The 72,089-nt window shown below is 41.6% G+C and overlaps 1 protein-coding gene across 1 annotated transcript; it reads right to left on the bottom strand.

Annotated features, from left to right (window-relative positions):
- Nucleotides 1–35,997: 35,997 nt before the first annotated feature.
- On the bottom strand, nt 35,998–67,303 carry ADGRF1 (adhesion G protein-coupled receptor F1). Its single transcript, XM_052649411.1, has 15 exons — nt 67,274–67,303; nt 66,107–66,235; nt 63,657–63,714; nt 60,489–60,638; nt 58,966–59,139; nt 54,761–54,861; nt 53,840–53,898; nt 50,298–50,449; nt 48,766–48,929; nt 46,471–46,659; nt 43,165–44,529; nt 41,268–41,309; nt 40,244–40,303; nt 36,781–36,847; nt 35,998–36,120 (listed from the first exon to the last, which is right to left on the bottom strand). The coding sequence occupies exons 1-15, from the start codon at nt 67,301–67,303 to the stop codon at nt 36,032–36,034; spliced, it is 2,829 nt and encodes a 942-aa protein (XP_052505371.1). The 3' UTR covers nt 35,998–36,031.
- Between the last annotated feature and the right edge of the window lie 4,786 nt (nt 67,304–72,089).

Below are 72,089 nucleotides of genomic sequence, written 5' to 3'. Positions count from 1 at the left end.
TTTGAGTTAATTTGTCATTGATTCCATTTTTTGAAGGAAAAGAATAACACACCTAAGAGCTCAATGTGGAAGTTTGTATGTTTTCCTGGGAAGAATGGTTCCTGAGTTGGGAGACACAAACAATCATGGCAAGTAACAGAACTGGTGTGATCTGCTGGATACTCAGAGATCACTTCCTGGAAATACAGGGCTCCTTCTGCACGAGCTCAAAAAGTCTCCTGAATATAAAATCAGTCCAACCAGCTTTGGCTCCACCTACACTGGAGGTGAGATTAGTCATGTTCCATTAGCCTTTTTTAAGTCATTGTCAGCTACTAATATCACATTTGTCATTGAAGACGGAACGCTGAGAGGGGACTACTGAGGAGTTCTATGACTTTCATTGTGTCACTGAGGGGTAAAGAGGAAGTGTGTGTTCCATAATATCAACACTGTCAAGGAGAGAACACATACAAGAAAGATCAGCAGGGTTGTTCTTGGAAAGTAAATGTTTGCCTTAAATAAGACCACGGTCACATGCTCCCATGGAAAATGAAGGTGTTAGAAAAAATTAAGACAGAAAGAGAAAGAGATAGGGAGGGACAGAAGAAGGAAGGAGGGAGGGGAGAGAAAGAAAGGAAGAGATGGAGGGAGGGAGGAAGGGAGAGAGAGAGAAAGGAAGAAAGAAAAAGAGAAAGGGGGAGGAAAGAAGAGAAAGAAAAATAAAAGAAAGAGGTTGGGGAGAGGGGGAGGAAGGAAAGAAGGAAGACATAAATCCAGGTGTTTTTGAAAACTAGGAATTCTCATATACTTCTGAGCATTTTGAGGGAAATTAGAAATTCACACTGCTGCTGCTGCTAAGTCGCTTCAGTCGTGTCAGACTCTGTGCGACCCCATAGACGGCAGCCCATGAGGTTCCCCGGTCCCTGGGATTCTCCAGGCAAGAACACTGGAGTGGGCTGCCATTTCCTTCTCCAATGCATGAAAGTAAAAAGTGAAAGTGAAGTCACTCAGTTGTGTCCGACTCTTAGCGACCCCATGGACTGCGGCCCACCAGGCTCCTCCGTCCATGGGATTTTCCAGGCAAGATTGCTGGAGTGGGGTGCCATTGCCTTCTCCGAGAAATTCACACTAGTAAGTGTTAAATCACTTGCAAGGGCAATCTGGTGTGTCTAAAGTAAAGTGAAGTGAATTGAAGTTGCTCAGTTGTGTCCGATTCTTTGTGACCCCATGGACTGTAGGCCGCCAGGCTCCTCTGTCCATGGGATTCTCCAGGCAAGAATACTGGAGTGGGCTGCCATTTCCTTCTCCAGGGGATCTTCCCAACCCAGGGATCGAACCTAGGTCTCGCACATTGCAGGTAGATGCTTTATCCTCTGAGCCACCAGGGAGTCCCCTGGTGTGTCTAAGAGAGTTCAAAATTCCACTGACTACTGTATATCTGAGAGAAATTCTTGCCTGTATATATAAGGAGAAAATACGGGTGTTCAGTATCATTACTATTATTAATAGTTCAAATCTGAAGAAACATATATGTCTATCAATAGGGAGATGAATAAAAATATTTTAATATTATTATAGGAATAGTAAACCAGATCTCTAAGTGTCAACATGGATGGATAATTTTTTTAACTGGAAAAAAAAAAAAAACAAAAAACGGCCAGGTGAAAAAAGCCAGTTTCAAAAATTATACACAATGATATATAATGAAAAAATGCACAATACAATCCAGGCAAAGGAAAATATGGAACAGGACTAAGCAAACAATATAAAATTTTACATTTTATTCTATGTCTTTGGTGTAAAAAAGAAAAATGGCAAAATACTAATACTTTAAATTTGTCTGGCATGTAATAGAGATGCTGGTTTTTCTCTATAGTTTGTCTTTTTAAAAAGAAAAGATCAAAGCCACTAAAATATTATTTTAAAAAACAGAGATATGTTGAGTCATAGATTAGACACATTCTTTTCATATCCTTCAACTGCAACTGTGGCAGAAAAAATAATCAGGAAAAGAACTCTGGGAAAATGATCATTGTCTTCAGTCCTTGAAGGAATGGCATTACCATCTCAGATTCACTCACTCCTTCCACGTGAAATGAAACCTTGTGTCCTCAGGGGCCCTTTAGGTATGCAGAGACCCGCATGTTTACTGACAGCTCAGCATCATCTACTCCACCTACTCTTTGATACAGTTCACCAGAGAACCAGCAAAACCTCCATGAATACATCTAAAAACTTCCCAAAGACTAAAAATATGTGTACCTTAGGAAGTTTAGGAAGAAATAAATTTATTTGAATGATGTAAGGAGAAACTTGTTTTTAAAAACTAAACTTAGGTATTCTGCCTCGAGCATAAATCCTGTTTTGTTTGTTTGGTTTGATTGATGGAATTTTAGCAGCAAACTAGTGTGGGTTGAAGAATTTTTCTTGTTGTAGTGATAGAGGAAGAAACTGCGGCTTTGTAAGCTGTGTCCTAAATTTCTCTAATCTCTGACTTTCCTAGTGGATAACGGATGAGAGGTAGGTGAGTCTCAGACTCACATCCAGCCTTGTGAGTCAACATCTCAGATGTAAAAGTAAATAAACAAAGATCATATCTCTTTAAAGCCGTGAGAGGGGAGCCACTCATAGCCCAGGAGAAGGTACTGTGATGATGTTACAGCCCCTGGTGATGCAGGGCTTCCTGGGCCTCTGCATCCTGGATTGTTATCCTGAGGCATCTCTGTACTCCACCAATGTACGAAATGTGGCTCTGGGTTTAAAGCCTTCTGCCTTCTCAGGAGAAGATGGGTGTCCCATTCTGGTCACCACACCTGCCCCACCCTGTACCTTCAGGCACAAGTCCTTCCCCTTCCCTCCGCACTCTGTCCTCCTCGTACTCAGCCATCACCCCTTGTTCTTCCACTGTTTCTTGATCACTGGCATCTGGCTCAGGCTTTGACTCTTTCCTCTGCAATGTTCTCTAGGATTTCTGCATCCCTACACTCAAGGCCCTGATCTCTCACCTCCTTGAGATTTTCCTTGCCAATGGAGCATCAGGTGGGGTCATCCTTCAGTCTCACGTACGTCCAGTCGTGCAGCAAGAAATCTAGCTCTTCCAGAAGCCTTTCTCCGATAAATGATGCCAGAGGTAAGCTCTCCCATGACTAAAATTCTAGAATACATATTGTTTGTACTCTTATGGTTTGTAGCTCTTTTTGGTCTTGTATATTATCTATTTATGATTTCATAACCCAGATATTCAAATAATAATAATAATAATGACATCCAAAACCCACTGAGCGTTTACTATATGCCAAGTCCTTGACATATTAGCCTAATTGATTCTTCCAACACACAATCTTCTGGGATGATATCAGCCTTTCCTATATGATAACCAAAGGAATGGCAGGAGTTTCCGTCCAATGTATTGTGGGAAATCCTCCACCAGGCTTCCCACCCTCTGTTCCTCTGGGATCCTCAAAGAAGGAGGTGGGGGAAGGAGTTGAGTTCCTGTGAGCTGTCCTCATTGGAGGCTACACTGGAAGCAGCACCAAATGGCTTGTTGCCAGGATATAGCGCTTGGTTCCTGCCTTTGAACCCTAAAGACTTCATTTCCCCAGAGCCTCATTAGCTTTGAGGCTACTGGGGAACAGATTTCTTTGCTGACAGTCTGCAAAAAGGAAGAGGGTAATTACATCAAAATCTAGAAAACAACTTACACTGATCATTGAAATTACTGTCTTAAACTCCCTCTGTACCAACCTACAGGGAATTTTCCTGGATGGTGTTCTCCTAAAGTCTTTATCTCACATGCCTGGGCTCTTCTTCCTCTGACGTCTGCCTCCTCCCATGCACTCACTGCTGTGTCAGTTTCTAATTCTTCTCACCCACACGATGCAAAGCAACTCATCTCTCTTCTTGTTTTGCACTCTCACATCCAAATGCCCAGCAAGTTTCAGCTTCCACCTCCAAAATGACCCAAATGAAGTACCTTCTGAAATAAGCTTCCCTTTCTATGCTACCCCCTTAGAAGGTTGCTGTATTTTTCTCAATTTAAACAGTAACATTTTCTTTTTTTTCCCTCACCAGTGTATATGGTAGCTTCCTGGTATATTCCTGGCTTATCTTTTATTCTATATTGTAAGCATCTTGGCTGCATCTTTTTTTTTCCTATTAGTAAATTTATTGATGGATTGACCATTTAAGAAGTCAGAATATTTTGACAGTCTTTGTCTTTTTTTTTTGGAGGCTGATTACTTTACTATATTGTATTGGTTTTGCCATACATTGACATATATCCATTGGCTGCATCTTTTAAACAGCTTTGTACCCTCCTGTATGTCACATACTTGTTTGAATAAATAAATGAATAAGAGAAAGAAAAAGCATAAGGACAGATGGCTTTTATGATGGATAAAGAGAAGGGACAATGGTTTCTATTAAAGACTAGGAAAACTTAGAAAGCCTCATTTACATGGTTGCAGGTAATCCAAAGCTGTGAGATAGAAAGCACACCAAAAAATTCACTAGGTCTTAAGAGTTCTGTACGATTTCCACAGTACACTGCCTCTTACTAGGGCCAAGATTACAATGAAAAAAATGTTTTCTGTAAAGACAGAATACTGAGCATCTCAGTACTCTCAAGTCCTTTGTGTTCTGGAATGAGAAATGGAGGAAAACTCAGTTGCCATCAAGGCTTCCCTACACTGAACCCTCACACCAGGGCGTGGGCAGCCCTGAATTGAAACCACTTCCTCTGGTTTATCATTGTTGAAATGGCCCCAAAGCTAGTGATTCAGTGCATTCCCAGGGGATAACTTTCGTCTCTCTGCCTCAATAAGCTGTCATTTCTTTTCACAGAAATAGCAATGTTCTCAGCTCTTAATTCTTCACATCAGCTTGAATTTATAGAAACATATTCCTGATTCCTCACTGAGAATCACAAAGAATCTTCTTCATTTAACATGCTTTGTCCCTAATCATCCCCAGCTACCTTAGGGAGAAAAATCTGCCAACACCACCCAAGATGTGACAATTCCAGCCCAGGGTCCCTCCAAGTCAGGTTTTGTTCCTAAGAATAAAGAACCAAGAAGTTCACAGTCTGAGCAATTAAGTAATTTCATAACTATTTAAGTTTAGAAACACTTTAACTTCAGAATGTTAACCTCACTGAGAGTTTGAATAAAACTTTAATGTCATTTGGAAAAAAATTATTCAGTTCAGTTCAGTCACTCAGTCATGTCTGACTCTTTGCGACCCCATGAACTGCAGCACACCAGGCCTCCCTGTCTACCACCAACTCCTGGAGTCCACCCAAACCCATGTCCATTGAGTCGGTGATGCCATCCAACCATCTCATCTTCTGTTGTCCCCTTCTCCTCCTGCCCTCAATCTTCCCCAGCATCAGAGTCTTTTCAAATGAGTCAGCTCTTTGCATCAGGTGGCCAAAGTATTGGAGTTTCAGCTTCAAAATCAGTCCTTCCAATGAACACCCAGGACTGATCTCCTTTAGGATGGACTGGTTGGATCTCCTTGCAGTCCAAGGGATTCTCAAGAGTCTTCTCCAACACCACAGATCAAAAACATCAATTCTCCGGCACTCAGCTTTCTTTATAGTCCAACTCTCACAACCGTTAAAAAAAAATTATTTCAATTGTTCCCGTCATATTTCCATATCTGATGCAAATAGGGTAGAAATGAGGATAAGGTAGTTTAGAAGTCACCAAAAATGTTCTACTCCAAAACACAGTCATTTATTTGGGAAGGCAGAATGTAAATTTAACAAAGACAAAATTGCTAAAATTAACAACAATAAAAATTTTTACCATTTACTGAATACTTGGGCTTCCCAGGTGGTTCTAGTGGGAAAGGATCTGCCTACAAATGCAGGAGACATTAGAGACATTGGTTCGATCCCTGGATTGGGAAGATCCCCCGGAAGAGGACAAGGAAAGCTACTCCAGTATTCTTGCCTGGAGAAGCCCATGGACAGAGGGGCGGGTGAGCTACAGTCCATAGGGTCACAAAGAGTAAGACACGGCTTTTTAAGCAACTTAGCACATGCGCACTGAGTACTTATAATGTACCAGATATTATACTAGTTTGAAAGACATTTCATTCAATTCTAATAATAATTCTGAAAGGTGGATATGAGGCCTTTCATCTTTGCTAGAAAATTAAAGCTCAGAGAAATTGTGTAACTTACTCATGGACACTTAGCTGTAGTTTATAAATACAGAATTACTTTTTGATTCTCATAGTAAATACTGCAAAAATAAATTTAAAAAGAAATAAATGAACCAGTGGCTTCCTGAAACCAACCATGCAAGCTATGTAATTGTCCATATGCAAAGAAAAATAAGCACAAAAAATAAGTACAATCTTAGTAATAAAATTATGCAGAAACAAATATTTTGGATAAAAAAGACTTAAATATTGAACTCTAAAGTTTGAAAGAAACTGGTCTAAATAGAGGAGGGAGATGAACATTTTGGGGAGATAATTCTAGTCATCATGATAATATTAAAAATATATACTAAGCAGTGGTTTTAAAATGAGTGATAAACCAGCAAATTATCAAAGATGGCTCAAAGTTATTATTATCCACTTCTGGGTGTTCTCTTGACCACTCAGTAAAGTTTGGATGCTTCATAAAATAAAGATATATGCAGCTTTCCAATTATGTATTTATTTCATAAAAATCTATTTTTTTTGTCTTAACTGCAACAAAATCACGTTATGTTGTTATCAAGATTTTGTTATGTTAATAATAACTCAACTCAGACAATCTTTCTTGAGTCATTATCATTTCTAGATAGTTTTATTTTTCTAATTTATTTATTTATTTTAATTGGAAGATAATTAGTTTACAATATTGTTATGGATTTTGCCATACATCAACATGAATCAGTCACAGGTATACATGTGCCCCCCTATCATGAATCCCCCTTCCATTTCCCTCTCCACCATATCCTTCTGGATTGTTCCAGAGCACTGACTTTGGGTGCCCTGCTTCATGCATCAAACTTGCACTTGTCATCTGTTTCACATATGGTAATATACATGTTTCAATGCTAATCTCTTAAATCATCCCATCCTCACCTTCTCCCACAGAGTCCAAAAGTCTGTTCTTTACATCTGTGTCTCTTTTGCTGTCTTGCATATAGGGTTGGTGTTACCATTTCTCTAAATTCCATATATTTATGTATATGCGCTAATATACAGTATTTGTCTTTCTCTTTCTGACTTACTCCCCTCTGTATAATAGACTGCAGTTTCATCCACCTCATTAGGACTGACTCAAATGCATTCCTTTTTATGGCTGAGTAATATTCCATTGTGTATATGCACCACAACTTCCTTATCCATTCATCTGCCGATGGACATCTAGGTTGCTTCCAAGTCCCAGCTATTGTAAATAGTGCTGCAATGAACATTGGGGTACATGTGTCTCTTTCAGTTCTGGTTTCCTCAGGGTGTATGCCCAGGAGTGGGATTGCTGGGTCATATAGCAGTTCTATTTCCAGCTTTTTAAGGAATTTCCACACTCTTCTTCATAGTGGCTGTACCAGTTTGCAGTCCCATCTAGGTAGTTTTATATGTTGATTTAAATTTGGAAAATTTATGGGGAAGGGACAACTAGAATTCCCAATAAATGTCTTAAATATTTAGATTGAGAAATAATCACGAATTTATATGTTTTGTTCAAATAATAGAATCACATATGATAAATTAACATTATCATAGAAAATTCTGTGCGATGTTTTATCATATAAATTGCTGTCACATATTGTAATTTTAACCATTTCTTAAAGCAAAATTTAGACATGTATGATGTTTTAAAATGTCCTCTTTTTTCAGTTTTTAATGCAGCATTAGTAACAAGAAAATTGAAAATACCACTGTGTTGTTACATTTGCCCAAATCTCTAATAGAGAACACACTGATACATAAAAAACTGAAAATCATCCTTACCAATTATGTTTGGGGATTATTTGTACATGAATCTTCTTTACATTCATGTACACATTTTTGTTTCCTTGTTTTAGTACTTTATTGGAATGTCACTTTACTGTGCAGGTTATGTGCAGTTTCGTTTGATTCATAAAAACATATTTTCCTTAAAAAAATCCTTAACCCTTTTAAAATAAAATAGTTGAACTCTAATCTTTTCTTTTTACAAGGTTTTGCTTAAATGTTCATACCAAATAAAGTTCATTCCAACTAACAAAGTAGCATGGGAAACTCACATTCAAAATGAATTTTAATTTTCTGCCGAAGACCATAGTTGGTGTATATTTGAACCTCTTCTGTTGTTTGACTTAAATCTGCTATACATTGACATCTTGTCTAAATTAAATTTTACTGCTTTACTAGTGTTCAGTTAGCATTGCCATGACATGTTTAATGATGGTTGCAAGCTTGAATTTTACATTGGTTTATTCAATGTTTCAGACAGAGACTATAACATATATAATCTTTACATTTGTCCATAGAATGTCATTACTATCCTAAAGTTGAAATCTTGTCTCTTGGTAACAAATTTAAACTATGTTGAGTTCATTTCTGGTTTATGTGTTTTTTCTTCATCTGAGCAAAATTCTTAGCAAACTTTAAATCAATGCCTAAAATTAAAAGTTTTGTTTTTGTCAGCTTTTTATATAAGCCAAAACTCTTAGCTTTACAAATAATGTAAAAGCCTACAAAACATTTGTAAATGTTCACCTCTTTATTTCTTCATCTAGTAGTTTTTAATAATTTGTATAATAAATGTAGGCATACAAGTAGACTTTTATTACTAATATAATTCAGTTGACTTGAGATATGTATACTTCAAAATATTATGTACTAAATATTTTTATCTTAGGACTCTTGATTTAAAATCCCTTTAAAATTTTTCCATTCTAGATACTGATCACTAGTTTCATTATTTTTTAATCTGTGATTTTATCTGTGTTTGGCCACTTTAGCATCAAATTTCGAAATCATTCCTGCTTAACCTAGAAATTTTCCATTGTTTTCTGTAAATACTATTCTGTTATTACCACAAAAACATCATTATGCTTGGATAAACATTGAACATAATATTATTCCTTTAATAATATCACCTAATGCCCAATGGACTATTTTAGTGATTAAATACTGTGAATTGTTTTCCATTTACTCAACCTTTATTTTCCAGTTCTAATAAATGCTATTTTTTCTGTGTATATCATGTTGGTTCCTTTATTGAGAGTCTAGGAGTTTACAGTCACAAATAATTTCATTGGCCAAAGCTGATCTTGAAGGTGGATTATGAAACTTGGACCAATATTGTCAAAATACTCTGAATTTAAAATAAAAATCGGTTGCCTAGTTAGAAGGCTTAGGTTCTGTTTTTATTAAAATGCCCAGAGCTTTCATACAAAGATGCCCATGAATTTAAAGAGGAAAATAAATTAAAGGACATCTCTAATCAGGTGCTTTTAGGACCCAGTCTACTATTTATCAGTTCAGTTCAGTTCAGTCGCTCAGTCGTGTCCTACTCTTTGCGACCCCATGAATTGCAGCACGCCAGGCCTCCCTGTCCATCACCATCTCCTGGAGTTCACTCTATATCTGTAAATAAATATGTTTGGAAGACAAGGCCATTTTATTATACCATCCAAATTATTAAGAAGGACTAAGGCAAAAGTTATAAGCTTTTCAGGGGTAGTTTTATTCATTCACAAAGACAAAATGTCTCCTCTAAAACTATTCTGCCTGCCATATTGGAATTTCAGCCGATTTCAAATGTGTCAATGAAGCCATTTTCTCCACATTTAGCCTTCTGATAATAGCTCAGTCTTTCCTTCAGCCCTCTCCTTTACCCCACGATTAATGCCATCTGTCAGTCCCACGGTCTTATCTCAGCAATGTCTCTTCTCTCGGTCCTCCATTTTTGGGCTTTACTTACACTTTCTTAATTTGGGCCATCATTACAGCATGCCCAGACTTTTAAATAGGCTTCTAAGTTGGATGCCCTTCTCCCAGGCTCTCTCATGCTCAAGTCAAGCTGCTCACTGTACAAATTCATTCTCCCAGATTTCCCTTTGCAGATATCTTATGCATCCTTCAAAATCAATATCAGTTTTTTTCCTCTTTCATGAAGCTTTAGATGGTCTTCCCAACCAAAGGATACCTCCCTCTCAGAATATCCTGGTTGCCTCTGGGAAGGACGTTCTTCTTGTTTTGCTGTTGGTTGATTCCTTGTCTCTTTCCCCTTATAAACTATGAGCTTCTTGTAGTCAAAGTCTTGATCTCTCTATTCTTATCTCCTCCATATTCCTAATATGATCCCCTATATACAGACAACATCACTAAAAATTTGCTGAATACACTTAAATAGGGATTGATGGAAGGCTGCTCTTCTAAATGAGCCAGTTTAAACATCTCTTCAGGCTAAATTTTTCACTAAATATTTTTTCTTCGTCTTAAACATTGAGAAATGTATGGCTCTAATAGAACATCCTTCGAGGAGTTAAGTATAATTTTTCTTAACAGCTTCCCATTGTGTGAGTAATGATTCAGATTTCAGATGTGTAGACAAATTCTTCAGTCTATGGTATTAGGGTCGCTGAAAGGGTTAGAAAGCATCAGAAAGCAGAAATAAATGACGTGGAATTGCCTTTCCTTTGGCATTAAAAAAAGAGGGGGAAAGAAACAAATAACATATTACTGATTTACTCCAACAGGATTCCTTGGTTCTTTAGATCTGTATAGATATTGGGAGAGCATGCATCTTTTCAAATTAGAGTTTTCTCTGGATATATGCCCAGGAGTGCCATATGGCATCTGTATTTTTACTTTTTTAAGGAGCTTGCATACTATTTCCATAGTAGCAGATCAGTTTACATTCCCACCAACAGTGCACAAGGGTTCCATTTTCTCCACACCTTCTCCAACATTTGTTATTTGTAGACTTTTTTTAAATTTTTCTGGTAGACTTTTTAAAAATTAATTTTTTTGGAGTTGATTTACAATGAGGTGTTAGTTTCTGCTGTACAACAAAGTGAATCAGTTATACATATATCCACTCTTTTAGTTTCTATTCTATTAGATTCTATTCTCATATAGGTCATTATAGAAATTAAATTGAGTTCAATACAGTAGGTTCTTGTTTGTTATCTATTTTATGTATAGTACTGAGTATATGTCAGTTTCAATCTCCCAATTCATCCTGCCCCTCCCCTTTCCCCCTAATAACCATAAACTTGTTTTCTACATCTGTTATTTGTAGACTTTTAAATAATGGCCACTTTGACCCATGTGAGTTGGTTCCTCACTGTAGTTTCGATACAAGGATAACCAGTCTAATTGCTGATTCAGACAAAGATCTCAGTTTTTATGGGAATAAACACACCTGTACGAAAAGGAATAAATAACTGCTTCTCAGAGGTGGGAGACTGTGGAACACATTTGTTTTCAAAACTTCTGGTTTGAAAAATCTCGGAACCATATCATCAAACAAAAGAAACTCTCTCCAAACGTGTTTGTTCCTGTTTGTTTCAACCAGAATCTGCTAAGATATTTTGGCTACCTGGTCTGCTTGCTTCCATGCTGAAGGACATTCTGTCCTCTGGAAGGAGAAAGGAAAGAACAAAACTTGAGCCTGGGAAAAGTGGAAGTAATCGCTTTCCCTGAAGCTAATCGTTTTGCAAAGCCATAAATATGACATGTTATTAATGGAGGGTAATTAATTCATTCTTCATAAATATCATTCTTGTTTCACCAATGTAGCTATTTTCTGCAGTGCTCTTATTTGACCCAAAAGTACAGACAACTCCTGATAAGATGTGGATTGCCTGACAAAACTGACAAGTCCCTCCCTCAAGAAAGCAAACATTTTGAGATTTACTAGGGCAATTCACATTGAAGACAAATGATACCTTTATTTCAACACTTTGCTTCTATCTTTCTGAGACTTTAAGGCAAATATTTACCTAAGCCATCAGGAAATATGGCTTCAATCAACACAAAATTAATTTTTCACATACATGTCAGTCTCAGAAAGGTAAATTATGAAAGAATAGATTCACGGGTCTACTGGGGATTTTGTAAAAATTTAGACAGAAAAGCTATTTTTTTCTTTACACAAACATTCCGAGTTTGAGGGGAGAGAGATTTCAAACAGCATGGTATGTAATTTTAAATATAAAGTGAAAAATCTTAAATGCCTACAGTCAATTATTAGCTTGTGTGACTTATACATGACTTCATCACACAGTCCTGATATAATACAAAATATTTGCAGAAACAACAATATAACATGCTTGAAAAGGGCAATGAAGCAAAGTGAGAACATTACAACCTTGAACACTTCTTCAGTCCTTGACCACTTTGGGGACTTCCAGTGATCCCCAGATGTGGCCTTGAAAGCCTGGGGCTTAAACTATGCCAGGTTTTGTACTTTTGTTTCCAAGGTTCTTCTCTGAATCAGTGGGTGCAGCGAGGAGAAAGATGAGGCAGAAATATTTTCTAGTAGACTGGTTGATAGAGGGCACGGTGAGAAGTTGAAGGAGCCAAGACAATGCCCAGGGTGGCGAAAGACCGAGGAGATCGGTGATGGTGACATTTTCTGAGACCGGGAATATAAAAGGAGGATCCTCTTTGGTGTTGAAGATCAGAATAAGTCATGACTTGCTTGTACTCACTACCAAAGTCTTCCACCCTAGGTGGAGGCATTAGCATAGTTTCTGGAAATAAGAAGAACCTGGAAATCTCCCAGTTAGATTAGAAAAGGCTCCCTATGCCTCACATTCCACCTGCATCTCTTCTTGTGCCCTTAGCCTAGCCAGATAGGTGTTAGAACATTTAACAATTAAACTGGTTCAGCTATGTGCCATTGGCATAGTTGGTATGATTAGGTACATTTTAATTGAGGCTTGAAGAAGTAAAGTATTTGGCCAAAGTCAGCCACAGAGTAAGTGATGGAGCCAGTATTTGAATCAAGCTGTCACTCCTCTGCAAATGGGGAACTACAGGGCTATGCCACTCTCTTACACAATGCCCTTTCAGTCTGTACACAGCTGTCATACAGCTATCACTTCTCAATCCCTTTGAAATATAGCAAAAAAGCAAGTGAGAGCTGAGCATGAAAACTGGAGAGGAGACAGCCTTCTGATGGGATTTGGTTAAGCAACTCAAATGCTTAAGAAGAGAATGAACTTCTCCCTGGATACTCAGGAGCACAAAGTAGGCACTCTTTAAACCTGAACTTGGTTCCAAATGTAATTCCAACTGTCTCTTTTTGGAACTCAGGGTTGCAACTTCCAAGAAGAATACAATCTGCTGATGACATTTTTATTCTTTTCCCATTAAGTAGGGAAATATAAGGCATTCCAATGGAAAATTCATTTGAATAAGCTTTTTGTCCTTCATAACGTTAGTGCAAAAAAAAAAAAAAAAAAAAGGCCTAATTATCCAAATGGAAGAGTATGATGAAATACATTTTCTCCCGTCCTCCTTGCCTTCATTCATTGCCCTCTTCTCATTGACCCACCTGGAAGGCTTTCCCCCCCGTTTCCCATCTTGTGCTACACTTTCAAAGCTCCACATCTTTCAAGCTTGATGTCCAGGTCTTTCAACCCATTACTTCTACTTTTACAAACCTAATATGAGGAAATGATCCAAGATCCATATCCACTGGCATTCTATATATTACTATTTTATTATATATTCCAAAAAATTGAAGCATCTTATTTTATTTTCTTAATTCTAAGAGCCATATCTTAACACATTTAGCCTTTCTAATGCATATTACAAATGATGTATACTTAAGGTAATCTTTTTTAGTCTACAAAATGTTAAACTCACCTTTCATTTAAAAATCTTTGACAACTTAGTACAAAGGGAAATAGTAAAGCTCCGGTGAAGTTAGGGAGTTGTGGTTGTTGTTCAGTCACTAAGACATGTTCGACTCTTTGTGACCCCAAGAATTGCAGCACATCAGGCTTCCCTGTGCTGGAGGGAGTATAATTAGGAAGCATAGTCCACAAAACCACCCTCACGTCTGATGCCAACTGCAGAGTTGAGGTTAGTTGTCAAGGTCACTTTCTGACCTGATTATCCAGCAAAAGAGTTCACAGAACTCACTGTAAGCTATTACACTCATAGTTATAGTCTATTACAAAGAATGACTACAGGTTAAAATCAGCCAAGGACAGATGTGATAGGGTAGAGTCCCAAGGAAATTCTAGAGGCAGAGTTTCCATTTGGCCTCTCTCCATAGAGTCATGGACAGTGTGAAGTCCCCTCAAAATAGTGTGTGACATTATACCTAGAGTATTGCCACCCAAAGAAGGCCGCCTGGTCCTTGGAGGACCCAGGTGTCTACTGGGTTCGATCTTGTAGACTTGAGTGACTCCCTGTATCACCGTGTTGTGTATCCTACTTAGTCTCCAGCTCCTCTGCAGATGGAACAGGTGCTGGGTAGCCAAAGGACCCCATCATAAATTATACTGTTAGACTATCCGGTTTGGCACAAGACCCCAAGGTAAACAAAGACTCTCTTATCAGGCAGGACATTTCAGTTGCCAAAAGAATACTTCCCCGCAGCCAAAGTCGCATACCAGACCTCTCTTTGGGTGAGATTAATTCTTTACTACAGAGCCCCCCAAGTGGGGGAGCTGGTTAAATTAAATCTAGTACCACATGATGGAGGAGTGTGCCGCTCACTAAAAATGTTTTGCAACTTACTTAGGACATGCAGAAATTTGTAGAGCATTGTCCTTGTATAGAAGAAAGGGCATGGAAAAAGCAAGAGAGTTCCAGAAAAACATCTATTTCTGCTTTATTGACTATGCCAAAGCCTTTGACTGTGTGGATGACAATAAACTGGAAAATTCTGAGAGAGATGGGAATACCAGACCACCTGACCTGCCTCATGAGAAATCTGTATGCAGGTCAGGAAGCAACAGTTAGAACTGGACCTGGAACAACAGACTGGTTCCAAATAGGAAAAGGAGTACGTCAAGGCTGTATATTGTCACCCTGCTTATTTAACTTATATGCAGAGTACATCATGAGAAATGCTGGGCTGGAAGAAGCACACGCTAGAACCAAGATTGCCGGGAGAAATATCAATAACCTCAGATATGCAGATGACACCACCCTTTCGGCAGAAAGTGACGAGGAACTAAAAAGCCTCTTGATGAAAGTGAAAGTGGAGAGTGAAAAAGTTGGCTTAAAGCTCAACATTCAGAAAATGAAGATCATGGCATCCGGTCCCATTACTTCACGGCAAATAGATGGGGAAACAGTGGAAACAGTGTCAGACTTCATTTTTTTGGGCTCCAAAATCACTGCAGATGGTGACTGCAGCCATGAAATTGAAAGATGCTTACTCCTTGGAAGAAAAGTTGTGACCAACCTAGATAGCATATTCAAAAGCAGAGACATTACTTTGCTGACTAAGGTCTGTCTAGTCAAGGCTATGGTTTTTCCTGTGGTCATGTATGGATGTGAGAGTTGGACTGTGAAGAAGGCTGAGTGCCGAAGAATTGATGCTTTTGAACTGCGGTGTTGGACTCTTGAGGGTCCCTTGGACTGCAAGGAGATCCAACCAGTCCATTCTGAAGGAGATCAACCCTGGGATTTCTTTGGAAGGAATGATGCTGAAGCTGAAACTCCAGGACTTTGTCCACCTCATGCGAAGAGTTGACTCATTGGAAAAGACTGTGATGCTGGGAGGGATTGGGGGCAGGAGGAGAAGGGGACGACTGAGGATGAGATGGCTGGATGGCATCACTGACTCAATGGACGTGAGTCTGAGTGAACTCCGGGAGTTGGTGATGGACAGGGAGGCCTGGCGTGCTGCAATTCATGGGGTCGCAAAGAGTCGGACAAGACTGAACTGAACTGAGAGGTAAAGAACATGCCTGCCAATACAGGAGACATAAGTAAGGCAGGTTCAAACCTTGGGTTGGGAAGATCCCTGGAGGAGGGCATGGCAACCCACTTCAGTATTCTTGCCCATGGACAGAGTCCCCACGGACAGAGAAGCCTTTGCGGATAGGGTTGCAAAGAGTCAGACATAACTGAAGTGACTTAGCGCACACGTGTACACACACAGTCCTTGTACATCTTTTAAACTCTGTGGGTATGTGTGTGTGTGAGAGAGAAAGAAAGATCTTTCAGCTAAACAGTCACGTATTTACATTTTTATGCTTTAATGATTTTTTCCAATTGTCCACAAATTTAGCTTCCATGAAATGTGTTTTTTATTCCCCAATTTAAGTTCTGCATTTTCTTATAGAATAATAGAAGTTTCTCCATTTTTCTGATCACCTTTAGCCCCAAACCAGGTCTTGGGGCCATGTTTACAAAGTCGATGAATAGAAAGTCACTTCACAAAGTCAGTTGTAGAGAGAAGAGAATTTCTCAGTAAGAAGTTTCTCTGCCTGTTAAATCTATTCCTCATTCCTTCTTTCACTGAACAAAGCTCATAGAATATGTGCAAGGCTGGGGCTATAGAGATGCATGAGCCATGTGTTCATACACTCAAAGCACTAGGAATCTGGTCACAGAAGGAGACATAAAGACTAAACCACCATGTGTGACAAGGTGTCCTCTGACCTCCTGAAAACTCAAAGTGCCCCACCATGTTCCAGTCTAGAAACTTACAAAATAAATGGGAGTTTCCTCTAGCTGGAGCCATAGAAGTAGGGCAACCACAAGGAATTCATCTGTTTCCATAGATCCTGTAACTTTCAGGCCATAAACAGATCTCAGAATGCAGTGTTAAGATGGAGACGCAGGCATCTGCCACCTTATGGACCCAGAATCACAATTATCTTTCTTTTCTTCTATTTACTTTGTAGCTTGACCACTTGCTTCCCATCCTACTCTCATATTCAAAAGGCCCATTGCATTGCTATTCAAAAGTCATTAGAATAGCAGGACCGATACCTAAAGGAGGCACCTCCAGTGACATCAAGGTTCCCATGCCTAATTTTCATTGATTTTGTTAGGTAGTTAGAATAGGAAAAAGGAGTCCAGAATGGTGGTGGCTAAAAGATAAGGAAGGGGAAAACCTATGAAAAGAGAACAAAGGAAGGTCTGAGGACCAGAGTGAGGACCTCAGGTAAAACAAACAGCACTCTTGGCTAGCCCAATTTACATAGGGCAGGCCCAGGGGGAGGAGGAAAAAACATATATAAAGAGAAGCCAAAATTGGGCCACCCACATGGAAGGGCCCCTACTCTGTAATACTTTCTATCCCCACAGCAGTCAAGGTACCAGGACATGACTCCTGGATTCATTACTCACCAGTCAAGCTGTGGAAGAGAACAGAAGAGGGCACTCAATACACCTGTGAGCCCCTGGGAGATCTCAAATACCTATTCAGAACTACCAATGAGTGCCATTCTAATAAACATCCCCAAATTAAATTTCTGGGGATAAGATTTCTCACGACAGCTCTAAAGAGCCAGCACAGCTTGGCAGGGGTTGTACTCCCAAACAGACAGGAGATAGAGCTCTTGATCCCTGAACAAGGAGGGACTTGCGCCATCTTGAATGAGATGTGTTGTTTCTGTGTAAATACCTCCAACTAAGTTAAAGAAAGTCTCACAATCCTCAAGAAAAACATTCAGACCCTACAGGATCTCAAAGAATGAGCTGGAGAGTTCTTGGGGTGGCTACAATCTCTCTTTGGGGGATTCTCCTGGTGATGGGGAAATTGGTGATGGCACCCCACTCCAGTACTCTTGCCTGGAAAATCCCATGGATGGAGGAGCCTGGTAGGCTGCAGTCCATGGGGTCGCTAAGAGTCAGACACGACTGAGTGACTTCACTTCCACTTTTCACTTTCATGCATTGGAGAAGGCAATGGCAACCCACTCCAGTATTCTTGCCTGGAGAATCCCAGGGACGAGGGAGCCTGGTGGGCTGCCATCTATGAGGTCACACAGAGTCAGACACGACTGAAGTGACTTAGCAGCAGCAGCAGCAGCAATGCCCCTACTAGTCCTTGTTATCACCATATTTATGCTGCTTATGATTGCTCTGAATTATCAGTTGTCTAACCCATTTTGTCTCTGCCCAGGTCAATAAGCTACAACATGCGGTGCCAATTCAACAAGGATATACAAAACTAAGGCTGACCACGGAAAATATCACTCATCCTTAGGTGGACACTGCTATAGGGACTCTGAGGCTTGAGACTAGCAAGAGGGGGAGGCCCAATGCCCCTTGCCATCCCATTTCAGCAGGAAGTAGCCAGAAAGACTTCAATGCCCCTATTCCCAAAGAATTGGGCCTTTTACCTCTTGAGAGGAGAATGTTAGGTAGTTAGAATAGGAAAAGGAGTCCAGAATGGTGGTGGCTAAAAGATAAGGAAGGCAAAAACCCTCGAAAATAGAACAAAGAAAGGCCTGAGGACCTAAGTGAGGACCTCGGGTAAAACAAACAGCTCTCCTAGCTAGCCCAATTTACATAGGGCAGGCCCAGGGGAGGAGAAAAAACATATAAAAAGAGGAGCCAAATTTGTGCCAGGGGCCTCTCTTCTCTTCCTATCTTTTGGGTCTGCATGCCCTCATGCCTCAAGGATGTATTTTACTTTCTAAATAAAACTGAGCTGTAACATGGAGCTATAACACTGGTCCATCCAAGGGCTGTAACGCTGGTCCATCCGTCGCTCCAAATTTTTCTTGCGATGAGACAGAACTGAGGAAATTACACACTCCCCCCACAGTTTCACGGTCATTCATCTGGGACTATTTCTGGTTTTGCCATTTGTTGCAGAGGAAAACAAATAGATAAAATGAAACAAAATAAAATATAAAACACAAGTTTATGTTCCTTCAAAATAAATGATTGATTGAAAGGATAAGTTACAGCTTTTTAAAATAAATACAGGTATACATACATGTGCACCAAGCGGAAAATATCATAGCATCTGAAAAAAAGACTGTAAAAATACAGAAATAGACCTGGGATATCCTACTTGGGGAAAAAAGATATCACTTCCCACTTTCTCTCATACACAAAATCTGCCTCAATGATTTTTGGTCTGAGGACCTAGAAGAATTATCTTTGGCCTTGTCTTTAATGACAGTCACAGCTGCTATGTGTCACATCTAAGTTAGTTGTTTTTGATGCTGCCTTAGGTATTGTCTCAATTATTTTCATAACATCATTGTTATTACTAAGTTAAAAAACAATCTCCACCTTTCTGCTCCATTCAAAGCCTGAGGGTGTGGGGGAAATCTGTCTACCTACCAGCCAGGCAGTGCGCGCACACACACACGCGCGCACACACACACACACACACACACACAGGTCTACAGACCAAACAATCACCAAAAAGGAAATACATTTCGTTTTGCCTAGTCCAGAAGGGCTTGGCAAACAATGGAGAGAACTGAGATGGGAAAATACCAAAATGCAGCTTGAAGTGTTGATTTGTGTGCTTAGAGAAAAAAACAAAACAAAACAGAGAGATGTGAGTGGCTCTGGATCCTGGTGGGTTGAGGTGAATAGACAGTCACATTCAATGGATAAGCTTTACTTTCCTCATCTCTTCCAGCCATATTTTCTTTCCCACATTCAGAGCTACTTCCTTCTTACTCCAGATTTACACATGAATAATACAGAAGACAGAATTCTTTTGGCCAGTGACTTCTTTGGTGGTCCAGTGATTGAGAATCCACCTGCCAAGGCAGGGGACACAGGATCAAACCCTGGTCCAGAAGATTCCACATGCTGTGGGGCAACTAAGCCTATGAGCCACAGCTACCTAAGTCCGTGTGCCTAGAGCCTGGGCTCCCCAGGAAGAGAAGCCACGGCAACAAGCAGTTTGCTGGCCGGAACTAAAGAAAACCCATGCGCAGAAACGAAGACCCAGCACAGCCATAAATAAATAAATAAAATTTGAAAACAAACAACTGTTTGGGCCAGAGTGAGGCCCATTATTCAAATTGCATGAAGAATGAGATGTCTGTGTACTATGACTTAAGGCTAGTTTATGAATTAGTAGGTTAGTACCAAGAAAATGCTCAGATAGTAAAGAATCTGCGTGCAACGCAGGAGACTCGGCTTCCATTCCTGGGTCGGAAAGATCCCCTGCATAAGGAAATGGCAAACCACACCAGTATTCTTGCCTGGAGAATTCCATGGACAGAGGAGTCTGGCGGTCTACAGTCCATGAGGTCCCAAAGAGTCAGGCACAACTGAGCAATTAACACACACACACTGAGAAAATGCAGGTCAGTCTTCTGGTGGTTTCTTCTCTGTGTTTTTGACATCTGCGTAATCAATTATATCTTTTTTTAGCTTTATCCAATCACCTGGTTTTCCTATAGGAAATTTTAACGTAGCATAAAAGTTCTCTAAAAAAAATAAAGGCAAAGCTGACCTTTCCTCTTATCAGCCAAATGTAATACACACCACACACACTCATGAATGCACACTCACACACATACATATACACAACCAATTTCTGGTAATTGATACAAGGAATTACAGCATGGGTTTATTTTTAATTTTACAACTGTTTAATCTTTTCTTAGCATTTCTTGGCTCATTTAAGAAAATGTAATCCCTTAAGGGTGTATGTTGTGTGTTCAACTTCCTTTCCATCCTCTTCAGCACAACATTGCTAAGGCATAATAGGAATTCAGAATATGTTAAATAAATTTATAAATGCATGAGTAGCTCAGAACATAACTCAATTATTAAATGCTTAAAAACAATGTATTTTATTCAGCAGAGCTGATTGACAATGTTGTGAAAAGCTTTTAAATTAGCAAATAAAAAGATAAATTCGCTGGTGGGACGATGAGAAAGAAAAGGTGTGTGTGTACACAGAATTATCATTCCAGTGCCCTTCAGGGCCACCAGCACAATCTTCTGAATATTTGCTGTGATGACAATATCAGCAGCTTTGAGAAAGGTATGAATTTTTTGAGAAAATAACATTCATCCAGACCCTTTTTTGTGGATATAAGCAGCCATGTAGAACAACGCAATTTTTAATCTATTCACTCTGTATTTCATGCCTGGTTCAGTCTCATAGAAATTTTCCAAATTTCTTCTGTGAATTCTTGAAATAAACATAAGCTGACAAGGGAGAATACATACATATATCAAGTGGATCCCTTTGGGGTGGAAGGCTAAAGCTTGAACGATGTATTCCAAAAGCAATGGTAATGTCTTATAGGTGAGGGGCCAGAGGGGTGCAAAGGCTCAGGGTACTGGGGAGTCAAAAATAAAATATAGGAAGGAATTTTTATATTCTATCTTATGAATGTTTATATTAGTATTAAATAAAAGCTAAAAGCAATTGCCATTATTGATGTTTAGTTGCTAACTAAGAGTTGTGTTTGACTCTTTTGTGACCCCATTGACTGTAGCCCTCCAGTTTCCTCTGTCTATGCAATTTCCCAGGCAAGAATACTGGAGTGGTTTGCCATTTCCTTCTCCAGGAGATTTTCCTGACGTAAGGATCAAACTCATGTCTCCTGCTTGGCAGGCAGATTCTTTACCACTGAACCACCTGCCACATGGGAGGCTGGAGTTAGCTTCCAGGCCCATGCAGCCATAGCGTCCCCTTTGGGCTTTCTGGGTAGCTCAGCTGGTAAAGAATCCAGCTGTTATTCAGGAGACCCTGGTTCAATTCCTGAATTGGGAAGTTCCCCTAGAGAAGGGATAGGCTACCCATTCCAGTGTTCCTGGGCTTCCTTGGTGGCTCAATCTGGGTTCAATCCCTGGGTTGGGAAGATCCCCTGGAGGAGGGTATGGGAACCCACTCCAGTATTCTTGCCTGGGGAATCCCCATGGACAGAGGAGCCTGGCAGGTTACAGTCCATGAGGTCACAAAGAGTCGGACACGACTGAGAAACTAAGCGTAACTGGGAAGCCCTAAAAGTAATTATAGCTAATATTTATGAAGTACATACTATGTTCCAGGAATTTTGCTTCATGTGTTATTTCATCTAATTCCCATAACAACTCTGTAGGCAGATACTATCACTGCTTCAATTTTACCATTGAGCACACCGAGGCCTTAAAGGAATGAAAAATCACTTGCCGGAGGACACAAGGCTAAGTGCAAGAGCTACAGTCCTGGGACTTCCCTGGTGGTCCAGTGGCTAAGATTCTGCGCTTCCAATGCAGGGGGCCCAGGTTAAGTCCCTGGTCAGGGAACTAGATTCCACATGCCTCAACTAAGACCTTGTGTGACCAAATAAGTTTTGTTTTTTAAAAAAGAAGCATAGTGTAAACTCAGAGACCAGATTCCATACTTCTAGTCATCATACTCAACTTCCTCAAATAAATAAAAGTTAAGATTTCATTTTTGGAATCGAAGACTCAATCTTACTATCTTATAGTCACACCTCCTTTATTTCTTATGCTTTGTACTGGAAACGTACACTTTGGTTCAGTTAAACACTCAACCAAATGTCTATGACTGTATTACATAACCGCTCCCAGCACCTGCAACAACAGGATGAGGGAAATGTATACACAGTGGAGGGGAGTGGAAGCAGAAAGGAAGAGAGGCCAGAGAAAGACATCGGAGCCCAGTGGCCAGTCTTCTTAAAGTGAAGAACCAAAGGCCAAGGGATAAGCACTGGCAAGGGATTGTAATTTAGGAACCTGAGTATCCTGTTCATTTGGAGATGCCCTAAGCAGAAGTTGTGGTAATGCTTTTTATATGCTTAAAGTCTATTTTTTTTTTTAATTAACAAGGGAAATATAATTCAACATTTCTTTCGGTTAGTGAGTCTTCAGGAATCTTCCTTGTAAAAGCCTTCTTTGGCCTGGGCTATTTTTCTTCCTAATTGTCAGGATCCTTAAACTTTTCTATAGGATAATGAAGAAGAAAGAGAAATATACATCCAGGGTCCCTTTCTCCTTCATAACTGGCCATAGCCTTTCTTCTCAGCTTTAAACAGGTATATTCAAAGCTGCCTCAATTGAATACTCCAATATGAATGCTCTACTTGACTAAATCTCTGGCACACTGACCTTCATACCCTTGAAAATTGGGTTTATTTTTCCAATGAAAAGGAAGAAGACAAAAGAAAATGTACTGACCTCCTTCCTATAGCATTCAGGAATTAAATAAGCTGCTTTAATTTACTTACAATAGGTGATTGTCATCTTTCCCATTTTAAACAAATAATTAGAGAAAAGATATTGATACTGACCGCCTATCTAATGTGGTGAGTACCAGGACTGAGATATGAACCCTTGTCTCTGGTCCCTAAAGACTGTAGCTATCCCCTACGTGCACTGCTTTGGGGGCAGTGACAATATCATATAGAATTCATGCTGCTTTATTAGCATCAGCATTATAAATGTTAGCAATAACCAATATTTGCTGAAGGTTTACCAAACACCGGACAGTATGCTGAGAGTTTTCAAATTTCTCTCATGAACTCCTAACAACAACTTTGCAAAGAGTTGTTATACTTTGCTTGCAGATGAAGTAAGTGGTGCTTGGTAATGGAACCAAGTTAATACAGTAAGTGTTGGAGCCAGGCTTCAACCCCCTTTTTCTTCATTACCAGTTATGGATTGTTGTGCAGAATATGGCCATCCAGCACTAACACCTGTTCACACCAGTACCAATATTGTCTTGATTCCTGAGGTTCGTGGAAGTGTCGACAAGAAAATGAAACAAACAAACAGAAAACTCCCACACTAACCTCCTGAACAGGGCAAGGTTTATTCAGATCCTAATCTCCTGCCCTCAGCCTAGACCATTCCCTCTCGGAGTTCTCTAAGTCAGTGGTTCCCAAATTTGAGTGTGCATCAGAGTCCCCAAATTTGTTGTTCAGTCGCTAAGTTGTGTCCAACTGTTTGTGACCTCATGGACAGTAGCACCCCAGACTTCCTTGTCCTTCACTATCTTCCAGCTGCTGCTGCTGCTGCTAAGTCACTTCAGTCGTGTCTGACTCTGTGCGACCCCATAGACGGCAGCCCACCAGGCTCCGCCGTCCCTGGGATTCTCCAGGCAAGAACACTGGAGTAGGTTGCCATTTCCTTCTCCAATGCATGAAAGTGAAAAGTCAAAGTGAAGTCACTCAGTCGTGTCCAACTCTCAGCGACCCCATGGACTGCAGCACACCAGGCTCCTCTGTCCATGGGCTTTTCCAGGCAAGAGTACTGGAGTGGGGTGCCATTGTTTGCTCAAACTCATGTCCATTGAGTCAGTGATGCCATCCAACCATCTCATCCTCTGCCAAACCCTTCTCCTTCTGCCAGTCTTTCCCAGCATCAGGTTCTTTTCCCCAGGAGGCCTTCTTACAACAGAGGTCCCTGGGATCCACTCCAGACTTTCTGATTTAGGAGGTCTGGAGTGGGGCCTACAAATTGTCATTTCTGACAATCTCCAGACATGCTGATATTGCTGGTTGGGACTATAGTTTGGGCATCATTGCTCTAGTCTAAATGAAAGTGGGCAGGTGCACAGCATGTTTGCAGAATTTAATACGTAAACCATTGTTAACATAAATTCTGGAAGTGATTTCATGAATACAGCTTATTTTTAAATAAAGCTTGATGAGGAAGGGCTGTATAACATTCCCATCATCAGGTGATGTAGAGGACAGGCAGGGCTGTCTGCCCCAACCCAGTCTGCTTCAGGAAAACAAAGTCATGTTATCACCAGCAGCAGGCAAAGCTTTCATGCCACAAAGAGTTGTCCTTGGCAGTGCCTGGTCATGTGTTGTCACGGAATCCACAGCCACCTTGCCATGCCCCGTTGGGGGACATGGCTGAGATCTAAGAACCAGGAAACCTTATGCACAAAAGCAATGTGTCCCTTGGCAGCACATCACACTGGGGCGCTCCTCTGCTCTGGTTTCAAGTATCAGGTCAGAATTCCAGAGGGGTGTTGCCTCCCATCTGGTTGGCATAAATGTAGCTGTTGGCAATGCTTTATCTGTGATTCCTAGCCAGCAAGATAAAGTCATGCCAAACCCACATGGTATTCTTTGGTGATAAATTTCTTTCTCCCAAGGTGTTACCTATGCAGAGGCACAGAATCAGAGAAAGTCAGGACTGGATGGGATCGCTGAGCTTATCTCATGAATGCAGAACTGTGGTTTTACCGATGGGAAATTGACCTGCAGAGAAATGATGGAGGCAAACTAGTGTGCAAGCGTGCATGCTCAATCGTGTCTGACTCTTTGCAACCCCACAGACTGTAGCCCGCCAGGCTCCTCTGTCCATGGAATTCTCCAGGCAGTAATACTGGAATGCCTTGCTATTTCCTATTCCAGGAGCTCTTCCCTAACCAAGGACTGAACTCGAGTCTCCTGTGTCTGCTGCATTGGTAGGCGAGTTCTTTACCACTGCACCACCTGAGGTTGAGCCAGAGGACTCCGTCTGAAAGAGAATTCTCTACATTAGCCCCACGGAGCCCATTAAGGCTATGTACCTGGGCACATTTTTTTAGGATCCAGCCAGGTGAAATGGGGACCAATTACGAAAGAATTTGTGGTCATCAGTGGGGCTCTTCCCCCATCATTTGTCCTCTTCTTAAGTTCTAACCCTTCCCTGACCTTGCCTGGGTTATCTGGAGAATCTGGAGTCAAGTCTGGAAAAATTACTTCATGGTACAGACTCAGAGTCTGGTATGTATCCCAAAGCAATAAATCTTTATTCTCAGAATATTAGGAATGGTTGCTGCTTGCATGGAGTGAAGCTGAGAGGCTTTTTGAATATGGAAATGACAACCCACTCTAGTATTCTTGCCTGGAGAATCCCATGGACAGAGGAGGCTTGTGGGCCCCATGGGGTCGCAAAGAGTGGAGTGCTCTGGACCCCTTCTTAGGCATGCAAATTACCTAAACTCTGAGTCCCAGCTTCATCTGTAGAAGGGGGAAAATAATATGCAACTTACTGTGTCATTTTTAGGATCAAAGGGTGTGATCTCTGCTGAGTCTAGCACAGAAACTGGAATCCCAAGGGCCTTGGTCCCTTCTATTCCCTCTCCTATCTTTTCTTTCAAAACCCATTGTGTGCTAGTGTAATTGGGAAGAATAAACGTGACTCCACATTAGATCTGCTTCTTTTACTTTAAATTGTGTATTCTATTGTTTTTCCTCTTTCCCCAGGGGAGGTGCAACATTCCTGGAGGTACTGCAATACCAGATTGATACATGGAGTGGACAGAGAGAGCTATTGCTTTTGCTACAAGCTAAGAATGAGGCCAAAGCTGAAACTCCAGTACTTTGGCCACCTCATGCAAAGAGTTGACTCATTGGAGAAGACTCTGATGCTGGGAGGGATTGGGGGCAGGAGGAAAAGAGGACGACAGAGGATGAGATGACTGGATGGCATCACCAACTCGATGGACGTGAGTTTGAGTGAACTCTGGGAGAGGGTGAAGAACAGGGAGGCCTGGCGTGCTGCTATTCTTGGTGTCTCAGAGTCGGACACGATTGAACGACTAAACTGAACTGAATCACTAATGGGCTGTTGCCTAAGACTTAAAGTATACACAGTGGCCCATCTGGGGGAACCCTGACTCCCCTGCCTGAGCAGTAAGCTAAAATGCCTTTGTTTAGCTAACAAGAAACGTTCTGACCAGTGAAAGAAAGTGTTAGTGTTAGTTGCTCAGTCCTGTTCAACTCTTTGAGACCCCATGGACTGTAGCCTGCCAGCTCCTCTGTCATGGGATTTCCTAGGCAAGAATACTGGAGTGGATTGCGATTTCCTTCTCCAGGGGATCTTCCAACCCAGGGACTGAATGCAGGTCTCCTGCACTGCAGGCAGATTCTTTACTATCTGAGCCACCAGGGAAGCCCTTAGCCCACTTACAAATAGTTGTAGAAAAAAAGAAATGAACACATCTCTTGAAGTCTGATTGGAACCAGGAAATATTTACAATGTACCACTTTTTTTAGGGTTTCCCTAGTAGCTCAGACAGTAAAGCATCTGACTGCAATGCAGGAGACCTGGGTTCATTTCCTGGATTGGAAGATCCCCTGGAGAAGGAAATGGCAACCCACTCCAGTATTCTTGCCCGGAGAATCCCATGGACAGAGGAACCTGATGGGCTACAATCCACGGGGTCACAAAGAGTCAGACACGACTGATGGACTAGCACACACACACACACCACCTTTTTCACTTGACATCTTCATGTTCTTGTCTTGGCTCCTTAAAAGAAACTAGCATCCAAATCTGGGCAAGGTGGTGTTTTGGAACACTAGTCCACCATCTTCATCTGCTGGCTTTCCAAATAAAGCCTCCGTTGCTTACCCCAACACTTCATCTCTGGATTTATTGGCCTGTCGTGGGGCGAGCAGCAGGAGCTTGGACTGGGGGACACAAAGGCAAGCCCTGGCAGCTAGTGCGGGGCTGAGGAGCCAATTGTAAGCAGCCTTGATCTTTCTGGATACATCTTTGAGGACTTAGCAAATCTTTGCTTGGATGAAGTCACTATTTTATGTTTTTGTTTTGTTTCCTCCGCTCCTATGACCTTGGGTACAGAATGGAATCTGTGAAGAGTGGGGGTAACTTGTCCATGGAAGTTCACATGTGACAAGACTGCAGAAGATCTGCCAGACCGTTTTCTCCCAAAGTAAACAATGAATGTGAAAGTCTAGGAATATTCGCACTCCATTTGGCACCACGCATTTGAATTAACTCTGCATTTTCCTAAGTTAGCGCTTCCCCAGCGGCTCAGTGGCAAAGAATCCGCCTGCTAATACAGGAGACACAGGATATGCGGGTTCAGTCCCTGGGTCGGGACGATTCCCTGGACTAGGAAATGGCAGCCCACTCCAGTAGTCTTGCCTGGAAAATCGCATGGACAGAGGAGCCTGGTGGGCTACAGTCCGTGGTGTTGCGAAGAGTCGACTGACTGAGCGTAAGGACCTCTCCTTTTCCTAAGTTACCCAATGTACATCCTTTGAGACAACTCACATTTAAATAAAACACTGGTTTTCTAGCAAGTGAAAATCACCTGCCAACCATGGCTAATTTCTCCTTTTGCTTAAAAGCAACTTCTAACTCTTTGCCAGCACCCTTGGGCATAAATCCAGGAAACAGAGGTTTTGTTTCCCAGTCCCAAACAGAGCTATTATGCTCTTAGTTCCCTAATCTCTTTTACTAGACAAAACACAGCAGCAACACTGTAAATTGTTCCTAATTAGAGTAGTTGGATTAAAATGCCTTTCATCTCCCCAGATTCCAGGCTGGCTGTCGGGTGTATTTAAGCATTGAGCAAGTCGTCCAGAGCTTATTTCTTGGTCAGAGCCCGCCCCCTGAAGTTTAATAAAGGTAAGTACAGCACAGCTCTGCTGTCTTCTTAACAAAAGGCAAATTGTCTTTCCCCATAAGAACCATTTAGAAAGAAATAGATTTGGGGCTTTTGAAAATCTATACCTGGCTGGGATCTAGAAAGATTCGACAAAACGACCATCCTTCAGCCCCTTCATTTGTTTGGAAGCATCAGAAAAACAGGGGGGAAAATTCATCTTTCTAAAATAACTAGTTGCAGATCTGTAAAGAGCTTATCCAGCATGAGGCATGGCAACATCTAAACACAGTTCCATTCTCTGTATTCAATGTGAAAATTTCCTCTAGTGAAATTTCTTACTCGAAATGCTCAGTATATTTGTGCATTAGTAATCTTCATATTCAAACTGGAATAGGCAAGTCAGGCTCTTTATCTTTCTTGACTCTGAGCAGTAGTTAACCCAGTTGCTTCCTCGAAATCCTCTTGAAATGCTTTTCTTTGCTTTTGGATCTCATTCTTTTGGTTTCCCTCCTACTTCACAGGCTACCCTTCTCCTTCCTCTTTACTGAATCCTCTTCCTCTCCCTACTTCTAAATGATGGGGCACCTTCAGAGCTCAATGCCTGGACCTCGTCACTTCTTTCCCCATACCTGCTAATTGATCTCTGGTCCCATGGCTTTAACCGTCATCTCTAAGCTGAGGACTCTAAGAGTGCATTTCTAGCCCAGAACCTCCCTTGAACCCATACGCTGGTATACCAAGTGACCTACTGGACAGATTGAAGCTCTCATAGGCGTCTCCAAGACCTGAAGCAGGTGACCAAAGCTACATAAGCTTGTGGCCAAGCAAGTCAATCAAGGTGACTTCTAACTTCAGAAGTCACCACGCTATCTCTAATCACACACACACACACACACACACACACACACACACACACTTGCATTTAACCTAAGTCACGTGATATGGTTTCAAGAGTCAAATAACTCTATAATTTCCTGATTCTCGGAGATCAACTCTTTTTTAAGTTAATTATTCATCTTTGCTATGCTGGGTCTCTGTTGCTGTGCTTGGGCTCATCCAGCTGTGCCAAGCGGGGGATGCTCTCTAGTTGTGGCGCACAGGCTGGCACCGTGGTGGCTTCTCTTGTTGCAGGGCACAGGCTCAAGAGTGTGTGGGCCTCAGGAGTTCAGTAGTTGTGGCACATGGGTCTAGTTACCTCACAGCATGTGGAATCTTCCCGGACCAAGGATTGAACTCCCGTCTCCTGAATTGGCAGACGGATTCCTAACCACTGAATTACCAGAGAAGTCCCTGAGATCAACTCTTTTAACTCATTTACTTGATTCTTTTGATATTTATTTCTGTGTTTCTAAATAACGTGCTTGCATTGTTACTCCTTGATTTCTCAGTTTTATTGATTTCCAGAAACAAACAATTAAAATTGAGATCTCTTTACCCATCCTCCCAAATATACCTCCTATTTTCCACCTTCCCAGGATATTGTTATCATTTGGGTTATAGCAAAATCATTTCACTTTATTGACACTCTGCATGCTCTATTTATAGCTGAGGCAGGTAGTATGTTTAATTGTTTTTCCTTTTAGGCACAATATTTTATCTCTCTTAGATGTGACTTTTTTTAGTTGCTTGGATTTCTGTGTTCTTATGAAAAATCCATCCCCAACCCATCTCATGATATGTAAGTCTCTTCTAAATAACCACTCAAGTATATCAGGTATCCTACCATTTTCACCTTGTTGAGCAATTTCCCCTGAAGATCCAGCCTGGACCTGTCCCCCCAGCTGTTGTCTGGCTAGCAGCTCTCTTTACTGCAACCCTGGAGGTTCCTTCTCTCTCTCTTCTACTGAATCTTGAATTCTAAGTCTTCCTCTTTCTGGGTTTATTGCCTCTTTCTGAATTTATTTGGCCTATTTTCATTTATCATGCTGGGCATTCATTCAGCCATTCCAGTAGAGAAAGTCATGTCCCTAAGTGAAAAAAAGCTGTTTTCTATTAGCTTCTCTAATGATACCCTTCCTTTTGTTCCTCTACACTTTCTTTCTGAAAATCCAGTTATTCAAATGGTGAAACTCTGGGTCTAGTCCTCTAATTTTTTTCTCTTTCATTTTGCTTCTTTTTCTTTTATTTCTACTTCCCAAGTCATTGCCTCAACTTTGTCTTCCATCACCTCAATTGAAATATATCAGTAGTTATATTATTCTATCTTTAGTTCCAAAGATTCTTTCTGTGGCCCCAATATCCCTTCTTATGGCATCCTACTCATAAAGGCAATGTTCTGTTGGAGGGTAGTATTGATCCCTGCCCTTCCTCTCTTCCTAGTTGTGTTTTTTCTCCGAAGTTGCCTTTCTTAGTTTTCTCCTTCATCTTCTAGTCAAGTCCATAAACTGGATTCTAAGTGACACCATATTGACTCTTTCTATAGTATTTTTGTTTGTCTGTTTCTGCATTTAATATTGGGGGCTTTCCTAGACAGCCTAGTGAGCTGTCATTTAGTGGGCACACATCTCTTAGCCAGGATAGATTCTACCACAAAGCCGTATGGGTAGAGCATCCCTTGACATTACTTCCCCTTTGACCTCCAAGGAGCCTTTCTGCGCACATGTGGTCAGGGAGGTCTCCTGCCTTTGGGAATGAGAAATACGTGGTCTGTCTAGGGCCCAGCCTCCCCCCTTAATTGTCCTACTATTTTCGCCTTGGAGTTTCAGTCCATAGGAGATGAATGTCCAGTTGTTTTATGGGGGGGAAGGGGCATCTACCTCCTATCTCAATATCCCCATATAGTCTATTGCTAGGATGGAGAAAGAGGTGATTACTTGACTACTTGGGGTGAAGGAGGAATCTGAGAGTTTGTTTCCTAAGTTGACTTTGAACTACATGTATGGTTTAGGCCCAGACTCACTTCACTTCTTAAGGAAATTGATGCTGCGAAGTCTTGAGTCTTTTGAGAAATTTTGCAGGATAAAATCAGATTGCCCCTTGGCTTTCTCCAAGACCAAGTGAAGTCGCTCAGTCTTGTCCAACTCTTTGCGACCCCATGGACTGTGCCTACCATGCTCCTCCATCCATGGGATTTTCCAGGCCAGAGTATTGGAGTGGGTTGCTATTTCCTTCTCCAGGGGATCTTCCCGACCCAGGGATCGAACCAGGGTCTCCTACATTGTAGGCAGACGCTTTACCGGCTGAGCCACAAGGGAAGTCCTACTGCTGGCTTAATATTTAGCTTTCTTAGGCTAGCTAAGTCAGTTTGCACTCATCCCACCTGCTTTCCAAAGTTCTATTGTTATTCTTTCCTCTCTTACTCTTTATTCTTGGGAGTTCATGTCTATGACCACAGATAATCGCTTTCTCCTGCTCTTCACACCTTCAGAAATTCCCTTCCCTTGAGTGTAGACAGAACCTGTAATTCACTTCTAGCTGATAGAATATGACAACAGTTATAGGATGTCACTCCCCTGATAACTTATATTGTACAAGACTCTGTCTTAAAAGCATACTGGAATAAGAGACTCTCCTTTCAGGCTCAATGATATAAGGTGGCCTTGTCGGAAAATCCCCATGGGAGGGATGTCTAGGTGGCCTCTGGGGTCACAAGATAACCTCTGGCCAATAGTTAGCAAAAAGTTAATGTTCTCATTCACACAGTTGCAGGGAAATAAATTCTGCCAATAACCTGAATGAGCTGGAAATGAATTCTTCCCCAGTTGAGCATCCAGATGAAAATGAAAACCAGGTAGCTCCTTCACAACAGTCTGTGAGACCCTGAGCAGAGGACCCAGTTGAACTGTGCCTGGTTTCCCAAGTCAGGAGACTATGAGATCATAAATACATGTTGCTTTAAACCCTTAAGTTTGTGGCAGTTTTTTATACATAGAAACTATTCTAATGTCTTTCTCTTTTTATAATTCTAACTTTTTTTTTTAGTTTTTCTATTTTTTGGCTGTACCACACAGCATGTGGGATCTTAGTTCCCTAACCAGGAATTGAACTGGTGCCCTCTGCATTGGAAGGTAGATTCTTAACCACTGGGCCACTAGGGAAGTTCCTTAAGTTCTTTTATCATTGTTTCAGTTGCATACTGGAAGGAAGCTGAGGTGAATGTGTGTGCAATCAGTGAGTTAGATAACAATGGCACATGGTATGTGACCTGACACACTTTTAAAAGACCCTAATTTCAGTTAAAACAGGCAAGTAAACATTTCTAGCTACTTGCTATGGACTGAATAGTATTCCTTCAAAATTCCTATGTTGAAGCCCTAACCTCCAATGTGGTTATTTGGAGATAAGGTTAGTAGGGAAGTAATTAATCCCAAAGAAAGGCAATGCCAAAGAATGCTCAAATTACCGCACTATTGCACTCATCTCACATGCTAGTAGAGTAATGCTCAAAATTCTCCAAGCCAGGCTTCAGCAAAACGTGAACCGTGAACTTCCTGATGTTCAAGCTGGTTTTAGAAAAGGCAGAGGAACAAGAGATCAAATTGCCAACATCCGCTGGATCATGGAAAAAGCAAGAGGGTTCCAGAAAAACATCTATTTCTGCTTTCTTGACTATGCCAAAGCCTTTGACTGTGTGGATCACAATAAACTGTGGAACATTCTGAAAGAGATGGGAATACCAGACCACCTGACCTGCCTCATGAGAAATCTGTATGCAGGTCAGGAAGCAACAGTTAGAACTGGACATGGAACAACAGACTGGTTCCAAGTAGGAAAAGGAGTACATCAAGGTTATATATTGTCACCCTGCTTATTTAACTTATATGCAGAGTACATCATGAGAAACGTTGGATTGGAAGAAACACAAGCTGAAATCAAGATTGCTGGGAGAAATATCAATAACCTCAGATATGCAGATGACACCACCCTTATGGCAGAACGTGAAAAGGAACTAAACAGCCTCTTGATGAATGTGAAAGTGGAGAGTGAAAAAGTTGGCTTAAAGCTCAGCATTCAGAAAACGAAGATCATGGCATCCGGTCCCATCACTTCATGGGAAATAGATGGGGAAACAGTGGAAACAATGTCAGACTTTACTTTTTGGGCTCCAAAATCACTGCAGATGGTGACTGAAGCCATGAAATTAAAAGACACTTACTCCTTGGAAGAAACGTTATGACGAACCTAGATAGCATATTCAAAAGCAGAGACATTACTTTGCCGACTAAGGTCTGTCTAGTCAAGGCTATGGTTTTCTCAGTGGTCATGTATGGATGTGAGAGTTGGACTATGAAGAAGGCTGAGTGCTGAAGAATTGATGCTTTTGAACTGTGGTGTTGGAGAAGACTCTTGAGAATCCCTTGGACTGCAAGGAGATCCAACCAGTCCATTCTGAAGGAGATCAGCCCTGGGATTTCTTTGGAAGGAATGATGCTAAGGCTGAAACTCCAGTACTTTGGCCACCTCATGCGAAGAGTTGACTCACTGGAAAAGACTCTGATCCTGGGAGGGATTGAGGGCAGGAGGAGAAGGGGACGACCCAGTATGAGATGGCTGGATGGCATCACTGACTCAATGGAAGTGAGTCTGAGTGAACTCCGGGACTTGGTGATGGACAGGGAGGCCTGGCGTGCTGCGATTCATGGGGTCACAAAGAGTCGGACACGACTGAGTGACTGAACTGAACTGAACTGAATTAAGGTGGAACAAGCTGATAAGGGTGGGGCCCTAATCTGATAAGATCGGTGTCCTTATAAGAAGAGGAGGAGGCACCAGAGAGCTCTATTTGCATGTGATGAAGAAGAGGCCATGTGAGGACACAGACAAGACAGAAGCACAGTCTCACCAGAAGACAAGTCTGACGGCACGTTCAACTTGGACTTCCCAGCCCCAGGACCGTGAGAAAATACATTTCAGTTGTCTAAACCACAAGTCTGGGATGTTCTATTACAGCAGTCTGAGCTGACTAATATATTCCTACAGATAGCCGTAAATATGGACCTGATTTGCTTTCATAATCACAAACTGCTGGGTCTTAGGACATCAGCTGCTACTGCTAAGTCACTTCAGTCATGTCTGATTCTGTGTGACCCCACAGACGGAAGCCCACCAGGCTCCCCCGTCCCTGGGATTCTCCAGGGACGAACACTGGAGTGGGTTGCCATATCAGGGCTTTGTGTAAAATAGTGGCTAGAAGAGACCTGAGCTCCATTGCAGACCAAGCAGTCTAGGATTCTAAGTACAATGAAATAAACAATGTCAATCTGGCTAGACTGACTTACATAACCCCTCTCTTACTGTAATTCAACTTCTATAACGTCTATCCAGGCACAGCCATTTCCCATCCATGTCGCCCTGATCACATGATCTCACCTCTCTGTGCCTTAGTTTCAGCTGCCATATAACAGGGATAATAATATCCCCCCCTCTCAGGCTTATTGTGAAGATTACATGAGATAATAAACTCAAAGCAGATACATGTATATGTACGGCTGAGTCCCTTTGCTGTTCACTTGAAACTATCATGACATTATTTTTTAATTGGCTCCATCCCAACACAAAATTAAAAAGTTATTTAAAATAAATAAATAAAAAATAAATACAGAGTACAGCCTGACACATTGTGAGTGCATATATATCTTGCTTCTTCTTTTTTGATTTCTTACCATCACCATCAGCATCATTATCCTCGCTACTGCTACTGAAAGGAGTGGATACTTCCTTTAAGAAATACCGCTGCAGATTTTTTAGGAAACTCTGGAAGCAAGGATGACTCAAAGGGCTTAGTTCTTCTGGCTCTGTGGTCAGGGCTGAAATTCAGGTGAGCTCAAAGTGATAGCAGTATGGAAGGGAAATGTCACTTCCTAGAGTGTCTTCACCTGCTGCCTTTTATCTCATCCAAAAGTAGCGCCAATTATACATGTAAGTAACTTCCAGTAAATGCCTACTGTATGAAAGAAAACCTGGGTGCTTTAAGGTTTTCCTGAAAACCGACAATCAAACTCTCCCTCCCTTTGCCTCTGACATAGAGAGAATTCTGGGAGGAAGAAATAAAGAACTGAACCTCACAAGGCTTGATTAGGATTGCAGGTAATTTTCAAGGCTGTTGCGGGGCTGTAAAAATCAACTAGGAACCAAAGCCCTAAAGTGCCCAATACCTTTTTAGGGTCGTCACAATGTTTGGGAAGTCACTTGACCTGTCCAAACCTAAGTCTCCTCATCCCTTCATTCTATCTGCCCAGACTCTTCAAGTCACTGGAATGGGACCAGATGAGAGTTCTTTGACAAATACTGCATTTTATATATATATATAATCACATTGTTATAGTTTCTAAGTCATGGCTACAAAGCTGTCTGAAATGGACACTTTCTATTTTGCTTCTGATTAAACTTCAAACGTCAGTGACTGAATCTAAAAAATAAGAACAAGCAAAAATTTGACTGGAAATTGGGGAAGAAAATGCCTTTTCTCTAGGAAATTTCACCAGTGATTTTCTTATAAGAAAGTAAACATGGTCCATCAATGTATTTAAAGTGATTTCATGACATTTCCTTATTCCAATTCAGATAATTGGAAATGTCACATGCATAATGCTAATTTATGAAAAAGAACACCACAGTTTGTGGCAGTGAGAAGCTAGTACAACTGACAAAATTTCTGACACAAAATTAATCTTCTATATTTATGAAGCAATTCCTTTAAATCAAACCATACGGAAGTAAATCTCTCCATTTAATTGAAGATAAAAGATGGTGGTCATGAAGCTGCTGAAAACTCTTTATTTTATTTCCAGATTTTTAAATCAGAAAATTCCATTGAATATTATTTCTTCACTGACATTGAGCTCTGAATGTCGATTTACTAAAAAAAAAACAAAATTATCCTTGATTTTAGGATTCCCCGCTTTGTTCAGCTGATGAAAACTGAGTTAGCATGATGTCATGTGAGGATTCTCCAGTATAAGAAAATACATAGAGGCCTAAAAGAGGAAAAAGAGAGTAAGAATTATTGCTGTTATGTTGGAACAAGCTAAGATCAAAATTAGAGTAAGCTTATGCAATTCTTTACAATTCTGGACAGACTCATGAAGAACTTAGGGTACACAGCATTTTATTAATGCCATCGAAGCTTACATCTCTCATACTTCTCTCATTTGAGAAGAGAAACCCCACGTTTTCAGATCCTGGGGAATGAGATAAAGGTTTGAGACCACTGAATGTTACTGCTGGAAGGAACCTTAGTGGTCTCTTAGTTTTTCATTTTACTGATGACGAATCAATGTCCAAAAGGGTAAAGAGATTTATTAAAAGCCCTCAGGCCGATTTTGGTGCAACTTTTGTCATGTATAGCCACACATTCCTTTATTTTAACCCTAAGACCTTTAATTACACAAATAACATATTATCCCCCACCACTGCCCACAAAAGCCCTCACACTGGTTGGTGGCAGTAATAACAGGACCCAATGCTTTTGGATGAGCACGTTGAGCATTTGGGGTGGGAAATGCTTTTTCAAGTTAAGACACTTGAACTTTATCTGAAATTCAAAGAATTTTGATCAGAATCTAAAGTGAATTACCCATGATAGATGCATATTCTTTCTTCCTACCCTTTGGAAACTTCGGTCTGTTTTTACTCACCTTTCTGTTGGAATGGGTTGAAAGTCTTTTCGAATCTGAGTTTGACAGATGAATCTGATAACTTCTGCTACACCAAAGAAAACCAAGTTACTTAGGCATTCAAAGTATTCTTTCACATGCTTCCTTTTTCATTCACATTCCCTCAAAAGATTACAAATGCTAATCTTTTCTTCAGCCAAATGTTCTTTGAAGATGAAAATCTCATTTTTGTCACCTAATTTGAAAGTGAAACTGCTGCTGCTGCTAAGTCGCTTCAGCCATGCCTGACTCTGTGCGACCCCATAGACGGCAGCCTACCAGGCTCCTCCGTCCATGGGATTTTCCAGGCAAGAGATACTGGAGTAGGTTGCCGTTGCCTTCTCCAGAAAGTGAAACTGGAGGAATACAAATGGAGAAGATGTGAAGCCCTCATTGACCACAGCTGCCTTCTGAAAAATGAACATTTTATATTAGAAACAGGGAGAAAAAACTACTGTTGGGAATCTTTACTTTTGGGTTTATTTTACTTTTGGATGTTTTTCTTTCTTTGATTATCCAGTGAGGAAAATTCTGACTCCTTGTTTGTAGGGTCGGGGGTGTCCTGTCTTACTTTACTAAAGGTTTGTCTTTAATGCAGTCACACAGGGTGTTAACTCCTTCCTTTTTTTAAAAAAATTTACTTTTAATTGGAGGATAATTGGAGGATATATTATAAAATACTGTGTTGGCTTTTGCCATACATCAACCTGAAATCAGCCATGGGTATACATAACATACACATGTCTCCTCCCTCTTGAGCCTCCCTCCCACCCCTCTAGCTTGTCACAGAGCACTGGACTTGGGCTCCCTGTACCATACAGCAAATTTCCTCTGGCCTTCTATTTTACATACGGCAATGTGTAAGTTTCAAGGCTACTGTCTCAGTTCACCCCACCCTCTCCTTCCCCGACTGTGTTCACAGGTCTGCTGTCTACATCTGTGTCTCCATCGCTGCCCTGCAAATAGGTTCATCAGTACCATCTTTCTAGATTCCATATATATGTGTTAATATTTGCTATTTGTTTTTCTCTTTCTGACTTACTTCACTCTGTATCATAGGCTCTAGGTTCATCCACCTCATTAGAACTGACTCAAACATATTCCTGTTCTGGCTGAATAATATTCCATTGTGACATTGTGATGATGACTGCAGCCATGAAATTAAAAGATGCTAACTTGTTGGAAGAAAAGTTATGACCAACCTAGATAGCATATTAAAAAGCAGAGACATTACTTTGCCAACAAAGGTCCATCTATCTAGTCAAGGCTATGGTTTTTCCAGTAGTCATGTATGGATGTGAGAGCTGGATTATAAAGAAAGCTGACCACCGAAGAATTGATGCTTTTGAACTATGGTGTTGGAGAAGACTCTTGAGAGTCCCTAGAACTGCAAGGAGATCCAACCAGTCCGTCCCAAAGGAAATCAGTCCTGAATATTCATTGGAAGGACTGATGTTGAAGCTGACACTCCAATACTTAGGCCATCTGATGCGAAGAACTGACTTGTTCAAAAAGACCCTGATGCTGGGAAAGATTGAGGGCAGGAGAAGGGGATGACAGAGGATGAGATGGTTGGATAGCATCACCAACTCAATGGATACGAGTTTGAGTAAATTCCAAAAGTTGGTGATGGACACAGAGGCCTGGCATGCTGCAGTCCATGGGGTCACAAAGAGTCTGACACAACTGAGTGACTGAACTGACTGAATAATCCATTGTACATATGTACCACACATTCTTTATCCATTCGTCTGTTGATTGACATCTAGATTGCTTCCATGTCCTAGGTATTGTAAATAGTGCTGCAATGAACATTAGGGTACATTTGTCTTTTTCAATTATGGTTTTCTCAGCTCATTAGTGGGATTGTTCAATCATATGGTACTTTAGAAAAGTGAAAGTGTTAGTCACTCAGTCGTATCTGACTCTTTGTGACCCCATGGAGTATAGCATGCCAGGTTCCTCTCTCCATGGCATTCTCCAGGCAAGAATACTGGAGTGGGTTGCCATTCCCTTCTCCAGGGGATCTTTCTGACCCAAGGATGAAACTTGGGTGTCCAGTATTGGCAGGCAAATTTTTTAGTTTGAGCCAGCATGGAAGCCACAGTAGTTTTATCCTTAGTTTTTAAAGGAATCTCCATACTGTCCTCCACAGTGACTGTATTCATTTACATTCCCACTGACAATGCAAGAGAATTCCCTTTTATCTACACCTTCTCCAGCATTTATTGTTTGTAGATTTTTTGATGATGGCCATTCTGTCTGGTGTGAGATGGTACCTCATTGTAGTTTTGATTTGTATTTCTCTAATAATGAACCTTCTTTTCTTAATAGCAGAGAATTATTCATTAATTTCACATTTTCTAGCTCAAGGCATTTTAGTTCTTCAAGACATACAATTAAAATCACAGAGCATTAGAACTTCTGCTTTGACTAACTAGTCCAACACTGAATTTTTACAGTTTGAGAACATGAGACCAAAAGTTACTAAGTGACTTTCCTATGATCACACAATCAGTTGGTTACAGAGTCAGAAATACAGGGCAGGTCTCTCAATTCCTGAGTCATGGGTCCTAATTCACAGCACTCTCCAATGAAATGCAGACCTAGGAAAGTTACTTTAATGCCAGAAGCCAATTGCCTCACTGTTTCTTTATTTCAAAAGTTTGTTTTATCCCATATTAAAAAAAAAAAAAAAACCTCTAAATAGCTATGTATTTTTTTCATGCACTTAGGTCAGTTGATTTTTTATCAAACACAAATTTCTGCTTTAGAATCCTTTCTGAAAGACCCTCCATGTCTTACTGAAAGATAAAAGTATGAGGAAATGTCAAAAATACAAAATAGGGAGGCAAGTACTTTGGTTTCTAACTGTACGGTTCCTTACATGGATTGCACTTTTGTGGCAAAGAATGAAAACAGAAATCCTGTCTCCATACAAACTTGGCAGTTTGTGGACTAAAGACCTAAAATTGCAAGGGACAAAGTTTGTTATAACAGCATAAGAGAGAAAATTCAAAGAGAGAATTCTTTATATTAGAAGTTAATGAAGACTTTCCACTCTGCTTTTCTGGAGAAGGAAAAGGGGTCTACAGGAGATCCAGAAAGTTAGGCAGAGAAAAGGACCCTAGATGTTGGAGAACAAGTCCGACTACAGCAAGTGATACGCTCCGAATGAATTTGCTCACACGAACCCTGCAGACCCCCATGTCTGAGCATCTTTGAAGCTTTCCACACATTTGCATTCATTCATTCACTCACTCATTCACTCACTCACTGAAAAGCTTTCTGGTGAATATTGACTGTGTGCTGGACATTGTGCCAGATACCAGGAATATAATGCAACAGAAACTAAATGGGCTTACACAAAACTGGGCCTGTTGTGGGACTGTGTAAAAAGTACAGAACTTCACGAATTGCCTCCATGATAGCAGGAGATAATTACCTCTGAAGCCTGGTCCCAACAGCTTAAAGGAGACAACTTGTTGAGTAGCAGCTGTCGCAGCTATAGGGCAAAAAAGATATACTGAGGAGCTACCCATATGCAGTCATACATAGACATATCAAATACAAAACTAGTAAAATTGTTATTTAGTAACAGTATTTCCCAGCAGTGTTTAATAGACTATAAGCATAGAGATCCGATGAAAGGGTTTTTCTTTTATGTCTTTTCTTACAAAAAAATCAAGAATGACAGTACCAAAAGCTATAATAATTCAGATTCTAGACATTAGTAATTGGCAATAATTGCTAACTTGAAGTTTATCTTTGAAGTGAAGAGTCTCCTCGCTGACTAAATGGTGAAAACCACAGAATTATTTATTTTTATTTAATTATTTCCTTACAATCCTTCCAGTCCAGAAGAAAGCAGATTACTTCCTTGTAAACAGGGGTTTGGGGGCATGTACAACAACAATTATAATAATTATAAAATATCCTTATCTTCTTATTAAAACAAAGGCTACGTTTATTAACTTACTGTCTTTACTTCTCTCGGCAGAATTGCTAAAAGCTTGGAAAAATAATGAAAGTAGTATAAGTTTTTTTTCAATTATCTTTTACTTGGATTAGTCATCCTTCATTAAGAATTCTATTTCATGTTAGAAGCTACAAAATATTTACTATATAAAATTCTAGAAACATAGAAATAAATAGACTTTTCCAGCATAAGGAAAGTTTTTTTGCTGGCTAATTATGCCAAGTCAAAATTTGAAAGTAAAATCAAGTTTCCCCCTTTCTTCTACAGTGGTCACATTATATGCTGTGGTTGATTCACTATAGCTCCATTATCAGCAAAGAGTGTTCAGTTTCTTTGTATCCTGACTGAACCTGCCTTTTGTAAAATTATAGAACTTTTTAATGAAAGTACCCATGGTCTAACCTCTTATATATGAATAAGGACCTTAGAACTGAAGGGGAGGGATTAGATTCCTGGGTTAAAGGAGGAAGAGAGAAATGAACACACATACCTTACTATCCAAGAGAATTCCAAAACATAAGATGAAAAGACCCTTTAAATGAAGAAATAAAGCACATGTATTATCTCTTCCATTTCCAGAAAAGAAAGTTTTTATATTATTACTATTCTATTATATTCTCCAACATTGAAATTATTTCCTTGTCTGTCCCACTACTGGCTGTGGGTTCCCTGAAGACAAGGATACTATGAAACCTCCACAGTGCCTGGAGTAACACAAAGTACTCAACAACTTTGTTGTTGTTGCTAATTAAATTACTGAGTAAATAAAGTTTGAAACACATGTGGAGCTTCATGTTCCCCTTTGTATCATCCTAAACCCCAAATAAAGAACTTCCATTTGCTTCTGTGTCTTACACTTTCTTTAGACATTAAACGAATGCCAACTCAGCATCTTATGATGTCAGCTGGCTCTGAAGTCCAAGGCTAAGTGGAGGAAATTGACTATATCAGCACACTTTCCATCAGGTCCAGCCCCTGGGGAATCCTCGGCAGCGTCTTACATGGACCCTGAACTCCTCCTGGTTGGAGCATCCTCAGTTGGTGCCTGTTTAGACAGCATATCATCAAGGACCCTGGACGAGAGCTCCCTAAACCTGTCACCATGAGGTGTGTGCTCTCCATGACAATCCTTGTGCCACCACCTAAACGTACCCTGGTTTGCTGAAATAGGTGAAGAACCAACTGCTTTCTGGAGACATTTACTGACCACTTACTCTGTGCCAGGCACAGTGCTAAGTGCTGAATGATCTCACTGAACCCTCGTATTTACTCTAAGATACAGGTAATAATTGGGTTTCCCAGGTGGCAGAGTGGTAAACAATCCACCTGCCCATTCAGCAGACGTAGGAGACCTGGGTTCCATCCCTGGGTGGGGAAGACCCCCTGGAGTAGGAAATGGCAACCCACTCCAGTATTCTCGCCTGGCGAATCCCATGGACAGAGGAGCCTGGCAGGCTACAGTCCACAGGGTCTCAAGAGCTGGACAAAACTGAGCACCAGCACCAGAGCACACAGATGATAATATTATCCCTGTTTACCAGATAAAAGAATTGAGGATAGAAAAATTAAATAACTTACTAGCAGTCACAGAGTTGGATAACATGACATATTTGAGCCCAGAGCTATTTAACTCCAGAGCACAAATATTTAACCACCACTACCCTGAGACATTGTCCAGTGTAAGAGACCCAGCCAATATTCTTTGAACCAGGATTGAGGGCTCTCTTCCAGATTCTCCAAATCTAAGGAATACTTTGCCCACCTACTTGCGGAACACTCCTTGATCATGGCGTGTAAAACCCGTGCTTGGCAGCAGAGGTCCGCAAACCTTTTCTCTAAAGAGTCAGAGAGTAAATATTTCTGGTTTTGCAGGTCATCCAGATTCTTACAACTGCTCAGTTCTGTCCATGTAAGGGAAACAGCCACAGACCCTATGCAAATGAACTGGCATGGCTGTGGTTCAATAAAACTTTATTTACAAAAATAGTGCTGCCTGCAGTTGGCCAGGCACTGCTCTGTGGCACACCAGGGACTTCCTTTGCACTATTCAGACTCAAAAAGTATTCTTGGTTTATTTCCTTTTCCCTGTGTGCCTTCACAGAGATCAGCACAAGACAAAGAGGGCTGGGTCAACAGCAAGGGAGATGAGTGTTAGCTACGTGAATTCGAACATTTAAAACCCTGGAATGGATTACTGAAGAAGCCCCGTATTTACTATCAGGCAAAAAATGAATCTTTTTCTTCTGTTCACTGTTGTAGGCGGTTTTGTTTGTAATAGTCCTGCTGGAGGCAGGGAGATGAGATCATCTCCAGAATGGTCTTCCCATCCTCAATTCTCTACACTCCAGTTTCCTGATTATACGATAGGTTATTCTCATTGTTCTTACCTGGAATGCATTGAGAAATGCGAAAATAACGTGCCAAGACAGATTCCAGCCGTCCACCATTGTTGCTATGCCGAAACCCCAGGTGAGCCCCAGAAGAGGGGTCAGGACGAGGAGGCTCCTCCCTATACGCGTGACAGTGGCCTTGTGGTCCTGGGCCAGCCTTTCTCCAACAGCTGGCTTTCCGAGCTTTGTGAGAACTAATAGCACCACAACCAAATTTACAGCCACGATAGTCAGGGCAGGAACCACAAAGGCCAAGAGAGGCTTGCTCCCGTCGGACCAGTTAAGCCAACATGCATCCTTCCTTTTGTAGCCATCGCTGGGCTGCGTGACCACAATGGTGACGATGGATATAATGAGAGGGCACCCGTAGCCCAGGCAGAACCCGGCAGCCACCATCAAAAGTGTGGCCATGTGATGGAACACGAAGATCACCCGATATGCCAGCAGGAACCCGAGCAGAAGCATCCAGAAGAACAAGGAGAGGTAGAAAAAGTGTGCAAAGAACACAGCAGCTGTGCAGACGCCAGAGTTTGTGTCCACCGTGGCAGCAACAATAAACCAGACGTCAGCAATCAGGAGGCACAGAGCTATGTTCACTAGGCAGATGTGACGGCTGTGTGAGGTTTGGTTTTTGTTGACCTGCTTCCAAAACAGACCTTCGATGGCCAGGCATAAGATGAGACTTCCGATGGAGACCCCCAGCCCCACAAAGGTGATCCATTTCACAATGGGGACGATGGCAGGGGAGACAGTGGGGGACATCAGCATGGAGAAGGAGGTCAGGTGAGTACAGAGGCATGTCACCGAGTTTGCAGTTTCATTCTCTAAGTGGCAGCCGGTATCTGTCCACTGCAAATGACTGAAATCCCAAAACACACAATGAGGTTGACTCAGATTCAATTTCATCTTAGAAAAAGTCAGGGAAACTTCATCGATGGAAGAGTTTGAGATAATAATGGATATCAAGGGCCCATTAACCTGAGCATTTATATTTTTAGCCATGGGTAGAATGTTCCCCAGGGTCAAAGAGGTCATGCTGATGATAGTATGTAGAAGGTGCCTCTTGAATTGTTCTGGCCCAATAGACACATGGCCTGTGATGGGACTGGGGGTATTTTGGGGGGGAAATTCAGTCTCATAATTGTAACCTTGATTGCTGAGATTTGCAGATACTGGAATCCCTTTCCAGTTAATGAAGTCTCGAGAAAAAGTTAGAGGCAAAGCTGTCGAAGGTACTAGAGCGCTGATGTTTTCCAGTGATGCTAGTAACTGGGAACTGGCATTCTTTTCTTTCTTCAGCAACACTGTCCAGTTGGTTAGCGAAGCTGAATTAAGGATGTGATCAGCTATATTGATGACATTCTAAAATACAAGGATGAAAGTCAATTTGGATTTTGAGTAAACTGGTCAGAGGACTGTGGATGGATAGTCATTAATCTTAAGGTCAAGAAAATTGCCCGGAGAATTGGCTCAGTCGAGGATCACACATTAAAACTTAGCAGTGAAATATAGCATGGTGCTCCATACAGGGAAAGCTTTGGGCTAAAGAAAAAAGACCCACAGAGTCACGTCAGTTCCAGGGTGAACACCTGCCAGGAATTCATAAGCCAAACAGGGTTTAGGCATGAAGAAGGAGAATGCCGCAATGGGGGCTACAAAATGTGCATTTTCTTCCTTCTGAGATAGCAAACAGGACTGCACACCTCCTCAGGCTGAGGGTCCAAGAGTGGGATGTTCTTTGTAACTACTTTCCCATATTATGTTTATTTTGCTAACATCAGAAATTCTAAATTCATGTCACGAATGTTCAAGCTTTAATTCATGTATATTTATGACATTAACAGAGGAAACTAAAAAACAGAAATTCTTAAACCCTGGACATGCAATAAGGAAACATTGAATTGAGTTGTGGGTTTTAAGGGTCATTTTTAGTTTAAGACATTCCTTTTCCAAACATCCCTGAAAGGCAATGTTTTCCCCCCTAGGACCCTCACTCACTCTTAATGGCTCTGGTCCCCAGGCATCTGCTGTGGGCATCTGCCACTCTAGCTGAGTCTTACCCTGAGCCCTCTGTGACTCCTGGCTCAAATCCCATAGTGGGTATTTTTTAATGCTTTCAGCAGTCTCTGCCTTCTTTTGGTCTGTGTTTGCAGCTCCATTTTCCCCTTCATTTCATTTTTAGCTTTTTTTGTGTGTCATTTTGTTTTATTTGGTCTCATTAACGATACATACTCAGACCTTTTGGAAAAAAAAAAAATCTGAGCATCTTTGTTTCAGGGAGTTTCACTTATTCACATCTAATGTCACTTCTGACATAAAGCGTTCACCTTATATAGTTAAGGACCATTGTGTGATTATGTAACAGTATACATAATATAAAACCCAATTTTGTAAAATATTATATGTTTTAACATATAAAATGCATACATCCAAAATTTTTGGAAAGATATTTATTTAACAAATAGTTATTGAGTATCTGCTATGTGTCCCTTGTCAATCTTCTAGGTACTGAGGTAACACCTAAAATGTAAGCAGTGGCCATTCTAGAGTGACAAACTTACATATCACTTACTTTTCTTTTTGTTTATTTTCATATCTTATAGTGAGCATGTCTTATTTGGGGAATTTTTAGGATGCTTAGGGCTGGTGCATGGGGATGATCCAGAGAGATGATATGGGGTGGGAGGGGGATTCAGGATTGTGAGCTTGTATACACCCGTGGTGGATTCATGTCAATGTATGGCAAAACCAATACAGTATTGTAAAGTAAAATAAAGTAAAAATTAAAAAAAAAAAATTAAAAAAACCTCTACACCTGAAACTAAAAAAAAAAAGTTGATTTTAAAATATCCAAACTAAATCATGAATTCCCCACTCAAAAAATGGAGTTCTTAAAATATGCTAAATAGAAAATATATAAATATATATATATATATATATACTAATAATATACTAGAGTCAGAGCTTATAGCCACGGGAAGGAAAAACTGCAGACTCAGTATTAAGTATCAAAAAGTTGGCACCTGTGTCATTCAGTGTCACGTAGGGCAGAGACTTACACATTTCCCTTAGCCAGGTGTCACCCAGGCGGCCTGCCTGGAGGCAGCTCTCTCTTACTTTGTACAAACATAATTGAATCCAGGGGTTTCTTATACATTGCAGAGGAAGCAGCGAAGCTCACACAAAGACTGTTACATGGCTCTTTGGTCCTTTTCAACAACATCTCATCAACTGGGGCTTCTGCCATTCCTCCTACCAGATCGAGCATTTAAAGTGAGCTGTTCGAGCTCACGCAGACTTTACCTCCATTGTCGAATTGGACACCATGAAGCTTTTCTTCAGAGATGAGATATTGCCCAGAATTGACACCACGGAAGCCAGATTCCCAGCTGTGGTTGATGGGCTTTGCTGAATGACCATCGAAAGCTTCTGCACCAGTGACGACACAGCTGCCTCAGTGTCAGTATTGTTGCTGGCGAGCTCAGTTAAGTTCTAGGAACAGAAACGGTTACATTCTAAGAAACAACGTAATGCTTGTGCTTCATCAGACTTAAATCAGTTTCATGGCCACATATAACTAACATACGGTGCTTGATAACCTAGGATAATCATATAACAATGACAATAACACCACAGTGGCTGTCCTTCAGTGCTATTTTCCATACACTGCTCTAAATGCTTTACTGGGGATTCACTGGTTTGATTTAATCCTTCAGTTCAGTTCAGTTTGGTCACTCAGTCATGTCTGATTCTTTGCGACCCCATGAACTGCAACACGCCAGGCCTCCCTGTCCAGCATCAACTCCCAGAGTTTACCCAAACTCATGTCCATCGAGTCGGTGATGCCATCCAGCCATCTCATCCTCTGTTGTCCCCTTCTCCTCCTGCCCCCAATCCCTCTGAGCATCAGAGTCTTTTCCAATGAGTCAACTCTTTGCATGAGGTGGCCAAAGTATTGGAGTTTCAGCTTTCCTTACACTACCCTTTAAAGGAGTTTCCATGATTATTTTCACTTTGATTAAGGAAATTAAAATTTGAAGAGTTTCATTAAAAAGTATTTTTATATAAATTATGACCCTAATTATACAGAACCTGAAGTTCAGTGAGATTCAGTGACTTTCCAAACAGTACCCCGCTAGGAAGCAGAAAGGCATGGTCTGCTTGGCACTAAATATTATATCCGTTTACTATGCTGAGAAATCCCTGTAGAGCAGGGGTCCCCAACCTCCAGAATCTAATACCTGATTATCTGAGGTGGAACTGATGTAACAATAATAGAAATAAAGTGCACAATAAATGTAATGTGCTTAAATCATCCAGAAACCATTGCTCTACCTCCCAGTCCATAAAAAAATTGCCTTCCAAATCGGTCCCTAGTGCCAAAAAGGTTAGGGACCACTGCTATAAAGGATTTAAATGGCTGTACGTGGAGATCTGACTATACTTGGTCACTGGATTTGGGGTTTTACTTTTTCCTTGAGGCTCCCACCTGCTTCCACAACACTGAGCTAATTTGGAAGGCAGCTAGAAGGGATATTCTCCTTACTCAAAGCCTGTCAACCCTGGAACCCAGATCCCTCTGTTTTCCTTTTTACTCTTCTCAGTTGACAGAGCTGTACTCTGCCTCAGGCACCTGGGATCTGCTTGTCCTTATATCCTGGGGTGGCCTAGTCCCAGGTATGGTTTATGTCCAGAGCTGAAGCAAAGAAGACAAGAATAAGGATAAGCCCCAGAAGTCATCTGCTCCATTCTCCCTCCCAAGTTTACAGATGAGAAACTGAGGTCCAGAAAGGGAGGGTAAAGCTTCCACAGTCCCTTCATGAATACCATGGTGGGTTCTCTGCTTCTGAAGTGGGGTCTCTAGCTGGGACTGAAGCCCTGTTCACTATGAAGGTGTATTTGCAGGACCATATCTGTGAACTGGTCTTGAAGTCCCTTTTCCACACCTGAGTTTTAACTCCTCACCATTTGCTTCCATTTTTCTATTTATCAAGTCTTAAGTACTTGAATCTTCCTAAGAGAGCATCATATGAAGGTCATAGCCCTAATCCAGTGACCACATTTCTAGTTCAACACTGTTGCTACCTGAGGAACCATTAGCCCCCTAGTTTCTCCTTTTATAGAAGGAAACTGGTAAGGGGCATGGCCCTGGAGAGCCATTGCATTTCTCTCATTCTCTATGGTTCACCTCTGGCCAACCCAATCCCTACCCCCATTTCAAACACATGTACGTCTTCACTTGTACTAAGGTTATGGCTTCTGACTTAACACCTTCACTTAGATCTTTAATTCCCAGGGTTTCTGGATTTAGTTGCTGTTCTGCCATCTATAGTAGCTCTCCGCCGCACTGATTCACACCTCTGCAGCACCCTCCCCTGAAAACCATCCAATCTGACGGTTCTGACATTCTCAGCTGCCGCTTAGGCTCACTACTCGTGCTTACGCTCCCTGGGTTTCCCAGGGTCTGACGTCACCGACATCTGACCAATGAGACAACCTGATACATATTACCTACCCCCAGGGTTCACTGGAGACACCCACTGTGAAACTCAAACCCAGGGCAAGTCTGCAAAGTGGAAATGCCTTTTTTTGTTTTACCTCCTTCAGTTCTTCCAGCTCAGAGAGCACACACATCTCCTCGAGGATATGCCACCCAGAGGGTTGGCACCTGACCATGATGCTTCCGATATAGCCAAGGCTACAGGGAAGAGTGTACTCGTCATTCTCAGACCCAAATCCAAAGGCAATGCTGTTACACTGGGCTGGAAAACAATAGAAACAGAGAAATAGAGAAAAGAACACAAACATAGAAGAATGTCTTGACACTCTCTCTAAACGATGCTTTAGAAGTCACATTTTCAGAGCCAAACCTAGGTGAAAGTCAGGAGTAGAAGAAGTTCATTTTTGATATCCAGCTTTACCCCCATCAGTCCCTTTTCCTCTTTCCTGATGTTCTGCCCTCCCCAAGGCTGGCCCCCTTTCCCTCCAGATATGTAATCTAGGCTAACAATCTGACTTTTAGTGAACTATCAAATAGTAAGTATTCACTGAAAACAAGCCAAGGTGTGATCCCTCCCAGAAAATATTTACCCTCTTTAAGGGAATGCTAGAATACCAGATAAGCTTTAAGATACTATGGGACAAAGCAGGCATGATAAGGTTAAAAGATAGGCAGTTGCCATCTGGGGATGACATGTCCTACTCTGTTCCCCTAAAAGCTTCTCACATTGTGACCAACCGCTTAGTTCCCCTTGCACCAGGCCCTTCATAATATGTTCTTACCATGATCGTGACTGGGAGGAGGAAGAACCACAAGGGCTGTGATTTTTGTTTCTTTTCCCCACTGCTCTGTCGTAAGTGTCTAAGCTCTTTGTACACTTTGTAAATATTTGTGGAATAGATGTTGAAAGTGGCAAAAATCTTGGTAAGAGAGATGGAAATTGAATGTAAAGAATTTTTCAAGCATTTGAAGAAATGAAGTGGAGTGTGTGTGCCTGTGTATTTTCTGTGTGTGTTTGTGAAAGACCTGGAAAAAAAAAATGCATTCTTTCCTGGGTCCCTTGGATTATAATTTAGGAATGTCATCAGCCCCAGGGCTCTTTCAATATGGTCACCAGTAAACTATTGCTGAGTCATTTCCAACAGAACCTGCAGTGAATCAGTCTTGCATGACATTTGCATTCAGAATAAGAGGTCAGATCACCCATGAGCAAGAGTCTGAAATAGTCTGAAATAGTCAGCTGAAATTGAGTTTCATCCTGGCTGGAGTTGAGGGGGGAGGGAACAGCGGCTTGATAAAGTCAGTCTTAGAACAATTCTGTTTTGGGAACACTTCCAATACACAAGCTACTAATTAGGCTCCCCCAACCTACTTCCCTGGAGCTTCCCAGGTGGCTCACTGATAAAGAATCCACCTGGTGATGCAGGAGACAAAGGAGATGCAGGTTCAATCCTTGGTCTGGGAAGATCTCCTGGAGGAGGAAATGGCAGCCCATTCCATTATTTTTGCCTGGAAAATCCCATGGACAGAGGGACCTGGCGGGCTACAGTCCACAGGGTCACAGAGTCCCACATGACTGAGTGTTTGAGCCCATATACAGGTAACCTAATTGTACAGAATCCAGAATTACCTTCTCCGAACACTCTGAAAGAATCTTCTTCAAGAGCATACAGCTGGCGCAGATATGTCTTAGCTTTCTCAGCCATCTGCTCAACGCCCGACAGGAGCTCAGATGTGCTGCTGGAACCAACAACTTCATACCCAACAACGATGCTTCCATTTCTACAGTGATGATGTGGAAAGAAAAATCAGATTTATTTGTTCAGTCACTCAGAGCTTACTCTGTGGGGATGACATTAGGTCTGTAGGAATAGATCAAACAGATTTGATTTTTGCCTACATGGAGCTTACATGCTGTTAGAGAAGGCAAGGAAAATAGAAACAAATAACCATAGTCCTGGAGTGGATTGCCATTTCCTTCTCCAGCAGATCTTTCCAACCCAGGGATCAAACCTGGGTCTCCTGCATTGTAGACAGACGCTTTACTGTCTAAGCCACCCGGTGGTAATTATATATAAATATATAAATTCTAAATTTTGTTAAGCGTTGTGATAGACAAGTTCAGGGATAGAGTTACAGATATAGAAAACAAACATGGTTACCAGGGTTTAACATGGGGGCAGGGATAAATTGGAAGCCTGGAATTGACATATAGACACCACTATATATAAAATCTTTCCCAGATTTTAGGAAAAGATTGAAGGCTGGAGGAGAAGGGGACAACAGAGGATGAGATGGTTCGATGTCATCACCGACTTGATGGACATGAGTTTGAGCAAGCTTGGGGAGCTGGTGATGGACAGGGAGGCCTGGCCTGCTATAGCCCATGGGGTTGCAAAAAGTTAGACAGGACTGGGTGACTGAACTGAACTGATATATAAAATAGGTAACTGATAAGCACCTACTGTATAGCACAGGGAAGTCTACTCCATACACTGTAATCGCCTATATGGGAAAATAATCTAAAAAAGGGTGGATAAATGTATATGTATAACGAATTCACTTGGTTGTATACTTGAAACGAAGACAACATTGTAAATCAACTATATCCTATAAAAATTTCAAAACAAAGTTTCGTCATATAGGTCTTTGTAAAAGCATATTGGAACTTCGCTGGTGGTCCAGTGGTTAAGAGCACCCCCCCCCCCCACCCGCAAGGCAGGGGATGCAGTTTCCATCCCTGATCAGAGAACTAAGATCCCACGTGCTGTGGAGCAACTCAGCCCACGCGCCACAGCTTGAGAATCCGTGTGCTGCAGTGAAAGATCCGTGTCCCATGCGCTGTAACTAAGACATGACACAGCCAGGAAAAGTACCTAGAATAAGCATGGAGAGCTCTAAGATCTGGGTCTGTACAATTAGGAGAACAGCATCTCTGGAACTGAGATGGGGAAGATGGAGGGAGAAGAATGTGAAAGGTTATGATGGGAGGAGATGGAGGACCCCCATTTTGGACATGTTACATTTGACATATCTACTAGAAAATCAACTGGAGATATTAATGCTGCTGCTAAGTTGCTTCAGTCGTGTCCGACTCTGTGCGACCCCATAGACGGAAGCCCACCAGGCTCCCTTGTCCCTGGGATTCTCCAGGCAAGAACTCAGGAGTGGGTTGCCATTTCCTTCTCCAATGCATGAAAGTGAAAAGTGAAAGTGAAGTCGCTCAGTCGTATCCAACTCTTAACGACCCACCAGGCTCCTCCGTCCATGGGATTTTCCAGGCAACAGTACTGGAGTGGGATGCCATTGCCTTCTCCTGGCGATATTAATAGGTATTGGATATTTGAATTTGGGATTTAGGGGAGAGGCTGAAGTCATATAACACGTTTAGAACCCACCTGCATACAGAGGGTATTTAAAGTTATGAAAGCCAGTGAGATAATATATATTAATTTAATCCCGTGATTCAATGAGGGTTAGGCTTTACGGTTATTCTCATTTTGTAGATAAGGGAACAAAGTCCTAAAAAGAAGTTGGGTCAGGTCATTAATTATTAATTGATGGGGGACTTCCCTGATGGTCCAATGGCTAAGACTCCAGCCTCCCAATGTAGGGGGCCTGATGTTTGATCCCTGGTTGGGGAACTAGGTCCCACATACTGCAACAAAGAGTTTGCATGCCACAGCTAAAAAGATCCTGTGGGCCACAACTAGACCTGGTGTAGCCAAATAAATGAATATTTCTTAAAAGTTATTAATTGATGGATAAGAACCTCTGGCTCTCTGAAGCTCAATTTTTTTTTCTTTTCTTTTTTTTTAGATTTAAACAAAGATTATTCCAAAGGTCAAATTCTTAATCACTTCATTGAACTAACATTGAGCTACACTGAACTCACAATAAATAAACCCAAATAAGTTTATTTTAGGTTGTGATGGTCACAATGTCATTTCATTGATATGGATCTTCTATAGTGTTTAAAAAGTATTTTTCTGCCTATTATTTCATTTTATGTAATTGAGCTTCAGTCAGATGCCATAGCTATTAATAGGTCTGTTTGACAGATAAATAGAGACAGTGAGAGATTAAGATTTACTTTAGATCATATATGTAAAGAGCAAGACCAAAATAGTTGCATTTTATAGACATGTCCACTTTTACTGTGACTTTGTCTATGAATTATTGAGGACAATTTGTAAGATAGATAGATAATTTGGTGGAACATAAATTAGAAATATAAATAGAAAACCAGGACCTAGGAAAAGAAAAATGTGAATATTGAATACAAAACTGTTGACTGATTTTCAATTTTGTCTATGAATTCAATAATGACATAGTCAGAAGCAGACGTTACATGAACTATATAGACCTTGATATAAGAAAAAAGAAGCAGAGTTTTTCCTAACACTAAATTTTAAACACTATTATACCTGTGATCCTTTTTGTAAGTATATGAGAAGACTTAAAGGATAATGTTCAAAACAGTACATTTGTAACAAATGTTATTGAAAGTTTCCTATAACTCTTCTTTAACTGTGAAAAAATATAAGAAGGTAAATTCTCTGACCTCTAAGTCACTTCCTCTAACAGACTATAAATAGCTGGTAATCAATACACACATGGGTAACTAACCAAGTAGCTTTTGAATTAAAGTATAAACAAAAGGATAATTTACTAAATACCTCTCTATTTGCTGTAGACAAGGACTACTGGGCTTTGAAGTATGGTACATACATGATATCTACACAAAAAATGTAGTATTTTACCCAAGGAGCCCCTTCTGGCTCCCAGTTATACAACATCACACCCTCTCTGCTGAGGAGCAAACCCATTCCTTCACAACCCACAATCCTCATCCCCACTCCTCGCCCCTTCCTATTCATGCCTTCCTGCTTCTTTCCAAGCTCTGCCCTGCCATCTGGGTTTCTGATTCTAGTTTCTGATCCATAGTTTTGAGAATGACATTTAATATTTATGCTTGCAAAAACATTTAAGTGAGAATATAGGCCTTCTTCTTCAGACTTTTGCAAGCATCACAGACTTTTATCCAGCCTTAGTAAGAATCCTATGTCAAAGACCAGTTCTGACCTATTTTCTGTTGTGGTCACTTGGAAACAGCATGAGATATCCTACTTGGCTCCGGGGAGGCCCTTCTAAGACCACTGTGATACTTACCGAAACTGGGTGACTCGAATGGATTCAAAACCTTGGATTCCTTTGTATGCTTCCTTTAGCTTTACAAAGAGAGCAAAGGGCAATGTGTTGATCTTTGTCCCCACATAAGAAAGACATTTGAGCAAAAAAAAAAAAAAAGGATGCAGACAATAAATAAACCAACTGAAGCACTGAGCAAAGGAAAGACACGTGGCAGGAGGTAATTGTGTGTTACAGAAATACTATTAAAATGACAGCAGAGCAGCAGAGAATGGACACCCACATGCCTGTGCACACACATACAGTTTAATCTTGAGATGGCTAATAAAGAACACAGAAGCAATTGCTTCGATTAGAGGATGAATTTGGTGCCAGATAGTATAATAAATTCACCCCAAACCTATTTTTTCCTTCCGTTAAATAAGCCATTTATTTTGACAGATGCCTAAACTGAATCTACTTGTGAGGTATTTGTGCATGGCTTCAGTTAGGACCACACCTGAACCAGCAGCCTAGACAGAAGTGGTTTTATGTGACTTCAGTATGAAATCCAGAATTTTGGAGAGTAACTCTCTTTAGCCTCTAACAAGAGAGGCTTCTTCAAGGGAAAAAAAAATCCCAAATGTTAACAATTGCACTCAGATCATGAAAACTTTCTTTTGACAAATAAAAATCAGAAAATAATCAATAAGGCTTGGTTTAATATTACCTTAATGAACGAGCAAAACCAAGCACTAAAGGAATGAGAAGAGGTCAGCTGTTTAATACTCCTTGGAAGAATATGTTTAAAATATATTCCTTGTGGTCAGAGTGATTAACTGCTGTGTAAGAACTAATTGAAAAATGAATAAAGAATATGTGTTAAATAAACTTGTTGAATTAGAAACATCTGAACTTATGTTTAACCAACAAATTCTTATGTAATAAGAGGAAAATGCTTACCTGCATTTCAATTCCAGTGGTATATTTGGCGTACATAGCAGAAGATGAATCCAAAAGGTCTTCTGTAAATTTTTCATTAATTTTGAAAGTACCCCAAACCTCTATGGAAAATAAATTTACAGAGATAAAAATTACTCACTTGATATAGCATAAAATTACAAAAGTCTAATTCAGCCCATCTATTTGACAGTGGTACTTCAATTCTTTTATTTTTATTTTTTGGCCAATTTCTTTTTATGATGAATGTTCCCCTAAAGTAAGTAATACAGGAAGAAAAATAATTCTCTTTTGTGGTTTTGGAACATAATGGGAAATTGCAGTAATCAAGACTACCTTTTGTTGTTGTTCAGTGGCTAAGTCATGGCTGACTCTTTGATATTCCAAGGACTGCAGCACTTCAGACTTCCTTGGCCTTCACTGTCTCCTGGAACTTGCTCAGATTCGTGTTCAGTGAGTCAATGATGCTATATATCCATCTCATCCTTTGCTGCTCCTTCTCCTTTTGCCTTCAGTCTTTCTCAGCATCAGGGACTTTTCCAATGAGACAGCTCATTGCATCAGGTGGCCAGAGTATTACAGCTTCAGCTTCAGCATCAGTCCTTCCAATGAAAGTTCAAGGCTGATTCCTTAGGCTTGATTAGTTTGAACTCCTTGCAGTCCAAAGGACTCGCAAGAGTTTCCTCCAGCAACACAATTTGAAAGCTTCAATTCTTTGGCACTCAGCCTTCTTCATGGTCCAATTCACACATCTGTACATGACAACTAGAAAAAATCCTAACTCTGACTCTATGGGCCTTTGTCAGCAAAGAGATGTCTCTAGTTTTTAACACACTGTCTAGGTTTGTCATAGCTTTCCTTCCAAGGAGCAAGCATCTTTTAATATCATGGCTGCAGTCACCATCCACAGTGATTTTGGAGCCAAGAAAATAAAGTCTCTCATTGTTTCCGCTTTTTCCCTTTCTATTTGCCATAAAGTGATGGGATCAGATGCCATGATCTTAGTTTTTTGAATGCTGAGTTTCAAGCTAGCTTTTCCACTCTCCTCTTTCACCTTTATCAAAAGACTCTTTAGTTCCTCTTCACTTTCTGCCATAAAAGGGGCATCATCTACATATCTGAGGTTGTTGATATTTCTCCTGGAAATCTTGATTCCAACTGGTGATTCATCCAGCCTTGCATTTCATGCGATAAACTCTGAATAAAAGTTAAATAAGCATGGTGACAATATACAGCCTTGACATACTCCTTTCCCAATTTTGAACCAGCTCACTGTTCCATGTCCTGTTCTAACTGTTGATTCTTGACCTGCATGCAGGTTTCTCAGGAGACAGGTAAGGTGATCGAGTATTCCCATCCCTTTAAGAGTTTTCCACCGTGTACTGTGATCCACACAGTCAAAGGGTTTAGTGTAGTCAATGAAGTAGACGCTTTTCTGAAATTCCCTTGCTTTTTCTATGATCTAACAGATGTTGGCAATTTGATCTCTGGTTCCTTTGCCTTTTTAAAATCCAGCTTGTACAGCTGGAAGCTCTCCATTCACATACTGCTGAAATGTAGATTGAAGGATTTTGAGCATTACTTTGCTAGCAAGTGAACTGAGCGCAATTGTATGGTAGAGTAGTTTGAGCATTCTTTGGCATTGCCTTTCTTTGGGATTGGAATGAAAACTGACCTTTTCCAGTCCTCCAATCACTGCTAAAATTTCCAAATTTGCTGGCATATAGAGTGTAGCACTTTAACAGCATCATCTTTTAAGATTTGAAATAGCTCAGCTGGAATTCTATCATCTCCACTAGCTTTGTTCATAGTGGTGGTACTTACATCCCACTTGACTTCACACTCCAGGATGTCTGGCTCTAGGTGAGTGACCACACCATTGTGGTTATCTGGGTCATTAAGACCTTTTTGGTATAGTTCTTCTCTGTATCCTTGCCACCTCTGCTTCTGTTAGGTCCATAGTGTTTCTGTCCTTTATTGTATCCGTCTTTGCATGAAATGTTCCCTTGGTATCTCTGATTTTCTTGAAGAGATCCCAAGTCTCTCCCATTCTGTTGTTTCCCTCTGTTTCTTTGCATTTTTCACTTAAGAAGGCTTTCTTATCTCTCCTTGCCCTTCCTTGGAACTCTGCTTCAGATGGGTATATTTTTCCCTTCCTCCTTTACTGGAGTGATATGGCTCATGACTTCATTGAGCTTTGCAGTGGTAAATCTGATGAAGGGGATGACCTTATAAGCAGGTAAGCAAGTAAGCACTCATATGTGGTTACAAACAACAGTCACTAGCAATGAACTATATGTCAATTTAGGCACTGAGCTTAAACATTGTCCCTATTTAAAAAAAACACTTAAAAAAAATCATTATTTGCTAATTCCAACTTAACCCTTGCTTACCTATCACTGGTGCCTTTCTGCTCTGGGACAGGCTATTCCCTACCTCTGGATGGACAAATCCTGTGTCTTTCATTCAGGACTTGGTTAAATGCACCTCTTTTGCAAGGCCTTCACTAGGTCCCATATGAAAAGAGTCTTTCCCTCCTTTAAATTCCTACAGTACTTTATCCATACCTCCTTTCTAGCCTTTTCACCTACACATCTATCTGTGAACACACCTCATGTATATATGTTCCTACTCTATTTGGGAAAGACCCTTGTGAATGTAATCCCTTTCTGATTCATACTTGTATTCCTCCAAAGATGGATAAGAAATGGACCACTTTTCAAAGAGTAGGATTCCATCAAAATCTATCAAAAAGATGACATTGTCTTTTTACCTGTGTTAACAATCTGGCCTCCCCAAGCAGCTTGCTAATTCATCAACAGCAAGAGAAATGCCAGAATTTGCTCCAGATCTGGGTATAAACATGGTGCTTAATAATTACATGTTATTTGGGGAGAAAAGGATTGGCCATTTGGGATTAGCAGATGCAAAGTATTATATATAGGATAGATAATCAATAAGTCCTACTGTATAGCACAGGGAACTATATCCAATATCCTTTGATAAATCATAATGCAAAAGAATATCAAAAGAATACATGTATATATACATACATATACATATGTATATGGACTTCACAGGTGGTGCTAGTGGCGAAGAACACTCCTGCCAGTGCAGGAGACATAGGAAACATGGGTTCACTCTTTGGGTTGGGAAGATTCCCTAGAGGAGGGCATAGCAACCCACTCCAGTATTCTTGCCTGGAGAATGCCATGGACAGAGGAGCCTGGCGGGCTATAGTCCATTGGGCTGCAAAGAGTCAAACACAACTGAAGCAACTTGGCATGCACAGATGCATAAGTGTGTGCGTGTGTGTGTGTGTGTGTGTGTGTGTGTGTGTGTGTCTGAATCTCTTTGCTGTATAGCAGAAATTAAACACAACATTGTAAATCAACTGTATTTCAATACAATTTTAAAAATAAAAAAGTAAATAAATAAGCATCACCTTAACCTCAATTGCTGTGGTCCTGAGAAAGGGACTGAGGGATACCGAGAGAAGATGGGCTATTCAGCTTCTCCTTTACTCTTTGCTCCACTTTACCAAACTCTGGAGCTTCAGGATAACTGGACTAGTCACTGGGGACATTTCCTAAGTCATTTGGTCTGTTGAGGGCCCACATCATCCGGCTCACCTTACCATACACTGAACATCAACCTAAGCTGGCAATAGCTCCCTCAGCATCCACTGGTCTCCTAAGCCAGACTTCCAACTTCCGTTTAGTTTTGGCAGGTCATTCAGTACATGTATTTGTTGGCAATTTAGAGCATTTCTTTCACTATAATTACTAGATAACCCTCCCTGTTTCACCCCTCTGAATTTTTATTTTCTGGAAATTGATGTTGGCCCGAGAAGTGGAAAGAAAACATTATTTACTCAGGCTGTTGCCTGGTTTGGATTCCAAGGAATCTCCCTAAATTTCAGAAGAATCATAGAATTGTTGAGGTGAACTAGAAGTAACTCCAGGATAAACTGGCACCCAAACACCAACTTACATATCTGAATTTTCTGCACTTCCAAATTTCTCAGTGTGTCCAGCCAAGCCTAACATGGTATGTCATCTCTGCCTTTCCATCTCCCTGTAAACACTAGCTCTCCTCTGGAAGGCAAAAGAAACATCAGGGCGCAGAGCTAAGAGTCCTTTTTCTCTCTGTCATGTGTGGAGGTGGGAGGCACCCTGGCTCCCCTCTGGGTATCCGTAGGTGCTTACTCGTTCTCTCACAGAAATATACGCTCTGGGTGAGGTTGCTGGAATGACAGTCACAGCTCTGGAGTGATCCTGCCTTGAGAAGGGAGCAATTCTGGGGATCGAGGCACTGGGGAGGAAACCAGGAGTAGCTGTCTTCACAGGCACAGCGCAGGACCCCGTTCTGGTAGCCACAGTCTGCAGGAAAAACAGAGCTTGGTCTTACCAGGCCTTTTTCATAAACTGGCTCTAGCTGAGTTCTCATCCTTGGCTTTGACACAGAATCTGAATCAAAAGCTAGAGGTATCTCTCTCCAAAAGCTAGAAGAATGAAACCAAAATGGAAACAAGCATATTTAAAGTTAAGGAAACATCCTGCTCAATAGATACTAAGGTTGGATCAAAAATCCAGCAAACAACAATCAAATATCTTGGAAAGTGAAAGTGTTAGCCTCTCAATGCTATCTGACTCTTCTCGACCCCATAGACTGTAGCCTGCAGGTTCCTCTGTCCATGGAATTCTCCAGGCAAGAGTACTAGAGTGAGTAGCTGTTCCCTTCCCCAGGGGATCTTCTCAACCCAGGGATCAAACCCAGGTCTCCCACATTTCAGACAGATTCTTTACCATTTGAGCCACTAGCATCCAAAAGAAGGATGTATGTTCCATTGATACTCTTTGAATGCAGAAAGAAGCAGAAGAAGGCTTGTCAACCTGAGAGTTATTTGAAGGATTCTAGAAGGTATTTGTCCACTGTCTTATTGGAGGCTCTCATCAGCCTAGCATCAGTCCCCCAAAGTCCCTGTTAGCCTTATGGCAAAGACAGAGAGACCTTTCTGTTGAAAGTCATAAGGAAAAATTCTATTAACCAATCCTGTATGTTTGTATTTGACCTAAATTCCCAGCAACAATCTTTCTTTTTTAACAGACCGAAAAAAAAAAAAAAAAAAAAACCAACAACCTGGGGCAAAGTTACCAGACACTGTTGTGAAATTACACACAACTGTGCCCAGTAAGTGGCTCTCTTACTTGATCGTGCATCAGAATCTTCTGGGAGGGGTCTCATTCCAAAGTTTATGAGGCAATGTCTGGGATTTGCATTTTTTTGCATTCCCTGTTGCTGCTGCTGCTACCGCCAGTCTGGATACCACACCCTGAGAGCTCTTGTTTTAGATAAATTTCTTAATTTCTCCTAACCCCCCTGTGGTGGTTGTTAATGAGGCTTCCCAGGTGGCTCAGTGGTAAAGAATCCTCCTGCCAAGCAGGAGATGCGAGTTCCATCCCTGGGCTGGAAAGATCCCCTGGAGAAGGAAATGGCAACCCACTCCAGTATTCGTGCCTGGAGAATTCCATGGACAGAGGAGCCTGGCAGGCTACATCCACGGGGTCACAAAGAGTTGGACACAACTTAGCAACTAAACGACAGCAACAACATTCTTTTCAGCCATAGTTATTGTGGGAGTGATGGATTCCACAGGATAGCCTAAGCTCTACCCGACTCAGGCATCATATTCCCCATTTCTACTCCCAGTCAACAGAGATGGACTTACACGTGGTGGCCTTTGCTCTGATTATATTCACTGGCTCAGGTAAGAAAAATAAGGGAGGCGCCCACGACTTCAGAAACTCCTTCAGCTCTCTTTTCTTCTTGGAATTTCCATAGTGCACCTGAAGCAGCAGCTCGTATTCCTGGATTGAGCCTAGAAAGAAGAGAGACAGTCAGAGGCATCCTTTCTTGGGCTGGGAGGGAGATACTGCCGAGCAAGTGAGGCAGAAGGGAGGTCAGGTTCAGCGTGGGGCTCATGGACGCTGCTTGGTATTCACTTCCGCTCATCCAGTCATGGACTGAAAATAAGCCGCCCACACAGGCCCAAGACCCATCTCTTCTCTGACTTCTGCCAGACTAGCTGCTCCGTGCTCTCCAATCCAGCTCAGCTCCGACATCCTGATTCTCCCTGCTTCTCAGGTCACATCCAGAGTCAAGCTTCAGGGTCAAGACTGAAGGAAAAAGAGGTGAGGAAGTCTTAATCACTCTCCCCTCTTGCTCCCTCAGTTCTGGTCTTCTGAAAGCATCTCTGATACTAAACCCCCAGTTCGGACCTCTCTGGTGGTCCAGTGATTAAGACTTTGCTTTCCAGTGCAGGAGGTGTGGTTTCAATCCCTGGTCAGGGAGCTGAGAACCCACATGACTTCAGGCCAGAAAACCAAAAAAAAAAAAAGAAGCACTAATATGTATACCTATGGCTGATTCATGTTGATGTTTCACAGAAACCAACACAATTCTGTAAAGTAGTTATCCTTCAATTAATAAAAATAAATTTGAAATTAAATTAAAAAGTAATATTGCAAATTCAATAAAGACTTTAAAAATGATCCTGCCAAAAAAATCTTTTAAAAATAAATAAATAAATAAAACCCCCAGTCCCCTCTTTCCTCTCCAAAGAGCCTTCCCCTCTCATGCACAAATGTTCCACTAGTTAGCTGAGTTTGATACTGAGATGAAATGCAAAAGTAAAAACCAAAGCAAACCTTACTTGAACCTTAACACACTCTCACCTCCACCTTATCGTTTCTGAGCAGCACTTCTCGTTTCCTTAAGGAGAGGCCATTAGGTGCTTTGGGCTGGGAGAGAAGAGGAACCCCACCCAGAATTTACTTGGACACATTCACATGAAATTTGGTATCAAATTCCATGGGGGTCTTAATATCCTCCCAAGGTCCTCTGTGGACCCCAGACTGAGAATGTCAAGGACTTCAGCGACAAAGAGGCAAAAGGTGAATATCTTTTCCCCCCGAGTCTCCTTTCATTGCCATTGACGAAGAAACCTCTAAGAATCCCGTAGATTTCTCAGGACACCACCGTGCTTTCTACGGGCACAGATGAGATGGGGAGGGCACCTATGAAACTGTCTTATTTCTTAGGGGTCCTGGGGAGTTGGAAGATTTATAGTGAAGAAAAGCAGCTGAATCAATCCCTAGGTGAGGAGGGCATGACAACCCACTCCAGTATTCTTGCCTGGAGAATCCCATGGGCAGAGGGGCCTGGTGGGCTATGGTCCATAGTATGGGAAAGAGTGGGACATGACTGAAGTGACTGAACACACACACAGGACAATCCCTAGGCTTCTTGGAAGGAAATCCAGAAGTTGCAGCCTGTCCCGGGACATGAACAGGAGACTCCTGTCTGTCATGGTTGCCACCTACTCACCTCTCCCCTGCCTCCTTCAGGCCGGAAACTCTATCCCAGCCTTGGGAATTACCCCTGGTGATAAGGGCTAAGGAGATATCCACTGCCATGGCTCAGACAGGTAAGAGGTGGGGAACTGGGGAAAGGCTGACCCTGGTCACACTGTCAGGGGTTAATGTTTCTTGTTCTGGAACCAGACTGACTGGGGTTGAATCAAGCCTCCACCCGCCCCCGCCCCTCCCTGGGCTCTGTCAGTTTCACACTCTGTAAAATAGAGATGGTGATTGAACCTAGCTGGTAGGCTCCATGGAGGAATTTAATTCATCTAACACACCTAACATAGTACCTGGCATTTGTAGCAGTTCAATGAGTCCTTGTGCATTTTCCATTTTGTGGCATTCCAAATTGAAATTCTGATTTCATTTTCCCAAAGAACTGTGGCCTTGCTACAACGTGGGAAGGTCTATGGTCCTGTGTGAGAAGGAAATGGCAACCCACTCCAGTATTCTGCCTGGAGAATCCCACGGACGGAGGAGCATGATAGGCTACAGTCCATGGGGCTGCAAAGATTCGGACATGACTCAGCGACTTCACTTTATGGCCCTGTGAGTATATTGTCAGATGGCAAATTTACTATCATCATTCAGTCGCTAAATTGTGTCCGACTGTTGCGACCCCATGGACTGTAGCCTGCCAGGCTCTTCTGTCCATGGGATTCTCCAGGCAAGAATACGGGAGTGGGTTGCCATTTCTTTCTCCAAGGGATCTTACCAACCCAGGAATCAAACCCGGGTCTCCTGCACTGCAGGCAGATTCTTTACTGACTGAGCTACGAGGGAGGCCCAGATGGATTGGGGAGGAAGATTCACTGAACGGGAGGCCCAGATGGATTGGGGAGGAAGATTCACTGCACCGTAACAAAGCTTTAGTGGTCTGACCCAGGAATCTAACAACCATCGGTGTGTATTGTTTCCATGGGGAAATATACTCAATGCTTGAGACATCACACTTACAAATCAAATTTCAGACCACAACTGATTTCTAGACTGAAGTCTGTGCCTTTAATTACATTGTTGGGATCAAGATGAGGAAGGAAATGAAGAATATGGGCAGCTACTGGCTGGGCACAGGATAGGATACTATGCCTCTATTATATTATTTCATCCTCACAAGGAATTAATATTATTATCATTCTACAGATTTGAGGTATGTAACGACATGCCCAAGATCATACAACCCATCAGAAGCACTCCTAGGACTTAAACCCTGCTCTCCAGGCTCCAGTGACTCAGAGGGTAAAGAATCTGCCTGCAGTGCAGGAAGCCTGGGTTTGATCCCTGGGTCAGGAAGAACCCCTGGAGAAGGGAATGGCTACCCACTCCAGTATTCTTGCCTGCAGAATTCCATGGACAGAGGAGCCTGGCAGGCTACAGTCCTTGGGTCTAAAAGAGTCAGACATGATTGAGTGACTAACACCTTTACTTTCACTCCTGGCTCCAGTGTATGCCTCCAGTGTATGTAAGAGTCTTACCTAGAGGCTTTTGCTTATTCACATTGAGTTCTCGTTTTGTTGTGATGCCTTCATCCCTCTGTTAAAAAGAAAAAGAATTACAACAAGGGTTTGTCATGTTGTATTTCATAAAGCCTTGTTGGATTTCCCAGATGAATTAAAATTATGTATCTAAAACCTAGTGAGATGGTGAGTGGGTGCAAGACAAGACATGGCTGAGACCTCTTTTGAGCACAGATCTGAAGGAGGTGGGAAAGTGAGGATCTCCGAGAAAGAACTTTCCAAGAGGAGGGAACAGCACATGCAAAGGCCACGGGATAAGAACATGCCTGGCACGTGAAGGCCAGAGTAGCTATGTGGTGTGGGGGAGGGGCAGGAAATGAGGTCAGAGAGTATCTCTGGGGAGGCAGGTCCTGTAGATCTTTCTGGGCTGTGGCAAGGGCTGTGCAGGACAGGGAACTATACTCGATGTCTTATAATCATCTATAATGGAAAAGAGTCTGAACAAGAATACATATGTGTATATATTGGGCTTTCCTGGTGCCTCAGTGGTAAAGAATCTGCCTGCAATGCAAGAGACATGGGTTCAATCCCTGGATTGGGAAGAACTCTTGCAGAAGGAAATGGCAACCCACTCCAGTATTCTTGCCTGGGAAATCCCATAGACAGAGGAGCCTGATGGGCTACAGTCTATTGGGTTGCAAAAGAGTTGGAGATGACTTAGCAACTGAACAACTCAATCACTTTGCTGTATACCTGAATCTAACACAACGTTATTGACATTTCTCCCGGCAATCTTGATTCCAGCTTGTGTTTCTTCCAGTCCAGCGTTTCTCATGATGTACTCTGCATATAAGTTAAATAAGCAGGGTGACAATATACAGCCTTGATGTACTTCTTTTCCTATTTGGAACCAGTCTGTTGTTCCAGGTCCAGTTCTAACTGTTGCTTCCTGACCTGCATACAGATTTCTCAAGAGGCAGGTCAGGTGGTCTGGTATTCCCATCTCTTTCAGAATTTTCCACAGTTTATTGTGATCCACACAGTCAAAGGCTTTGGCATAGTCAATAAAGATGACACCACCCTTATGGCAGAAAGTGAAGAGGAACTAAAAAGCCTCTTGATGAAAGTGAAAGAGGAGAGTGAAAAAGTCAGCTTAAAGCTCAACATTCAGAAAATGAAGATCATGGCATCTGGTCCCATCACTTCATGGCAAATAGATGGGGAAACAGTGGAAACAGTGTCACACTTTATTTTTTGGGGCTCCAGAATCACTGCAGATGGTGACTGCAGCTATGAAATCAAAAGACGCTTACTCCTTGGAAGAAAGGTTATGACCAACCTAGATAGCATATTCAAAAGCAGAGACATTACTTTGCCAACTAAGGTCTGTCTAGTCAAGGCTATGGTTTTTCCTGTGGTCATGTATGGATGTGAGAGTTGGACTGTGAAGAAGGCTGAGCACCGAAGAATTGATACTTTTGAACTGTGGTGTTGGAGAAGACTCTTGAGAGTCCCTTGGACTGCAAGGAGATCCAACCAGTCCATTCTGAAGGAGATCAGCCCTGGGATTTCTTTTTGGAAGGAATGATGCTAAAGCTGAAACTCCAGTACTTGGCCACCTCATGCGAAGAGTTGACTCATTGGAAAAGACTCTGATGCTGGGAGGGATTGGGGGCAGGAGGAGAAGGGGACGACAGAGGATGAGATGGCTGGATGGCATCACTGACTTGATGGACGTGAGTCTGAGTGAACTCCAGGAGTTGGTGATGGACAGGGAGGCCTGGCGTGCTGTGATTCATGGGATCGCAGAGTTGGACATGACTGAGCGACTGAAATGAACTGAACTGAACACAACGTTGTAAATTAACTATGTTAGCTAAACTAAAATACGTAAATTATTACTTCAATTAAAAAAAATGGGAACTTCCTGGTAGTCCAGCAGTTACAAAGCCATCTTCTAACGTGGGGAACACAGGTTCCATCCCTGCTTAGAGTTAAGATCCCGCCTGCAGCACAGCAGCTAAGCCTGTGAGCTGGCAATTAAAACCTGACATGGCCAAATAAGTTAATTTTAAAAATAGACAACTTTTTATTTTTAAAATGACTATTGGAAAAAAAAAAGAAAGTGAGAATAGGTATGGAAGAGTCCAAGGATTGCTAATGTCGATTAAGGTGGATTTATATGCTTTTTCTCCAACAAAGAGGTCATAGGAGGGGATATGCTGAGTTAGATGTGATCTCCAGGATGGCTTTGTCCAAGATGCTGGTTTTGCTTTCAAATTATCTAAGCTCCAGGAGATAAAATGACTTGTCTAAGGCCACACAACTAAGGCAGGTAATGCTGAGACAAGAACCCAGCACTTCTGAGTCCAAGTCTACGAAATTATGTCATTTCAGTTGCCTAGAGAGTGATGGGAGCTCCAAGTGGCAGAAAGACAGAGAGAAAAACAGGACATACACCAACTCACCTCTAGGAAGCCACCTCGGCCCTCGGTGATTGTGAGGAAGGAGAAGAGCCAGAGAGAAGGAAATTTCATCTTCTGCTGGCCCCTCCTGGTCCTGGACAGGACACAAATGGCTGGAGTCACAGTCTGTGACTAGACGTGTGTGCCATGCAAGGATGAGACATGAAGACAAGTCATTCAAACCAAAATTTTAAAATGCATTGTTGGGGGTGGGAGTGGGGAGGGGAGAGTACTTCCCTGGTTGTCCAGTAGCTAAGATTCCAAGCTCCCAATGCAGGGGGCCCAGGTTGGGTCCCTGGTCAGGGAACTAGATCCCATATGCCACAGCTCAAAGATCCTGCATGCCACAGCTAAGACCTGGTGCAGCCAAGTAAAATAAAATGCCCAGGGGGGAAAACCGAAGTGGGTTCATCAGACGCTCTGAGGGTTTGGTTACTTTTTTCACCAGAGACACCATCTCTTCTACTCTCACTATAGAACTAGTGAATTTTTCTCTTTACATACTTACTAGAAAATTTCTCTGGGGTTTCTTCTAAGTGATCATATATGACTCAACACAGGGCTTCCCTGTTGGCTCAGATGGTGAAGAATATGACTACAATTTGGGAAACTGGGTTTGATCCCTGGGTAGAGAAGATCCCCTGGAGAAGAGAATGGCTACCCACTCCAGTATTCTTGCATCGAGAATTCCATGGACAGAGGAGCCTGGCAGGCTATATAGTCCATGTGTTTGGACACCCATGTGTGACTAACACTTTTACATGACTCAACACAGGCTATTTTAAAATCTTGACTTGCTTCACTTTGCAACTGAGTGCATTTAACATCCAGCCTTTTATATTTCACTGAGGTTTTCTTTTCATCTCAGTAAAGACAAACACTCAAATAACCAAGGACCCTAGAAACACTAACATTAAGATAGAATCAGAGTATTTTAGAATTTAAATAGTCATGAAGCAATCAAATTTCCTTCTTCCTTCTAGTTCATGCGGCTAGCAACAAATTGTCCTCCAGTTCATGGTTATCTCAGAATAATTTAGACACAACTCAGCCCACAGTCATGGCCATAAAATGCCCTTTACAGCTCCACGGGAAAAGATGAAGAGCTATGAGTCCCCAGCATTGGAATCAGTGCCTAGAGTCAGCAGGACAGATCAGCCCAGCACTTACCTTCCTCTCTGGGTGCCCTTTAAACTTCATGCACGCTTTGCCATCCCAACAGCATTGCCCTGTGCTTTGCTCTCTGATCTACATGAAAATAGAACAGTTGGGAGGGATGGAAGAGGAGGTTGGAGTTAGCAGATGTAAGCTTTTATATAGATAATGGATAAACTACAAAGTGGAGAAGGCAATGGCAGCCCACTCCAGTACTCTTGCCTGGAGAATCCCATGGGCGGAGGAGCCTGGTGGGCTGCAGTCCAAGGGGTCACTAAGAGTCCGATATGACTGAGCGACTTCACTTTCACTTTTCACTTCATGCATTGGAGAAGGAAATGGCAACCCACTTCAGTGTTCTTGCTTGGAGAATCCCAGGGACGGGGGCCTGGTGGGCTGCTGTCTGTGAGGTTGCACAGAGTTGGACACGACTGAAGTGACTTAGCAAACTACAAAGTCTTACCGTATAGCACAGGGCTGTGCTGTATGTGCTTGGTCACTTAGTCGTGTCCAGCTCTGTGACCCCGTGGACTGTAGCCCACCAGACTCCTCTGTCCACAGGGATTCTCCAGGCAAGAATACTGGAGTGGGTTGCCATGCCCTCCTCCAGGGGAATCGTCCCAACCCAGGGATCAAGCCCAGATCTCTTGCATTGCAGGCAGGTTCTTTAACCATCTGAGCTACCAGGGAAGTCCAAGAGTACTGGAGTGGGTAGCCTATCTCTTCTCCAGGGGATCTTTCCCACCCATGAATTAAACCGGAGTCTCCTGCATTGCATAGCACAGAGAGCTATATTCAATATCCTGTGACAAAGCATAATTGAAAAGAATATTAGAAATAATGTATATATGAGTATAATGCCCAAATCACTTTCTTTTCAGGAGAAATTAATACAACATTATAAATCAGCTATATTTCAGTTAAAAAAATTACAATTAAGGGACTTCCTTGGCTTCCCAGTGACCAAGACTTCACACTCCCAACAGAGGGGGCCCAGGGCTGGATCCCTGGTCAAGGAACTAAGATCCCGCATGTTACTACTAAAGATCCTGCATGCCACATTGAAAATCAAAGATTTGAATTCTGCAACTAACACCCAATGCAGCCAAATAAATAAATAAATATTTCTTAAAATATTGATTAAATAAAGAAAAAAGACATTAAAGACAGTGCAACTACTGCCACTAATATGGCCTATATGTTAGTAGAGGGTCTTTCTAGGGCTTTCTAGGGCAGCATGAAAAGTAAGCCATGGGACACACACCCCTTTTGTATTTACCTGCTTCCCTTAGTGAATGGTGCTCACATGCCCCCATCCCCTGCCTGGCAAGACTCCCCCTAAATAGACTGCTTTAACTTTCTTTGGGCAGCAGTCCGGGCTCTGGATCATTCTCTTCATCTTGCTTCCCATCCCCCACTGGCGGGTGGAGCATGGGCTTTCTGTCTCCTTGGACTTGCTAGAAATGGTAAACTGGAACTTTTATCAGGGTTTCAGACCAGGGATTCCCAGTCACTGGTCCAGAGGCCAATCATGAATAGCCAGACTATGAAAAGGAGAGGGAGGCATTGAGAAGGAGAAAAGGAAACACTTCAGGGCCAATTTGAAAATACAGGCACCCCCATTCCGCCATAAACCTACTAAATCTTTTGCAGACCAGGCTCTGCCATGTGTGTTGTTAAAGCTTCCCAAGTGAGGCTGACCCCCAGACAGATCTGAGAGCTGTTATTCTAAACTGCTTCTAGGAGAAGAAAAAAAGGTTCTGCTCCAAAGCTAATTGGAAAGACTGAAGCTGAAGCTGTTGCAAAGAGTGGACTCGCTGGAAAAGATCCTGATGCTGGGAAAGATTGAGGGCAGGAGGAGAAGAGGGTGACAGAGGATGAGATGGTTGGATGGCATCACCGACTCGATGGACAAGAGTTTGAGCAAACTCTGGAAGATATTGAAGGATGGGTAAGCCCGGCCTGCTGCAGTCCATGGGGTCTCAAGAGTTAGATACAGCTGAGCAACTGAACAACCACAATTTAAGCTAATACTGTGATCTGAATTCTCCTTTTGGAGTTTGAGACCAAAGTTTCAACTTACCAGAATGTTTTCTTTGCTTCCTTGGTACACTCAGCTTCCTCTGGGGTAAGGTCGGAAGACTTACAGATAAACAGGGAATAATTTTTTAGTGTTAGGTATGGGCCACACATGGAGAAGGCAATGGCACCCCACTCCAGTACTCTTGCCTGGAAACTCCCATGGATGGAGGAGCCTGGTGGGCTGTGGTCCATGGGGTCGCTAAGACTTGGACACAACTGAGCGACTTCCCTTTCACTTTTCACTTTCATGCATTGGAGACGGAAATGGCAACCCACTCCAGTGTTCTTGCCTGGAGAATCCCAAGGACAGAGGAACCTGGTGGGCTTCCATCTATGGGGTCACACAGAGTTGGACACGACTGAAGTGACTTAGCTGCAGCAGCAGCATGGGCCACACAATATTTAGGACAATATTTATTGTCCAGGATGACTGTTGTTTTTCTGAAATTCAAATTTAACTAAGGGACTTCCCTGGTGGTCCAGTGGTTAAGACTCCGCACTCCCAATGCAAGGGCCCAGGTGAGATCCCTAGTCAGGGAACTAGATCCCACATCCCGCAACTCAAGATTTTGTGTGCTGCAACTAAGACTTGGAACAGCCAAAAATAAATAAAAATTAAAAAAAATAAACTGGACATCCTATACTTGACAACTAATCATAGATATGGGTATCTCAAGGTGCATGGGTCAAAACAGGCCCTGTGGTTAACCTGCCTAGGATTCAGGTCCCGGCTTTGACATTTATTAACTGGATGCCCTTTGACACTTTCTTAATCTTTCTATGCCTCAGTTTGCTCATCTATAAGATGGGGAAAGTTGTATCAAATTCAGAGATTCTTTAGAGAATTGAATGAGTAATTGCATATAGAAAACCTAGAGCAATGCCCAGCAGATGGTGAGCCTCAATGATTGATAGCTGCTAATATTAGCACAACTAGCATTTCAATCTCACCACCAGTTTCCATAGTAACTTGTTGGACTGTTTCAGAATTTGACTTCAATCTGAGTCAAATTAACTAATCAAATAAAAGTTACTCCTGGGTTGATGGCCAGCACTGTATCAATGGAGGGATCCAAGCTTCAAGGAAGTAAAAATACATGTTTACAATAACTAAGTTAACTGATTCTAAAGATGTTTAATTGTGTGTGTGTGTGTGTGTGTGTTGAGGAGCTGTTCTTTAGTCGCTAAGTCATGTGTTTAACTCTTCTGCGATCCCATGGACTATAGCCCACCAAAGTCCTCTGTCTGTGGGATTTTCCCAGGCAAGAATACTGGAGTGGGTTGCCATTTCCTTCTCCATGTGTTGAGGAGGCGTAATCTTAAATCTTACTTAAATTTGCCTTCACTAGAGGCAAGCCCCACGGTATTTTCAGCACTTCCTCCTCAAATGGAAGTGTCCTGATTATTTAAAAAAAAAGAAAAGTTCTCAGAATCCATGTGTCCTTGCCAGAGATGGGGAGCTGTTGTCATCATCAGAGTGTGTGTGTTTGTTTATATCACACCTCGCTGGGGGTCAGTGATACCTGACCTACAGCTGTGTTGGCCCTGGCATCCATGGGAAGGCTTGGCCATAGTGGGACCCCCTTCACTTCCTTGAATTCATTCAACTGAATTCATTCCTGATAATCCTTGTCCTTCAGTTTTTGGAGAACAATCATTAGCATTTGCTATTATGCTTCTGGAGTCAGCTGCCCATTGTCTTCTCAGTCTTCCAGTTATGTATTTATGGATCAGATATCATTTATTTATGTCAACAGCTGTCTCCTTATCAACAGTGGTGCTGAACTGGGACTGCTCTCACCTACAGTTTCCAGAATTTTTAGCAATAATCTATTCTTGAGCAGAGCTGAACTCGGGCGGCTTTCCTGGCATCAGTATTTATGGGATTGTGTTTCTTCCTCTATAAATAAAAGAATTCCCAGTAGAATCGTCATCCTCCTCTCTGCCTTGGACTTAGGCGCATGCACACATATGTGCCCGAGCGCACACACACACACACACACACACACACACACACACACACACAGGAAGAGCAGATCTCCAACTGGGATATGAAAAAAATTATGATTCAAATAGAACTGGTTAACAGGTGAGAACGTGCCAAACCTTGTTTTTATTTTATTCTTTTTTTATGAGTTTTCGGTCATGTTTTCATTGGGATCTGCCTTTGTATAGGAATCCTTCAGCCATTTGCCTTTGAGAATTTCTTCGTGTTTTTCAGTAGGCAGATACAGTAGAGAAGACAGGTGGAAATATAGGTGGGAAAAGAAAGATAACCAGTGTCACACTTGGAAAAATATTCGGTGGTTTGGTCATTTTTTTGAGCTAGACTAACTTCTTCTGGAAGGACTATAAAGATATCTAAAATTTCAGTGAGTGTCTGTGTTGTGTCCCCAGTACAATTTAAACACATGTTTTATATATTAGCATGTTTTTAGTATGTTAATATTTAATAAACTTGGTGGGGAAAGACCTAGATGAAGTAGACCCTAACCTCAACTTTGTCCTTTTTCTGCTAGAATTTGTGCAAGCTAAAAAGAACTCTTGCTGGACTGTTTCCTCTTCCCTAAAGTAAGCAAGAAAATAAGATGCACTCAGAACTGTTCTCATTCAGATTCCATTATATGCTTATTTCACAGTTTCTATGTATATACCATTTATGTAATTGTTCTTTATATTAGTGCCTGTCAGTAACTGAATCTGAGCTTGGGGAAATTAATTTTTTTTTTTTTTACTGGACTCTAGTCCT

Source organism: Budorcas taxicolor, chromosome 11, assembly GCF_023091745.1.
Source record: "Budorcas taxicolor isolate Tak-1 chromosome 11, Takin1.1, whole genome shotgun sequence".
NCBI classification, from domain to species: domain Eukaryota; kingdom Metazoa; phylum Chordata; class Mammalia; order Artiodactyla; family Bovidae; genus Budorcas; species Budorcas taxicolor.
Note: the sequence above shows the minus strand (reverse complement) of the source record. Positions and strands in the feature narration are given on the sequence as shown.

Excerpts from the sequence above, each read along its gene's own strand:
- ADGRF1 (XM_052649411.1), bottom strand. The coding sequence starts at position 67,303 with ATGAAGTTTAAAGGGCACCCAGAGAGGAAG. Across the intron at positions 63,715-66,106 it reads GCCGAGGTGGCTTCCTAGAG|AGGGATGAAGGCATCACAAC; the intron begins GTGAGTTGGTGT and ends TCTTTTTAACAG. Across the intron at positions 60,639-63,656 it reads GAATAAGCAAAAGCCTCTAG|GCTCAATCCAGGAATACGAG; the intron begins GTAAGACTCTTA and ends TCTTCTTTCTAG.